Source organism: Corvus hawaiiensis, chromosome Z (assembly GCF_020740725.1).
Source record: "Corvus hawaiiensis isolate bCorHaw1 chromosome Z, bCorHaw1.pri.cur, whole genome shotgun sequence".
Taxonomy (NCBI): Eukaryota; Metazoa; Chordata; class Aves; order Passeriformes; family Corvidae; genus Corvus; species Corvus hawaiiensis.
The window spans coordinates 50,075,537-50,147,625 of record NC_063255.1 but is presented as its reverse complement, the minus strand read 5'-3'; the positions used below and the strand labels follow the sequence as shown (position 1 = coordinate 50,147,625).

At 38.0% G+C, this 72,089-nt stretch overlaps 1 protein-coding gene and 1 long non-coding RNA gene across 4 annotated transcripts; one reads left to right on the top strand and one right to left on the bottom strand.

The window, feature by feature from the left end:
- Positions 1 to 18,953: 18,953 nt before the first annotated feature.
- LOC125319766 lies at positions 18,954 to 35,849 on the bottom strand. Of its 2 annotated transcripts, none has more exons than XR_007200883.1 (3): positions 35,392 to 35,849; positions 20,292 to 20,382; positions 18,954 to 19,649 (listed from the first exon to the last, which is right to left on the bottom strand). It is a non-coding gene; the product is annotated as an uncharacterized LOC125319766 (long non-coding RNA). The 2 variants fall into 2 exon arrangements; XR_007200882.1 differs by having other exon boundaries at positions 18,954 to 19,618.
- On the top strand, positions 35,036 to 67,679 carry SNX2 (sorting nexin 2). 2 transcript variants are annotated; one of them, XM_048291311.1, is made up of 16 exons: positions 35,036 to 35,180; positions 43,314 to 43,431; positions 52,425 to 52,588; positions 53,733 to 53,799; positions 54,009 to 54,052; positions 54,141 to 54,282; positions 57,506 to 57,584; positions 58,779 to 58,854; positions 60,076 to 60,189; positions 60,417 to 60,510; positions 62,244 to 62,449; positions 63,469 to 63,612; positions 64,107 to 64,118; positions 66,159 to 66,239; positions 66,347 to 66,418; positions 67,191 to 67,679. In XM_048291311.1, exons 1-16 carry the CDS (start codon positions 35,073 to 35,075, stop codon positions 67,239 to 67,241), a joined length of 1,572 nt encoding a protein of 523 aa, XP_048147268.1. In that variant the 5' UTR covers positions 35,036 to 35,072; the 3' UTR covers positions 67,242 to 67,679. The 2 variants fall into 2 exon arrangements, with proteins under 2 accessions (XP_048147268.1, XP_048147269.1); XM_048291312.1 differs by lacking the exon at positions 64,107 to 64,118.
- Positions 67,680 to 72,089: the final 4,410 nt, after the last annotated feature.

The window sequence follows — 72,089 nt, the reverse complement described above, 5'->3', positions numbered from 1 at the left end:
TTTAAACAAGGACTTTAAAAAATTAACTGAGGGCTATTGGGAAAACATAGGGATTTTCAAAGTAGTTTTTTAATGGTGTGTCAGATACTTTTAACAATAATTGGACTCAATTAGATGGCAAGATAAATTATTATTATTTTACTCCTTTTAGTGTTCAACACGTAGACAATAGTTTACATCAGAGAATCTTTGCTTTACTCACAGCAGAGAGCTCATCATTCTGGATAAACATCCAATCCTTGTAAACAAGAAAATTCAGGCTTGGGACAGGGGCCCAAAATACCTTGCCTCTAGTCCCAGTATTGGCACTGGCCATTTTTCCACACACTCTCCAACATCAGAGGGGTGTGTAAGCCAGAGCACTTTGACACAGAAGTGACAGGCAGCTGGTATAGCCTGATGGGAAGATGGCACCACAATCCACACAGGAGACTAAGGAAGGTAGGAGTAAGCCTGTATGTCCTGTGAATGGCAAATAAACAGACTGGAGAGCAAGCCAGCAGCATCAAGTGCTACCAGTTTGTAAAATGCAGAAGATGTACTGTTCTTGCTCATGGAGTCGGGTACCTCTCAAATCCCCTCTTACTGCATTGGCATTTCCTAGTGAAGCAAACTGGTAACAAACATGATGAACTAGCACTGGAAAATACTAAATGAGTGAGATCCTTTGGTAAAATCTCATCACTGTGATTTAATTCCCTGGGTATGCCCAATGCTAGCATCATCTTTCGACCTAAAAAATGTTTTTTTCAGGACCTGCGTTCCAGGAAGCTCTGAGTGGTTTCAGTTTGCCTTACTGACGAAATCAGGAATCCCATAGGGGAGTCTATGAAAAGAATGAGCTTCTATACTGAAAATGAAATTCAATTATAAATTATTATATTATATTACATTATATTGTACAATTTAGCAGTCATGAAAAATTGTGTACACTCTTAAAGGCCTAATCCCTCATTGCTCTGTACATATTTCGCTTATGAAATTTCACCAGAACTCTCAAAACGTAAAATGCTACCTGACTTGTTTGCACTGTATTAAGGTAAAGACTGATCTCTTGGAAACCAAGTGATTTGTATGCCGTGTACACACATTTGAGATCTGACACTCAACTTCTTCCCTTGCAGTCATACCTGGCAGCTGAAATATCTTGCTGCCAGCCATGGGGAGTAAAAGCATTCCTTTTCCACTTTACACTGTTTTGTAATTACCCCTGACTTTTTTTTTGGCTGTCCTTCCTTTTCCGTTTTCCTTTCCTGGAAATCAAAAAGGTATTTAATTACCAAACCCTCTTCCTGCTTTCATGTAATCTAAGAGCTGCCCCTCTACGGATTTAAACCATACTTGTAGTTCCTGACTTAAGCAGACAGTAGCAGAGTTGAATCTGAAATCTGAAAAGCACAGTCCCTTCCCAGGTTTTTCTCCCTGTTTGAGTAATATCAAGAACTTTTCATTTTTTCTCTCTGTTGAGCGCTCTGAACGCCTGAAGAGCAAATTTCTCCATCCCCAGTGCTGAAGTGAAGCTCTTATAAAGAGATACTGTAATATCAGCCCATGAAGATGATGAGAAGGCTGGCATCCTCAGTGCTTTTAACATCCCTGCTCTGACACGAGGTGATGTACTAGCCTGCAAGCCTTTGGCTGCTGGGGGAAAATGTGCAGACATCCTGAGAGATAAGATATGCCCATCTGAGCTTCAAAGAAATGGAAACTAAATGTGATTGAAACATGTCAAAGTCCTCAGCTTCTGTCCCTTTTCAGGAGACCTTGTCCTATACATGTGCACTGACATTTCAGCCAGCTCAGGACACGAGGATGGGACCAGAGGGAGCAGCCCCCAGCGCTCCTTCCCCCGCTCTCCCACATGGCACTGCCAGCCTGGAGCCCTGGCAGCATCGGCATCAACAGGGGCACGAGGCAGTGCTGGGCCTACAGGGAGATAAGGGCTGATGGATGGTGTGGATGGCCTGGGGGACGAGATAACCCTGGGACCTACCCAGCAAGTATGCAGTGGGAGGAGACGTTCCCTGCTACTGCCACAGCCCTATCTCTTGCTGCTGTTTGGGAAGAGGTGAGGGCCTGACCCTGTGTTTCTTGGCTTTTTACAAGAACATTTCCACCCTCCTGAAGAGAAAAATCCTACCTGGGAAAAAGGTTGGAAAGTGAGTTCATACCTTCAAAGGCCTTCCTGGCCTTCCTGACCCACACCTGTACACCTTCATCACGCTTCTGATTCCTTTGGTTCCTGCTTCCTCGAGCATAAGGTCCCCAATAACCACGAGTGTTTGGTAGGTTCAGTGACACTTCTGACACAATTTTACTTTTACTTGGTAATATGAAAATCTTCCATCCCTGGTCTGCTGTTCTAACATCTTCAAGAGAAGACATAGGCTCTCAGTGTTTTATATCTAAGTCATTGCTGCAACTGGTAAAATTTAGTATAACCCAGCAGAAGAAGAGATGCTCTGTACTTCTTTTGGAAAAACAGTGCAAAATGAGATTTTCGAAGTTGTATTTTCACCCGTTTTCCTCACACAATCGTGTTATATTAATAAAACCCCAAACAAAAGTGGTGAGTAATCCTTTGGATCTTACTAGTATGGCATTGATAATGCTGCTGTCACAAAGATATCTGCAAAGATGGGTGTATTACTTTTTTTTTCAAATGAAGTCAAAAAAAAAGGCATTTTTAAAAATATGAGGGCATGGAATGTGGGAAATAAGAGTAGACCAAATTTATTGTCCTTTGAAGAGATTTTTAACATTATCAGCTAAAGACTGCTGATGATGTCTTTTCGGGAGTGAAGTCTCTTCAGCAAATGAGTGTTTAATAATCCTCATGCTCTCATTTTTGTAATAATTTCAGTCTGATATTAAATATGACTTGTTCAGATGTCTCTCTGATACAAGGTATGTGTGTCAGTGTTTGGACAGAGAAAAATTGGATTCATATCTCTGTTATGCTTCCAAATTGCTAGGTCAGATTTGGGTCTCTGGCTGTAAATTCTTCAATTCTATTCTAAGTCAAAGGAATGTGACAGATTTAATACCTAGAATAAGTTATTAACTGCAATGATGCATAAACCAGTGGCACTTTCCAAAAAAGTAGTCTTTACTGCTTCTGTTTTCTAAAGAAAAATTAAAATATAATCCTATTTCCTTGTTTCTTACAGTTCTTGCAAAAATTTTTCTTGATTAATTCATCAAGAACTTGAAACTGATGTGCCCATAAATACAATCTTCTGAGTTTTTTTATTGCAGTAATATTTCTGTCGGGATTAGTTACTCTTTCAAAATTTTAAAAGCGAGAGGAATTCATACATGCACAAAGCATTGAAGAATCACTAGCTATAAACAGAAAGTGCCTGTATCTACCACGAACTGTTTATAGAAGGCTAATATAGAATTATGGGCTGTGTGGAAAGAAATCAAGAAAGATTGGGCGGGTAGGGAACTTTGCCAGCCTGTGCATATGCTCAGCTGAAAAACAGATAGAGTGGCCTGTTGACTTTGTAAGACTGAAAACACTTGGATTTGCTTCTCCTACAGGCTAGTGAGTTATGGTGGGCTCCATGCTTTCCACATCAGCCTGGTTTACCCCTGCTGTTGTAGGGACCCTCGTATGGGTCGTCAAGGTGGAAGCTGCAGTTCCTACACACAGTTTTGCACTTGAGGGATATATTTTTCTAATTTTGCTAACTAACTACACTGTTCACAAGGAGAGGCTGTTACATTTCCCTCTTTAGGTATTGGATGATAATTTTTGGTGATTACCACGTGCTTGGAGAAGGCAACCTACTATGCTTGTCAAGAAATAAGTTTTGTTTCTAAGGTATTAGAGAACTTGTCCCTGAGCAGCAGTCTAAAGAATCACTGGACTACTGTGAATGTCTGTTCTTGGAGAAAGGTCTGTGGGAAAAAAATATTAATTTTTATTACAAAAGCTAAACCAATAAGGAAAAAACCAAACAAACAAGGTAGAAGTCCAGCACACAAACCATATTTGGGAATTTTGATACATGAAATGAAGCCATATCTCTCCACAGTTGGTGTTTGGTTAATGCAAGCTAAAAAATCCATAGCTCACATTTCACATCCTGATATCCTCAAAAATTGGCTAGAGCATTGCGCATATTATTATCGCCTGGTATGTTACTCTCTTCTCAGCTATTTGCATGACTAACTTCAGAAATGAGCACATTTTTAATTTTTTTAACAAATAATATGTTTTTTCAACCATTACATTACCTTCCTTTGTTGTTAAAAGGGTGGAACTGTGCTCCTAAGTTACTGAAACAGAAATCATGTAGCATGTGAATTTGAACTGAGGGCTCCTATGTCCCTGACGAGCAGCATAGTTTCAGAATTTTATCTCTCATTTTGACTCCAAAAATCATCCTAAATCTGAAAAAAAAAAAAAATCATGTTTTTGTAAAAAGGTTGCATCTCAGTATTTGCTTTCAGAAAAAACTTTGACAGAAATGTTGCCATTTAGCCCTAACTAGATACAGATTTTAGTACATAGCATTGAGCAATTCTACAAGAAATGAACTTTAATGAGTGTTATATCCTTCCTGCTACAACTGTGGTGTTTTGGGAAAACTACCTACTAGGCTAGAACCAAGAGAATTTAAAAAGTTGTCATGAAAGCCTGTAAGAATTAGCCTGGCTTGCCTCCAAAGGACAATTTTGCTTTTTAAGCAGAAGAATAATCACAGGATGGGGTTACAATGTATTATCCTCCTAGGAGTACTCTCATGATGGGCTTCACTGTGCCCATTCAGAAGCCATGTTTAACAAGTATTAAATATTTACCCTGAGGTAAATATTCAATACTTATTAAGTAAGATTAGTACTTTAAGATCTAGCAGGTCTTAGCTGCTACCCCACTAAGCAGTAGTGATGAAGGCAAATAATTGGAAGATGCTACTTTATATTTTTATGGTCATCTTAATATACTTATATAATTTTAAACTTGCTTTTCAGGTTTTTTTTCAATATTATGCGAAGTAATTTAATACATATATATGTGACTTCATCATGGCTAAGTGCTTGGGCCAAAGTGATAAATTGTAGGAAATCTTGAAGCTGAGACTGCTGTGCTACCTTTAATTCACCATGTTGTGTCTAGTTGAAGCTGGGATCCTGAATCAGTGGGGAATATTCTGTACCTATAAATCACTACCAGTCATGTGCACACTTATGTCCTCACTCTTATCTTGTTATGAGAATCACTTTCTGTTGTTTTAGGTACTCTTGGCATTTCTGATGGTTTATGAATAGTTACTCTTATACCAAATTACATGTTCTCTGTGACAGAGTGATTAGACACGTTTTGTCTTTCACACACAATGCCAGGTCGTTGCACAGGGCACCACTGGTGTCAATAGCACCCTACCTCCAGCAGCCAGGATGAAAGTACGAAATACACAGGGTGGTGGAAACAATTGCAAAGGTGTTTATTAGCGTTGCTTTAATGTTTTTCATAACCAGGAATTGTAGCTGCTGTAAGGAGGTAATAGGTGGACTGCAGTTGTAAGGTGTGATAGAGGTCTATCAGGGAGTTGACTTAGATGTAAAAGTCCACGAAATCCAAGAATGACAGTCACCATCTGTTGTAACCGCTAGACTCTGCCTAGCAGGCTGCAGCTCCCTGAGAGCACAGCGGGGGTTACCTAGGGCTGTGTGACTGGTCGCATCCCGGAGTCCATTTCGGACAGCCCCGCCATCTGGCTCCAGCAGCCAGCGGTGTTACAATGCAGTGGTGATGAAGGAGGCAGAGAAGGGTCTCCCATGATGGTGGTAAGATGGCTTTATTCACACCTTGTCCCAGCACTCTCCGAAGCAGAGAGAGAGACCTCCTGGTCTGGGTGTGGGGTGGTTTTGTCAGGGGCCCAGGGGCGGTCCCTGGGTGGGGTTGGGGTACAGGAGCCAATAGGGAGAGTCCGAGGGAGTGGCCAAGGCTAGGGCAGGGAACAGGGGGAGCATGGCATTGCGGAATCATCCTGCTCATGGCAGCAGGGTTGGAACTAAATGATCTTCCAGGTGCCTTCCATCCCAGGAAATTCTGTGATTCTGTGATATAAAAGGGAGTGCACAGTTCAGAAAATTGCTGCTAGGATCCTTCAACTGCTATTTCACACTGTGTACAAAGCTACTGGGATGAACTTGATCATTTGAAAGTTGTGGTTAGTTTTTTAAAGAGTAGGGGAAAATCCAATTATTCGTGAAGTAGGGCCAACTGGATTGAAATTAATTCTGTAAACACTGAGGTTCCAAATTCTGGTTTTTAGAGAAAATGTAGCATAACACAAGTAATATCTTTGAAAAAATGTTAAAATATGCTTTCATTTCTTACTTTTTTTGATGTATTGAAGGTAGTTTTCATTATGTCATCCAGATAGTTTAAATAAACAGTTTGCATATAAAGTTAACAAGCTGCAGTGGTAGCAGTGTCTGCGTGGGATTATATTAGAATTAATTTGATCAATTACTTTTAGTTCCAGAGGTCTCCAGATGAGCCAGAAGCCAGCATATGCTGTTTGGCAGATGAAGAATCAGTGCAGTCAACACATGCCGGGAAGGTAATGAACATTCTTTCAAACTTCATTTTTCATCCTGAGCAGAGAAGACAAGTAAGCCAAGACACTGCTGCTCAGAGCAGCCAAAATGGTAACCATAAATAATCATAATAGAAAGCCCATGGCTTAAATGAAATGGGGAAGGATAAAATAAGTATTTTGCCATTAAAATGATGGTTCTAAACCTACAATTTTCATTATGATTTGCCCTGGAGTACATGAAGTTTCTTCAACCTTGAGATGCAGCTTTTGAGTTAAAAGATTGCTGAGCATTTTGTTTTGATAAACTGCTCACAAGAAGAGGCTGGTATAAACAACATTTAGTCAAATCAGGGGAAATCTTTATAATAATGTATTTCATTTCCACTGCTAAACTGAAACCCAGGAGGATCGATTCTACTGGCCAGCTTTCATGGAAGAGAGTGGGAGGCACACCCGTGAAAGGGCTTAGTGCTGTCTGGAGCTCATACTCCTATCCACACAAAACTTCTGATGACTTATTAGACACTTTTAACCAGGCTCAATGTATAAAATAGGATCACAGATCTGAAGCGCTCAACAAGAGCAAGCTGCCGGCAGTCTATGTCCCTAATCTATTTCTTGCTGCTGAGAGAAATTTATTATTGGCTTGAAATTTATTAGTATCCACGCATAATTAAAATGACACCTTAGTGGAAATTGAAAAATTTGACAAGAAGTGCAAAAAAAGTAATCGTGTTGCATTATAAATATAGTCATGCGTTGCATTATACATGTACACTCTATTTTCTATCAGCTATATTTTCTTTCACTAATAAATTATCTGTATGAGCAAGCTTGATGTACTTAAAACAAATTATCCATAGGCCCATGTATACCAAACATTTTGATTTTTTATTAACAAATATAATAATGTTGCTCTTCTAAAAGAAGACTTTTGTCTATGTGTGGATTTAGAATGTTATGTTTTGTTAATACAGTAACCTGCTATAAATTTTCATTTAACTTTAGGTGCACAGTTTCATGTTAAGTTGAAATTGTCAGGTGGTTTGTATGTGTTAAAAATACAAAGGTTAGGATTTGTGTTTCATATTATGCAAGATTAAGACAGAAGCTAATATAGTTTAAAAAATCTCTCTTCATCTGATGCATCTGTTGGAAAGAAGTGTTTAGTTTGACTATTTCAATACAACTTTTTAAAATTACAACCATTAAAAGTAAGATGATGCCAAAATGAAGCAGATTAGCTCTGGTAAAAATATTTTAATTAGAATTGCCTATACTTTCAGCTTCTTCTTTCAAAAAATCTGTCACAGTAGTGTTTGCAACTCAGTAATTTTTCTTTAACAGTGTTTTGGTAACTTTTCCTCTTATTGAAATAGCAAAGATAGTTAAAGTCACTGCATGCCACCCTGTTTTAATTTTTAAATTTTAGATTCACAGTGTTACAGTATTTTCAATTTGCATGCATAAAAGCAGATTTCAACCAACCAAGCTCTGATGGCCAGACGTCTGGTTTCTCTCACTTCTCAGAACAGTCTGTTATCCATATGCAGTGACAGCCAAGTGATTTGCTTCATGTTCATACCTTGGCATTTCTCAGTCATGCAGCCATTGCATTTTGTTACCTCTGAACAGAGATTCTGGGCAGAAATCCTGTAGTTCACTTAGCACATGGATTACTGTCGTGTAAGTTTAATCTGCACTGTAAAAGTAAAGATGGGGCCTATTAGAGATTGTATTACTCCTGTCTTCTTCCTTCACATCTCCCACTGTTTTTTCAATAGCTCAAATAAATGCTCTTTCAGGCTTTTCCATTTGCAGCTCCTGAAACAAGCAAGCTGTACATAGTACAGACACAGCTGGCAGCGGGTGGCCATCAGGTTTACAGCAAACCAGGTCATTAAGACTTGCAGTTTACAGGGAAAGCAGGAAATTGGCATGTGCAATCACCACCCACGGTTCATTAAATGCCTCTCAGTTGTCAAAGGTGATGTTGCCTGACAAGGGGGAGCAACCCACTGCAGTCAATTTTGATAACACTATTTCCCTATCAAAAATTTGGCTATCACAACTATAATGAAATGTTGACAGTAGGCGATTTTAAATGTTTTCAGCATTCAGGTACCGGATCATACTGCTCAGAAGAGACAATTGCTTTCACCATGGCTTTTACTAGATAGGAAACTCTACCTTCACCCAGAGTCTGCAGCACTATTGGCTGTCAGGACATGTTCCTTTAGGCTATCTTGCTTGCTCTGTTTTATCTGGATACGTAACAATGAACATATGAAGAAATGTTTATTGACTTTAGTGAGATTTAGAGTTTATATGTCTGGGAACACTCAAGAAAACTAATACAAATCAACTAAAGGTGTGAATTTAAAGTTGTGATTACTTTAACTGCATTATGTGCACATTCTCATTCAAAATTAAAGTGGCCCTAATTCAATTTAACTACATTTACTTCCAAAGTAAATTAATACATTCTAAATGAGAGCTAGCTACACAGAAATTTAAAGTGGTTTAGCCAATCTATTTTAAAAGTTAATTCAGATTGATTTTTCTGCATGTTCTAGACAAAACCATCAGGTCTTAAATGGAATGTGAAATCCTATTTCATTTAGGTGTGTAGCCTAAAATGTTACTTGCTGGTTCCTCTAAGGATTGTTCTGCATGTCTGCAGCCTATACATTATACCTAGAGATATTTTTTAAGGATCAAAATACTAGTTTTGTCATGAGTTTCTACATTACTATTCCTTTGCAACAGAGGATTCCTACAGGTATGTCACTCAACCTCTCTGGACCTTAGATCAGCAGTATCTGTTTTTAAAATAAATGCTTTTATGTCAGGCTTTGAAAGCTGTTGCAAGTCTTCAGAAGGAACAGAAATTAACATATTATTATTATATCTTGAACCAGCACAAAACAGAACTCAGGGCCATAAAGAATATATAAGTAAAAGAAGGCATACAGGGCTGGCTTAGAGAAGTTACTGTGAACTTAATGCAGTATACATACATACATACAGATCCAAGCTCCCCACAGATTAAAATATAATGGCTATGGGCTATAATGTGTAACAGCAGAGATCCACGTTAACTGCTGGACTGCTGTTAATGTCACACACTTATTTACGGGCTCTTATAGCAGCAGAATAAAATGCAGCAAGGAAGATGATTGCAGAAGATTCTTGCTAACAACCACTCCTATCAATACAGAAGTAGTTGATGGTATTTTCTTAGAGCATGATATCATGTAGTATGTTTTGCCTACTTATCAAATTCAGAGCAAGAGAAGAACAATTATTTTTACAAAGCTGAAGCATGCTGTATTCTTTCAGAGAGAACCATTAGAATATCATTAGTTCACCATTAGCTCAAACAACCTCATTTGCTGATTGATTGATAGATGGACAGAAGAACAATATTTATGGTATGTATAAGCTGCAAAGATAAGTTAGAGGAAGACTTATGAAGTGCCTCAATGAGTTAGTATAACAAATTTTACTGGTGGTCAATAAAGATTTGTGTTCCTAACCTTCTTGGTGGTTTTGATGAGAAAGGAAAGATATGCCTGCCTATTAAAGTGCAGCTGTACCATTTCCTAGTACACTGCTTTTAATTTAACTAAGGGTCCCTGGAGAGCTTCTTTTCTGATAGCACACACTAAGACTGCCATGATGCAATGACTGTTATTGTTATCAGTGTCTGTTCTATAAGGTTGGTGTGGAAAAACTACCACGTATTACAGCCATACCTTCATTTGATTGTGTAGTTGTTCCTGAAGAGAATAGTGTCTTTGAAAAACAGATTACTATTTAAATTAGGTCAAAAAACATTTTGGGCTGTGAAAGTCAGGGGTAGGAAGAACTTTAGGATTTTCAAAATTTGAGTTGTGAAAGATTGGATAAGAATTATTGACTTAATGGGCAACTGGAATAATTTTAATGCCTAAGTTCAGTCTACATGCATTAATTTATTCATGCTTAATATGTCACAATTTTAACATCTGTCCTTGAAATCTTATCTTTTTCTTTTGGATCAGTTGCTATTTCAAAGAACTAAATGTGCTAAGTCTTTCAAAATCAAATACAGAATGCCCAGCAAAGTGCCACATGTTTAGATCTAAAGCAAACTAAATCTTATCTTTCAACACAAGCTTGTCTTGAGGCAGCACACAAATTTAAGCTCTCAGTGTATTCAAACTGCATTTTGAATCCAAAGCCAGTTCTTGTTGTTCAGAACTGCTTTTCATGCTTACTTGTGGCTATTTATGGATAGGATATTCAATATCTAAGGAACTTCCTACAACCCTTTTCAAAGTCTCATGAGAATGAGAAACTCTCTTTGGAAAAATGTAAAGATGACAAAGCTGTTTTTCACATTCACGTCATATTTTGTGTGCTACCCCAAAGCACTTCATGTTATATGTGCCTTCTCCAGAATTTGTTCTTATGTTGATAAGGTGAGGATAATTTGATACACAATAAAACACACTGAACAAATAAATAGCTTTAATCAACTATGGAGTGAATTGATTCAATTTTCTGTTTGGTAAAGTCTATATAACATTTCTACCTGAATGTAAAAAGATTGCTCTGGGACTGCTGAATTGAAATAGTAATAAGAGGGGCATATTCACTGTAAATTTTAAACAGCAGTACCAACTCCATGACATAGAAAGTTTATTTAAAGTAATGTTGGTTACTTGATCTGCTGAGGGTGCAGCTGGTCAGTGTGGTCTGGTATTGAACATACACTGTATGTGTGCAAGCTGTAGTTAAGCTGGAATAAAGCTGTCCAGAAGGGCTAAGATTAGAGCTGTTTGTTAAACGAGCCTACAGCTCTGACTGTGAGAGTGCAAACAGGTTGGGGCTGGCTAACCTCCAGCAGGCTGCAATCCCTTGCACAGGCACCTGGCAGTTCAGCAGTGGCAAAAAGGGCTCCCTGAGCTCTCCCTGAGCAGTGCCTTCCTATCTTAATATAAGGACCCTGCTACAGTGCAAGGGTCTTAGTTTAAACCGCTGCCACATACAGTGATTTATCAGATAAGCATACCTCATCGGACTGGGAATGAGCTTATTTTGCAGCTGCACAGCTAGTGTTGTCCCTGGGGGACAGGAATGAACCTCTACTGCAGTGTCGGCACAAAGTAATATTATCTGATGTCACGTGTGAAGTCCAGCTACAGAGCAAGTCATTAAAAACAGCTAAATTAAGAATGAAGAACTCATTCTGATTACGTGCAGGGAAAAAGCTGTAATGCTACTAAACTTTGAACATGTAGATTTTGCTGTTTGTCCTACTATAACAAAGGGAATGAAGTTATTTTAATTCCATCTATCTCTGTCATCCATAAATAAAATTTAGGCCTAATTGCTATTATTCTATGACAAGAATTAATCACTGACATAGAGATTCCTTACATCAGTAGTGTGAGAGGAATCACTTGCTCCATTTGTGGCATATTTAACACTGAATTTCCTGCTTGAGTGAGTTTTGTAATTTTTTAATCATAAATGGATTTACTGAGAACTCCTTGAAACAAGCAGTTCTTTTAATGTCACTTAGTCATCTGGGAGGCATGCATGTACATTGCACCACCAAGGAGTGTGTCCTTGTTTTGGCTTAGATTAAGTTAATTTTCTTCCTAGTAGCTGGTACAGTGCTGTGTTTTGGATTTAGCATGAGAATAGTGTTAATAATGTCATTGGTAAGTAGGGCTTACCCTAAATTAAGGACTTCTCAGTGTTCCCTGCTTTGGCACTGAGCTGGTGCATAAGAAGCTGCGAGAAAGCTTAACCAGGACAGCTGATCTGAACTGGCCAAAAGGATATTCCATACCACAGAATGTTATGTCCAGTATATAAACTGGGGAGAATTGGCCAGGAGCTGCTGTATTTAAGCTCAGCAGTCTTAAGCTCTACCAGGGGAAGTTTAGGCTAGACTTTGGAATAAAATTCTCTACATAAAGTATAGTTAAGCACTGTAATGGGCTGCCCAGGGAAGTGGTGGAGTCACTGTCCCTAGAGGTGTTTAAAAGAAGACTGGATGTGGCACTCAGTGCCATGGTTTTGTTGATAAGGGAGTGTTAGGTCATAGGTTGGACTTGATGATCTCCAAGGTCTTTTCCAACCTAGTTGATTCTGCAATTCTATGGCTCAGGGCCAGTCAGAAAGTGGTGAGCATTTTATTGTACATCACTTCTTTCTCTTGAGTTTTATTCCTCTTTCTCTTTCCTTTTCTTTCCTACTATTACTACTACTATCATTAATATTAGTATTATATAGTATTTTAGTTCAGTAAACTGTTTTTATCTTAACATGCAATCAAAGTGCAAGTATAGCATGGTACGTTCTTTTTCTCCAGTAGAAATCACAACACCTGTTCAAGTTTTCATGCAGGGTTTCAAGCTTTTCTTTAAAGTTGGTGGCAGATTAGTTTTGATTATCCTTTCAAGAATTTTCAGAATGGAATGAGTCATTCCCACAGTGTGGTACAGAAGTCCTTCTGATAGCAGCTTCTGTAACAACCAGGTCTATTCTCTATGGGTCACAGCAAATCTTCCATATAGGTACTTTTAGTACTTTGGGTGCCCAGTCATAAGTAACAACTCACGGCTCTTTTGGTCCTTGATGGGTACAGAACAGAGGGACATCCACTGCCTTAAGACATTTACAGTTCAGGACAGGAAACAATAGGCAATATAAACAAATGGAAGAGGCTGACAAAATAGTACAGTAGACCTCGTATACGTGAAACATTTAAACAGTAATAGAAACATTAAAAATCTGTATTTCTAAAGGACTTAGTGACTTCAAAAAAAACTCTGGATGGTGTCAAGGCCCCAGTGGTGCAGTATACAGAATTCCTGGCCAAAAAAAAGGGTAAAGGGTTAGCTCTGAGAAAGACCGGACTTCATTAAATCTGCTTCTTTGTTTGAGGTATTGTAGCACCACTCTCCATCTTCCATTCTGTTAAAAATCCTGAATTATTCTTTACCTCCCTTCAGTCATTCACACACAGACAAAAGTTCTTACACATTGAGAACCAAAACTTCCCTGTATTAATTTTTAATATGATTCAAAACTCATTCAATGTATCTATACAAACAAGCACCACTAGAAAAACAGAATTAAATAATAGTCCCTAGCAGCTGTGTTTCACATATACACAGAATTGTTCAATATGACAACCCTATTGATCAAAACAGAATCTTATCTGAGCATTGAAAGTGACTGCTGGAATTTCAAAGACATTCCTAATCCAGATGTACATTTTCTGACTTCTTAGGCTTCAGTATTAAAGATGGTAAGAAAGAACAATCCCCTGTTTTTTGTTTTTCTTTAGCAGCAGACATGAAATTTTATTTTATTCTTCTTAAAAAGCATGGTTTTGTTCAACTTTTAAAGAAAAATTGACTACTCCTAAGAAAACATATTCCAGCCTAAAAGGTAAGAATTTTATATTGTTACAGGTAAAAATACACCTCAAATTAAAGGCTGCTAAGTAATTCATTTGACCTAGAAGAATTCCCGCTTCAAGATGTTTGCAGGCAAGGGAATAGAAATTTGCATCTGTGTAGGTTGCGGGTGTGGGTTCGGCAATCACGGTGGGCGCCAGACTGTAGGTTACGGGGGTTCTGGGGTCCAGTCGGGACGGCCGGACGTAGACGGTGACGGATGGAGACGAGAGATCTCTATAGGCAGGTCTTGGGACACAGCCGGTTTATTGTAAAGGGCGTGGGTATTGGGGCACTGCTCAGAGCTGGTAGACTCAGCTCTGAGCAGGCCCAAGAGAGCAAGAGAGTGAACGGGTGAGAGAGAGAGAGAGAGAGAGTAGGAGCATGAGTGGAAGAGAGAGAGTGAGAATTGAGAATGAGAATGAGAATGTGAATGAATAGAAGAGAGAGAATGAGAATGTCTGAAGTCCTGGTTACAATACAATAAATCATCTTCTGCACTGAATATTCTAATTGTCACTAACCAATCTAATACAAGATACAAATCCTATAGCATTTACATACAGCCTATAAGAGTTCTTATATTACCATAGAGTGTTACATCTTAACTTCTAAAAACTACTCTTTGGACCCCTTCTGCTGAGCTAGTAGGGTCTGCTCTGACCCTTGGACCTGTTTGCAAGCAGAGGGTATTGTTCCATCAAGAGGGGATTACTTCAGTCGGCCATACCATTGTTTTCTAGTTGTTCAGTAACTAAGACCTGGTATTTCAAAAGTGGCTTTCATTTCGATGTTGCCTGTAGTTTTCATATTCCCAAAATCTTTTGTCAGGCAATCATATTTCCAAGGCTTTCCTGTTTCATCTTCCCCAACACATCTGCTAAATACAGAACAGGCTTGGAAGGTTACCCATGTTATTTCAAGGACTAGATAGTTCTAAATCCTTGACTATGTCTGAAGAACACCTTTGTGTTTCAAAGGAGCTGGTAGCCTCATTTTGGCATTTTGGATCAGGTATTTAACTGTCTTCTTTTCTGGTATTTTCTGAGGCTGACTTAGCTTTTAGCAGCTCTAAGGGATGAAGATGGTAGTCAAAGATTGTGGGCACTAACAATGGCCATCCTTGTGTACCATCAGCCAAACAGAGGCCAACACCAGGGTTACTCCACTGGCTCTCTGCTGCCAGATGCTGCTTATACTGAGGCACTCTGCCTGTGCCTTTAGGAAGCTGTCTGCGCTGGGCTGGAGCAATAAAGACATCTGCTGTAAAGGAGACATGTCTTCTCAGGCTTAGTCTTGCTCACTTGACTGTAAGACCTTTTAGATGGAGCCAAAACAAATGGTGTTTATATATGACCTAACGCAGTGGGCTCCCAGTGGATGACATGGGCTCATATTTGTTATTGTGTTATCAAATATCAAGAACCTATTGCGCTATGTCATTATTATTCAGTGCATGACAGAAAGTGCAAATGGTGTTTTTGAAAAGCCTCCAGAAAAAGTTAATCTAGGTCTGTAGTGTTGCAGTGTAATGAATAGTCACTTTCCAGCCAGTCAGAATTCTAATTACAGCTCACTGCAAAGAGACAAATGAATTTATCTGCAGTCTCAGTTTGCAGTGCAGGCACACACATGCACAATGAAGTGCATGATGAATGATGATAAATCCATGATCCTTCTATATTCCTTTCTCAAAGTCTGAGATTTGATATCTGTTCAAAGCACAAAAGAAAGGATAAACAATCATCAGTCATTTTTAACAAGAGAGGTTTAGTAAACGGAAGCAAACAAAATCTGTCTTCAGTTTACTCTACCCATAAAAGAAACAAATTTCAGTGTTGAGCTTTTGAGGGAAAGCAGTGAGAAAAAACAACCCTTAGGTACAAAAAACCCAAACCAAAACATAACAAAAAATCACCCCCCTATGAAAAAAACCCAAACTAAAACATAACCAAAAAGAAGAGAGCCAAAACAAATAAACAATGCCCTCCACACCTTGACTGAGTGATTTTGGAGAGGGAAAAATGGAAAAATAGGTAAAAGAGACAATCACTTTGCTGCATTCTCCATGAACGAGAGACCTGGACAAAATAACCTGTTAGTTCCTAAACCACCACTCCTAAAGATAGCAGAATGACCCCTGTGAGAATGGGTGGAGCGACCTCTCTGCCCAGCGACTTCACTTCACTGTGAGCATTCCTGCAGTGGCTGCCTTCCACCAGGGTTACTCCTCACTCGGTAGCAGTCAGTGCATTCAGACTGAAGTATTTTGACAGGTAGGAGGATACCATGGCACAAAGCCATAGTACCAGTGTTAAGGAGAGAGGGGAGAGGTTTTGCCAAAATATACTCCCTCAGAGGTAGCTGCTTGCTGTAATCACACATCATTTATTGAGCATGAAAGACAGTCTGATAAAGGCCGGGTGCAATGACCTTGCAATTCATTTCACTTTTCTTTGTCACAGACAAGACACAGCTGGGTCAGACTGAGGTTCTTACCCGCTATCTGACCAATATGTGCTTTTTCCCCCCCTCGCCTAGCATTAGTTTTCCTTATACAAACCAATTAGGAGAAATTCCTCTTCAGAAGTTAGCAGGTCAGACAGAGTGCAGGTGTTTACACTGACACAACTCAACTGCTCTCTGCTGAATCTGTCCAGAGCACTATCCAGCATGTCGGTGGTCTCCAGACACCATAGGCACCTTGCAGACCTTGCCTGTGTTTGCCCAGAGTGGAAGGGGAGACCACCAGGACTTCTCCCAGAGATGTTCCAAATACTGCTTGTCCTTGCATGATGCATCATGGCATTTATCAGCCTGGTCCAGCAGAAAAATAGTGTTGAGCGTTTTTTCGGATAGCATTTCGGGAACATTTTAGTGCACCAGCCTGAGTTTCTCATTACTGGAATGTACAGGCCTTACTAAATATGTCTGTGAAATTCCATGTACCAGACGGTTTTCCTGAGTTTTAACAAGTTCATTAGTTTTGTGACAAACAACATTACCACATATAAGATATTTATACAGAATAAGATGGAACACATATAAAAGTATTAACCTTATTAGGCAGCTCCATGTTTTAGATGCTGCCCAGTGACTGAGTTCTTCTCTTATCTGCAGGTCCTTTTGTTTAAGTAATTAGAGTATTTTGTTGACATTAAAAGGCTTGGAGGCTTGAATATCTTAAAAAGTTTTAAATTAAACATTCGCCTCCTTCCACTGCACCCAAATTCCCTTTCAGTCTTCTCATAGCATACAAACTGTGCCATACTCCCTGGAAACTTGACTGATTTCATTGAACTCTAGACAACCAGGATAAGTATATTGTTGACACATAAGCAGATAAGATGATGTGGGCAAATTTTGGCAGGTGACCATCTAGTGACATGACGAATGTGCTGCTTTCAAGCCATGTGCCATAAACCAGCATGAATGCACTGCCTTTTTTTTAATCCATAGCACACATGGGACTGTTAAGAGATCTATTCTTATAAAAAAATATGCTGTAGGTAGTAAGCATGGATTTCTTTTGTTAATGGGTTTACCTGCAGAAAGTCACTAAGTCTTAGTGCACATAGTTGCTGAGGACTGGAATGTATATTCGTTCAGTAGACTCTGAGTACTCCTGTGGCAAATATCCCTTTGTTCCAGCTATACTGTAATTTTTTATTTTTGCTTTATTTCTCCTAATTGATATTCAGACAGTGCTCACTGTTATTTTCACAGGAAAGCAATGCATTATTTCATTTTAGCTAATCAGATCTTCTCCATTTGTTACTCTTTTCTCTTTGTATTTTATAGAGCAACAATATGTTTTACATGTGCTTGCCTGACCTCTTGCTTTGAGATAAAAAAATTCATAGAGCAAAATGCAGACCAAGAATTTTTCCTCATAAATGAAATGAAAGCAAAATATTCACCGCTGTAGTACTTTTACAAATCAAAGGGTAGGAGAATGATTTAGGATTCTCTCTGATGAAAAAAAGAAAAAAAGACTATAGAGTACTAAGAGTCCTGGATACAGACACAGAAAGCAAAGGCAAACAAGGTAAGAAAAATGTTGCATATGCCCCCAGTCTTTGCAACATTTACTCCCAGGCACTTGGGATGCTGTTAAACAATAACACCTTTTAATGGGTTTACAAGAGCAAAAGGAGACAATCTTCAATACTAGTAGAGCCATCCAAGAACTTTTGAGTTCCCCACTGAGCTGGGATGCAGCCAGTTTAAGAAAGGGTTCCCACAGGCGTCACGTGGTGGATGTGGCAGAACTCAGTCTATAGGTTCCTACTGAGTCCCTTCTGTATTTCATAACACTTAAGGTCATGCAAAGAGATATCATGCTCAAGGAGCTGGGAAAACAAATTCAAATTGATATAATATGGCTCGGGAAAATCAGCTCATGAAACCCAAATCTGACATTAGTTTTTGGACTTCCCATTACTCTGGGAATTAGAATGTAACAGTTTTCTTCATAGCCTTTAGGCCATCAATTAAGGAAGTCTTTGAGATTTTTACTATTTGCACAACATAAAACATATAAAGTTTACCTTTTTTCCCATGGTGCCCAATGAGAAAATGATGGCACTGGTTTCCAAACTGAACTTTAATATCAACAAACTAAATACTGATTCACAGGCACTGCTGGTGTAAATGTCCTGAAGTTCAGTCCATGTCAACTCATAGTGCTTCTTAGAGAAAAACTCATTAAAAATTCTATTTCTAGCTGCTTTCTGGTGAGCAAGCTTATTAGTTTCATCAATGAAGCTTTAGACTCCAGTACTTCTCTTCATCTCTGTTTCAGCTCATACATCAATAGACCTTCTGGAATGTATGCTGTGAAGACATATAAGGCTGGTGAGAATCCTCTTCCAGCATCAAAGCTGGCTAACAGCTCTCAAACAAATGAGAGCCCCTGCACATAAATGGAATTCCTGTGAATTTTTTAAACATGGAAATACTTTTTTTTTTTTTGATTTGTCATCTTCAAGGAGCTATCTGCTTTCTTTCTCGTACTATTGGAGTTTCCTGTTGCTGCAGCTCACTTTTCTTGCCACAGAAGAGAAATGTACCTAGCATAACACCCAATATTTTGTGGGTATTTCCCAGATTCCACACTGAAATGGACAGTTGCCACCCAAACAATTGCTCAGTTAACAGCAAAAACTGCAAATCATCATAGTTCTTCCATTTATACAAACAAAAGTCACATTATAAGACACTGTACGTGCATTAAGCTCTCTCTTCTTACATATTTTCAGGGCAAAGGGGTCTTTGCTATCAGGCATTCAGAAATTCAACAGGTTCTTCAACTTTTTAATTCTTTTTGTTGCAAATACAGTATAAGATGGCACAAAAAGTTTCAAGCCTAATGAGTTACATTATTAAAAACCCAGTGCTTAACATTCCCTCTTTGTGCACAAACTTTTTTAGTTCTTTTTCATTTTAATCATGATTTATAAACTGGAGTTTCACAATCCAGCTGGTAGCATTTGGTATCCATTCCAGAGCAGTACTTGAATGGAGAGCAGCCCAGCTGTAGCAGAAGATGTTATTGTTTTTTCCAGCTGGTCCCAAACTTGACAATGGCACTGGCTGCAGAATAATGCAGATATAGTGACAGTTACTGAAAGATCAGAAGAAAGGAGGGAAAAAAGAATCACAAAGGAGGTTCAAAATTGATTGCACAAAACTCTGTAAAAATTTATATTCTTGAAATCCAAATTTAGCATAACGAAACAGTTTTGATAAATCATGGGTGGCCCGTATTGCATCATCATGGAGTGTAGAATGTTATGATTCTATTCTCCAGGTATTTTTCATTAATTTTACAAACTATTCTGTTTTGCAGAGTTATTTCCTGCCTTCAGGTTTACATTGCATATAAGAACCTTCTAAGAAACAGGCTGGATTTTTCCCTAGAATTTTCTAACCCATCAGATTCCCATAAGTAGATGGGTGGGAGGTCAGCCATCACTTTCGGCCCGGATTTCAGTCATGCTACTGGCATCAGATCCATCCTGAAAGAGTAGAGAAGGGAATCTGATGTCCAGAGGAAACCACAAGCATCTTCCAAAGAAGTGATGGAGGGAATGAGATGCTTGGATGTAACACTGGACACTCATTGTGTACTCACTGTAGTCACTGTACTCATTGTGATACACAGCATGTGCAGACCACAACATAAATTCAATCAGAGTAGAGAAAATTGGACTGGGAATGTATCGAGATGATTATCAACAATTACAAGCATAATTTCTGTGCTTACTGCATTTCCATTTTCTTCAGTGAAAAGATGCTCTACTTCTGATGGCTGTTCTATAGCAAGTCATTTCACTGAGTTCTCTTTGCACCATCATCTGTGAAGATAACAGAAAATAAGGGCAAAGGAAAGATGAAGCTAGAAAACAACAATTCTAGGAAAATAATCTGTAAAATAGTATAAAGAGTGAAAGGAAAACAAAATGCACATTTAACAGAGCAAAATGTTGGAAGGCAGGGGGGGAGGATCATCATATTGTCCCAGGTGCTGTTAAGGACTTTTCCCTCTGTCTTTAAATTTTCATATCAGTTTGCTTCAATAAATAGAATGAAAACCAAAAAATTTTAAGTTTTAAAAATTGACCTGTGCATATTGTCAGATAGGAGACAGATGAACATAAGGCAGTGCCATGAACCAGAAGTTTCTTGAGGTCCATTCCAACTCCATCTCCTACAATCCCATGATAAGGCAGAATGTTATCAGAGACAGATACCTAACTGACAAAACTAACTGATCATGTAGAACAAATGTGAGAGACAAAATCATTTTTTAAAGAATTCTTAAGAAAATACTGTACAGGATTTATATTGTGACAGAATGATCTAAGTGATTTTGGTTTACGTTTCAGGATTACTATTTGCTTCACGTGAACTGGAACACTTGTTTCTGTTGGATGCTTCCCTTTTAAAAAAATCCCCTGCAGCTTCTTTTTCAGATATAAATAAAACTGAAAAAATATGTGAAGTGTGGGTGAAGGAGGAAAAACAACAGATCCAGACTCCCTGGTACCATTCAGCGGCAGAAGATGCCAAACACAACAAGTAAGTTTTACAAGCATTACCAAATAGTCACCTTTCTCATGACAACTCTGAGGCAAGAAAAGATGACAGTTTAATTCTGTGTCTCTTGATAAGCACTTTTCAACAATCCATAAAATGTGGGTATCTCCAATGTAATGAGAGAAAATCAGTGCTTGCTCTTGCATTTATAGCTACAGTCTAAAACCGAGCATACCCAGCAGAAGTTAAGTAGGTCTAGTATTAAGAGATGGCACCTTGCCACCTAGAATGAAGGAAGTGACCCAATCTGTTCCCTATTCTAAGGCCACATATACAGAGACCACTCATGAAAAACATTGTTCAAAATACTGTGCAGTGTCTCTTGAAAGAGTTGGTTCATATATCATCAACACTGCACATATTAGAAAGTTTTCTTATTATCTGCCCAAAACTTTCCCATATGCAAATTAAACTTTACTTCTTGCCACATTATGAGGGAGATGCAAGATTGCTCACCACTGCTTTTCTTTACACCATTCTTTAAAACATCTCATATATTAGATTAATATCACATCCTTCATTTCTTTCTCAGATTTTCCTCAGAGATCATGTTATTTAATTTTTTATCCTTTTTGTTGCTGTTCCTTGAAGTACTTTAAGTTAGTCTACATCTTTCTTGCTATCCTCTGCAGACACACAAGATTCTTGGCCTGGGGCCTAAACATTAAGTAAAAAAAAATCTTTTTCTCATGCCTTATGAAAATGCTGCTGTTAATAACCCCATAATGAAAGTCACCTATTTTGCGGATGATGTTTTGTTTTCTTACTGGTTAGTTCTTGTTTTGCTCTGTGTATTTCATATTTGCTTCCTGATTGATACATTTTTTTAAATTCTGGCAAACAATTTTCAAGTTCTTTAATTTAAGAATTTAATCCTTTTTCATAAGTGCAAAGTTATTAAGCCCGAATCTGTTTCATCAACTAAATCACATTTGAAGGACTGACCAAGACCTGTGCTATCACCTTTATATCATCTTGGCATTTTGACTGTGAAGCATTGGCTATTCCTTTTTGATACAGCTTCTTGACTCCCTGTTGTGGTAGATGGATGAGACAACAACTTCCCACCAGTTTCAGATAGCTATTCTGGGAAGCAGATGTGTATTTGAAAATGCGTATTATGGTAATTTCACAAAGCTATAAAGGGAAATTATGTTTCTAAAGACAAAAACTACTTAGGGTTTTGGTTCAGTACAATGCAATGGCTTGATCCAGTAGATTTGTATTTCTCAATATTGCAAGTCATTTCTAACTCCTTTTTCCATTTGTATATTCCTCATCTTCTTGGATGGACAACGCGAGATGTATTTTTCACCGGTCTAAGAGGTGCACGGATTTTATTACATTTTTCTGTAGTGCATCTTTGTGACTTTTGTAACCCACTTTGTAAGAAGGCCAAAGACAGGCTCCAGTCACGTTACTTTCACAGTAAATTTTGATGCACATAGTTCTCTGCCAGTGTAGCTGTTTGATCAACACAGAGAAATGGTAATCCCTGTACAGTTGAGGTTGGAATTTACCACCAGAGGGAGTCTACCTAGCTCCACATGTAGAACAAAATACACTCTGATTTCACAACTTCAGGCCATAGATTTTACAAGAAAGTCTGAGAATACAAAATATAATAACATGAGTGGCAACCTTGAAGTATGTTCTGAATATAAACTGTTACCAAGTGTAGTTTAAACACCTGTGTTAGAAAAGGAAGTTGACGTATCTTAAATTACTGAACTAATGAAGTAACCTGCAGCTTTGACATAAATGTCTAATAAAAATGAAAGCCAACACATTGTTTTTCTTTGAGAAAGAATAATATAAGATCCTTTGACTGAGACCAATGAATTTTTCCAGAAGTAACATGCTCATCTAAAATAATAGGTTCCATGTCAACATACAGACTTAGCAAAAAGAAATATATTGTGGGAAATAGCTTAGAGGTATTATAAGAGAACAAAAAGGTCACTAGCACAAAATAGAATTTTCTTCCCTTTTTTGTACTCTGGTTAAAACATGGTATGGGAATTTCCTAATGCTGATGGTTTATGTTCAGGATCTCTTAAGAGAAGTGGCTTTGAAACAACATTTGCTCTCTAAACCAGAAAACTCGTAATTCTCATCATTCTGAAGACATAATTACAAATCCACTAATATTTTCCATTTGATTTTTTTTTAATATTCTAACACTTAGATCTAATAAGCAGCACAATGTCAGCATTTAAGTATTCTATCTATCAGAACATCAGAGATGACTATGATTTCCTGTTTAAAAGGCTGAAGTAAAAATATATAAGCCTCTAAAAAAATTGAATGGATTTATCCTATGTAACATCCAAAGAGGTTACATTGACAATGACCTTAGCTCTGCATATATAAGTTGTTCAGATCATATCAAAAGATGTGTTACATATTTTTTAATTCTACCCTGAATCCCACACTGTATATGCAAAAACTAAGTAAATAATCATATCTTTATATGCCTCCCTGTGTTCTCATTGGGACCTTTCAAGGCACCTCCTGAATGCTCCAGCTGTACCCTCAATATGCCATAAATACAGGTGTGAGAATTCATGGCACCTCAAGATACACCACTCCTCCTCAATTCCCATCCACTCATCTCTGCTGGAGGATCTTGGGTATGTGAAGCAAATTTTTAGATAACAAAACATGAAACCAGTGTCACTGCATGTGTATGCAAAACAGAGTTGTATGCACTGCCTTTCTAAGTATGCTGCTGACAAAACTTAGACAAATGTAGGACCAGAGCAACAGCCACAACAAACAAAATTATGGTCTTATCCCAACCACTAAAAACATTTTTCTCTGAAATGAATATAGGGTAAATCTTCCAAATTTCAACAACTGGCTCATTTATGTTTTAAAACTTGAAGACTAATTAACCTTACAATTATTTAAGTTGGTTTTGCTGAGGCCGAAACTACACCATATGAATGTCTAAGCTTTTCTGAAAGTTTCAACTACTATGCCTAGATCCCGATTTTAGTACTGAGCCAGATCTATTTAAGTTTTAGAGATCTAAAGGTACTGCAACTGAACAACAGTTCAATCATGAGGTATGACCTAATAAATACTCTCTAAACACAAATCTTGATCCTTAACAATTGTTCCAAGATCATGTTTTGTTCACCTCTACTCATGTGTGCTATTCATTACTTTTTTGCCATACAAGAACTATATAATACTCTTAGTCTTGTGTCTGTCACCACGTACAAGTGGGAGTTGTTTTCACCTGAGACAAAATCAGTCAGGCTTTTTGGACTGCAAACCCAGCTGGATCCTGCCTGGGCTGCCAAAATCACTTCTGACTGTGACTCTCAACTGTCTGGTTCAGCCAACAATAACCTCCCATAGGACAGGGCAACAAAAACCAGAGCACAAGTGCATCCTCTGCTAACACAGTAGAAACTGGGCTGAGCCAGGTGACACATTTGCCCAAAGTAGGTACTGCTTCCAGCCCATGCCTTGAACTGCTGGTTGCCACCATGAGATCCCCAGCACGTGGATCTTTTTTGTTTGACCATTCATGTGATGGCTTCCAACAGCGATCATGCCCACTGGCACAGCGGGCAGGTCCACTGAGACGAGTGGCCAGAGACAGCTCCCAGGCGAGCAGCTGGGGAAACAGCTTTGTAGCACCACAGATCTCAACACCTCTTGGAAAAAAAGGCTTCAAAACAGTACATATTTTGTAGTAACTCAGTTGGTCTATGAAGAGGAAGATGTATATGTTTCTTGGAAGAAGGTATTCAAAATACTTCAAGGATTTAAAATATATTAAAATAATTAATTTCATGGACTGGTTCTGTTTGCTGTTCTGGATAAATCTCCCTGTCAGCTGTTTCTGATCTATATTCCCAGAATCAGGCAGGAAGTGGGAGGCTGCTCTTCCTTCTTCCATTTTAATCTTAGAATGGCAAAAAAAGGAGGAACTGAGACATCAGTTCACTATCTTTATATTATTGTGCCAGTACACTAGCAACCACAGGAAGAGACCTTAGAGATCTCCTGGACAAACATTTTTTGTTTTAGCTAAATATTTTTATTTTTCTCAAATATTTACGTTTGTTTCTCTTTCGGCTTTGTATATATATATATATATATATATACACACATATATATCTATATAGTATACACACTGATAGAGATACATTGATAGACATATTTTGTATACCAAAAGTATATATAGATATTTAGAGACTGAATATACTTAGTGTGTGCATACATATATATATATATATATACACTAAAATGAGAATATATATTTTCTCTATACACTACAAATATAGACTATACACTATATGCAAGTACTTTGCTTGTATGCAGTGATATGTATTTACCTCCCCACCCTTTCGCACTCTATGTATTGGTTTATAGTGGCTTTTTCCATTTGGATATGCATATTTTGTAAAAGACTTAAGATCAAAGCTGCAAAAGGTAAAATGTAGCTTGTGTCAAAGCAGACATCTACCTCAGTTACCCAAGGAAAGGATCACAGGTACGGGAAGATTTTCTATAAATTTTCTGTATGGTCAATACAAAGAGGTACAAGAGACTGGGGGGGTGATCTAGAGTAAATTGGAATTTCTCTCTGAAGGTGTGTATCTCCTAACTAAATGGGAAACATTAAAATGAGGACGCTTAAATTACAGGAAATTCAGCAAAACCTCTTTACTATCTGTCTTTATCTGAAAGGGAAAATGTACCTAGGATAGAATGAGTTTCCTTATGGTGGTGTTGGGTTTTTTAAGGAGGACTGGTTAGTTGAAATTAAAACAATCCCACTATGTGCTACTCTGGAATACTCATGCTTAATTTTATTAGTATCACTTTCAGTTTACGCAAATATTATTCCTAAGCAGATGCAGAGATTTCATGAATTATCTTACTGGCGAATCATATTTGTAAACTCTGTTATTGAAATGAGATGGTTGACACCCTGTTTTTTGATATATGCAACACTGAATTAATCAATGGAAATAAAATACATTGTAGGATACAATGTAAAATAGATAAATAGATGATTAGAAAGGCACATGCACTTTTCTGTAGCTAAATTTGTAGGTTATGCAAGTCAAGCACTTTAAAAAGTCCCTTCTAAGATATCAATTTAATTTCAATGATCTGTTACGAAAGTTCCTGTCTCTTTATCAATGGATTTCTCCTATCTTATGACTGCATTCTCCCCTAAGGACTTCACTGAGCTCTTGAAGCTATTTTGTTATGAAGGAATTTGGAAATGTGTTTATTAACTTTAGGCACTATGTTTATTGCTTTCTCAACACTCTCGAGAGATTAATCTTTTGGGGTTTTTTTTACTCTCTCTTTAGCATCTGTTATCACTTGAAGTACGAGCTTGAAGGAAATAGATTTTTCAAAGCCCAAATTTACGCCTCCAGAGGATAAAATTAGCCAGAGCATAGTGAAATAAAATTCGTCAAAGGAGAGTTATGTTGCAAAGCCAGAGTTTTGCTTAACATGTCTGAAAATATCTTAAAGAAAAGTAAATATATGTATTAGATACTGTATCAGCTCTAGTGGCAACCCTGCCAGATTCTTCTGCGTTGCTGTTCACTGGATGTTTGCAAGCTTTCCTAATCCTCTTTGGGAAAGCCATAATCAACATTAAATTGATAAACTAATTGTTATAACAGCCAGCGACAGTGCTATTTGGTGGAAATCAATTATGTTAGAAGTTTTCCATTTTTCCTACTTATCTTTTCCCTGGTCTGGCTATAATGCAGACAGATGCCCCAAGTCAGTTTATGGCAAAATTGTAAATGATGCAAATTACAGCTGCATTTGGGCTGTGAAACTCTGAAATAAAGCAAATTCTGCTTCATGCATATCCACTGTGCAGTTTTCAATGAAAAATTGTTTTCACATGCCTTTATCTTATATGTCTACAAAGTGGAAATAAAGGTCTCTGTGGATTGGAGGCTATACTCTGAAAAAAATGACTGGAGATATTTGAAACAAATTTTTCTGGTGCCTAGCTCTCATAATCCATGCAAATGCAAACATTTTGAGAGATATTTGTAAGTTGGAGTGTGTTTTTTGTTTTCTTTCGTTTTAGGGCTCTGGTTCTTTTAAAGCAGCAGCAGACATGTACCAGTGTGTCTGCAGGGGAGCAAAGAAATTTTTTCTCAGGCTAATTTTGGACTGAGTATTATTAATAGTATTTTGTCTCAGTTTAATTCTACAGTCACTTTATAATTTTTATAATGATAAATACTATAATCAGCCAGAAAGCTACATTTAAGATTAAGGCTCATTAACTTAGAGAGTTTATAATTTAGGATATGTGAATATGTTTTGCAGAATGAGATTTTCTCACCTAATCACAGTTGTTCTCAAGTCAAGCCTCTACCTAAGTATAAGCATCCTCTCCTGACAATGGAAATAGGCACTCATCATTAAATCCCTCCTAATGTAAGAGTTAAAGATGGATAGGATGCCCGAGAAATCATCTATTTGTTTTTATTATCTCCTGCCACAGTCCAAACGAAACTGAATAGCTTTCATTAGATTGCTGCCTTTTAGCCAGCTGAAATTATGAGGTGTAAGCTGTATCCAAAGTGCATATGAAAAACCTAAGGGAGAACTGAAGTGCAGGATTTTGGAAGGAAGTGTTGGATATGCATGTTCTTAAAATTCCAACAGTGGTTTCAGAGAGCAGATTTCCATTCTCTTAATTTCTGCTTTAAAATCTAGGTGAATTATCTCAAATCAGCCGCACTCAGCAAGCTGAGAGGGACAAGCTATTTAAAAGCACTAAACACCTATATAAAACCAGATGCAACACCTCCCTCATTTTGTACATGGGTAATTTCAGCAAGAGAACAGATGAAAGCCAAAAAGCTGACCTTCCACAATCTCTTTGGAGACCCTCTTGGCAACTCACTAGCAATGACTTCAAAGTCATGAGAACATGTAAAACACATTGTGTCCAGTGTCTGGAATATAAATAACAAATACTGTTCCTTATCTGTCCCAAAGAACTAGTTACAATGTCACCCTTGCCTTCTATACACATTTTATAAATGAATGAATTAACCAGCACTATAATTTAATGTTTTGAGAATGCAGACCTTTTAGAAAAATACTGTCATCAGTAAAACTTGCATATGTTCCTATGGTAACAACTGAAAACTCTCAGTCACCTTGTGATAGATCAAGACCCCCATTACTGCGATCCCACACCACAGGAGTAGGCTGGTGTATATGATTATCACAGCCTCTGCTTTGTGTCAAGCAAGCAGGGAAATAAGCTTCCTTCTCACAGGCTGCCAACTTGATGGAACAATACAGTTCTCCCAAGGTTTATCATTATGAACTGGAGAGGTTATTACACTGGTTTTTTGCTGCATATTACTTTCATTTTCTTCCATGCTGCCACCTTCTTTACCCTTAGACTTCAGCCATGATTCTCCAATGAAGAAAAAATATACAAAAAGCTTCCACTTCATTTACATTCTTCCCTACTCCCTCCTCAAATCTTCTAAATTAAGATTAGCTTAGGAATTGTAACACTTTGAAAGAGAAAGACAATGTAGACTTTCTTCATCTACCAAGTGATAACACAAAATAATTTTGAACTCTCATCTTAGTAAGTCCTACACTAGATGGAGGTAGTACTGCTGGCTGATAGACATACAATGAGATGTAGATCTGGTTACAGGAATTTTTTTACAAAGTGCATGCTTTCAGCAGGTGATTTTTAAAAAATTCTTCTAGAAATGAACACTTGGAAATGAATTGTTGGTTTGTTTGTTCTTGTCGGTTTTGGTTTGATTTGGGGTTTTTTTCCCCCGGAAGTGTTATCATTATGGTTCTGACCTCAAAGTTCTCACTAGAGTAAATTTTCCTTGGAAAAATTAGATTAAATGGAATGGCAATGTTATATTCATCACTGAAGCAGTGATGGTAAGAGTTAGGAAGCATTGAGCATTTCCTAGTGTAGTACCGGAGACTAGCTGCAGAGAAAGAGGATTACCTCTAGCCCTGTCTCCCATCTGAGGAAAAGAAAATGATCCACAATTTAAGAAACGTGGAATCCATTAAAGAAAAATTCCAAAGATCAAGAAAAATTGCACAGATCAAGGCCTCTCTTAAATTAAAACTTTTCTTTAACGGGAGGAATTTTCCAGTGGTAACTTTTGATGCACCACACAAGGATAGCGCCAACTGACTTGTCTCTGACACTGTATGGAAGGTCCAGCCTCCTTTCCTCACTGTTCTCTTTTTCTTGTGTCATCCAGTTTTGGATGAAAGAATTAAGACAACTCACAACATTAATATAAAGTGGTAGCTCTAAAAAAAGGTGTCAAAGAATATCCACTGAAATTAATTGATACAAACATAATTTGAACAACAGCTAAGATTGCACAGGAATCTTTTAATAGATCAATAGCTTCTAATGTTCTTATCTCTATCTGAAAGTTCTAGCAAGTCAGAGAATAGCAAAAGATGTATGTTGACTTCAGTGATTTAACATAAAAAACCTTGTAACAATTCACCCTGGATAAAATGAGTTAAAGCTGATTAATAAAATGCTTCAAATGCCTTACATGGGACAAGCGACACACCTTACATGATTTTGTTATATTCTCTGGAAGCAGAAAAGTGGGTCAAGGCAGTTTATAGTTATAGAAGTGTATGAAATTGACTTAGTCATGGACCACAGGCTTGAAATTACATGATACAAAAATTTTACTGAGCTGTAACTGAACAAACGAAATTAGGTCAGGGAGATGAGATTAGCTCAGTTGGTCAGAGCATGGTGCTAATAACACCCAGGCTATGGGTTCAATACCCATACAGGCCGTTTACTTAGGAGTTGGACTTGATGATCCTTGTGGGCCTCTTCCAACTCAGAATATGTTGTGAATTTGCTGTGAAATAATTACTTGGCACTTAGGAACCCTTAGTTCCCTTTAATGAGATTAAGACTATGCTTCTCTCTGTGGACAAAAGCAGATGGTTGAAGAAGTGTTAGCTTCAGGCGAGTGCATATGATGCCTTTTCCAAGTATTGTCCCACCTTCGTCCATTCTGGGTCTCTTCTACTTTGGCAGGGGATGTCTCAGGTTTGCCACCTGCTAACAACATCCCGGTATTTGTTTCCAGCATGACTCCTGTATCAGAACACAACCAATGAGATTTGACAGACAGTTGTCAGGGAGCAAGTGTCTGAAGCCCAAATCAGGATCTCAGAGGCTACTGTGTCTTTTATCAAGCTGCAATGCCTGGATTATCTAATATCAGACGTGCAAAGTAAAACCAATGCTTTGCTGGAAGACATTCTCTCTCCTGTAAATCATAAACAGTGGAGGAAGCAGGTCAGTGTATATCACAGTAACCAAAGGTGCTTAGTTCTCACCTGCTGTTAGTGCTTATGAAGATGGAAAAAAGTACTTCAAATCATCTTACTGTTTTAGCAATGTAAACATACCCAGTTACTGCTAGTAGAGCTCTATATTTAGGTGTACAGGAATATTAGGTGAGCTAGGGAACAGAAATTCCTATTCTGATATTTGCTAGAGGACAAGACTTGCCACTACTCCAAAAGCAAACAAAATATCTAAGTGATAGAAGAACGGTTTCTTTCACACGTTAAAAATATTTTTCTGTAATAAATGAGAGCACTGACAACTCACCAGCAAACAAAGGCAACAGAAAAAAATTTTTTTTTAAGATGTGCAATTAAATACTCAGATGGAAAGACAGAACAAAAGAACAATCATCATGATCTGAAGTGTAAAGTTTATTTGTCTGAAAGGATGAGTGGGCACATGAATCAAATGCACAGATTCAGTAAATATTTGTGCTTTGTAATTTTTCTTAGGAAGGCGGACTCACTGAAAGTCCTTACTGATGTGAGTAAGTGCAGTCACCATAAAATAGCACTATATTCCTTTTTGAATATTTTATAAATTGGAAAAATAAAATCTCAAAAATGTGTTGCATCTAATTCTAAGCACTCTGATGGTTGTTGTTCCCCCCCTGTATTTAGCCATTTTCTTGCAATACCTCTTAGTGAGGAAATATTCCTTTGGTATTTCTTGAACATTTATCTTTTATGACTGTTTCATATAAAGCTAATGAAATATTGTATGTTAATCTATTATAGAGTAGGAACTGGTTAGAAAACACAGTCAAAAGCTATTTTTCAGTGATTACAATTTTTATGGAAGGATGAATTGAATCAAAGTTGAATGAAGTGATCTGCCATAGGTCTAATATGATTTAATACTCTCACCAGTAATAGAAAGGGGAGAATGCATACCATAAGTGGTACTGAACAACTGTAGCTTAGTAAAAGAATTCAAACTCATCAAAACAAACTGAAGTAAATGTTGGTAAAAAGAAAGACAAAATTCAATAGGCTGACTAAATCACTTCACAGATACAAAATGAGGCCAATATCTGTTCTGAATATGATCACAAGCTGAACAAGCCCAGTGTCATGCTGCTGCAAAATCATACTTCATATGAGAATGTTTGACTAGTAGGATAATGACGGAATTTCTTTTCTGATCCTAGAGAGCAAAGCATTAAAGCAGTTTGTCTGCAGAAGTTTTGGGGTCTTCATCATTGGAATTGTTGAAGAAAAGGTTTGACAAATATTTTCCAGCAAATGGACTAGATCATATCCTGTGGCTCCTTCCAGATCCAAACCACAGGGGCTGACCTTGAGCTTGTATAATTCACTAACACTCTCTCTTCCAAAACAGCTACTTCTAAGTCATGAGTCATGATTTTCTTTCAGTTTCATTGATATTTCAGTCACTAAAATAACATGGTATTACAGTGGCTATTGCACTAGTACAATCCTAAAATAGAGTCAGTGAAGTAAGACTCTCTGAAAATCTGACATATTTGACTGTAAACCTTGATTCACATTGCTTAGAGCATATCCACCTTTATTTTGCATCTAATTTAATAGTTTTTTGACAGAGGGGCAGAAGGTAGTAAACGGTACCTTGCCTAAACCCAGATAACTTCTTGTAAATATTTCAAGGCTTCAGCACCTCTGTGACCTGAACCAGGGAAATGAGCCCTAATACTGTTGTACTGTTCATTTTAAAAGCAATTTAAAATCAACAAGATTATACTCCTGAGTGAAACCTGATTCTGCATGAAAAAAAAGGAAGCTTTTTATTGTGTAAGTATTCCCAAGAGTGTTTACATAGAACACATTTTTGATTTCCATCTCTCCTCTTAAGTGCTGGACTAGGAAAGCTTGCAGAGCCCACAGATGCTGGGGGCAGAAGCAGGAGTGATACAGTGACAGTGTCATGCAGCAGATATATTGACTTGGAGAAACCACCTGCTGGTAGGCCAAAACCAGAAATTACCATTTTTGAAGGGTTCTCAATGGCTCCAAGGCTAATCAAGAAAGTGTGGGACCTGACAAGGGTTGATAAAGGGAAAGCAAGTGACACAACAGAGAGGGAAAGAAGTAAAAGCCTACTCCAAAAAAAGGGTGAGGGTAAGGCTAGTACTGTGATATTGGGGCTTCCTGCCTAGGTGACAAAACTGTTGAAATGTTAGGTATTCTAGAAAAAAACCCCAAATCCTAGTGATCTCAGTTAGGGCATTCAAATCAATAAGCACCTTAGGTTTAAATTTTTCCATCTCTGCTCAGTTCCTGTGTAATGGACATCACACCCTGAAGATAAAGTTCATCAGTGCTTGTGAAACACTTCAATCTGGCAGTGACAAACCTCAGAGAAATGCATGTGAGAAGACAAATCCTTTTGTCTTCATGTGGGAACCCAGAGTGCAGAGGATATTTCTCTGCCTGTTTTGAGGGGTTTCACCCCCCCACAGCTTTTGACCTCTGTCCGTGGAAAAAACTGCCTACTATTGGAAAAGAACTAGAAACTAAACTGGTGTGAATTAGGTGATAGACTACTATGTAAGATTGTCACAGGGTGAAAAATTTGGAGGTTTTGGGTTTGTTAATGTAGTAAATAGATAAAAGCAAAAAACATCAAAGTGGAGGATTGTTGTTCTCCAAACCTTCTTCTTCTACTACTCCATATTCTGCAATAAAAGTAGTTTGGGATGATTGGACAAAGAATTCTGCAGTTCCTGGCTGTTATTCTACCAATTATTCCTGAATAATTGGTAGAAAAGTAAAAATAATGTATGTTTTTAGTAACCATTGGTTGATTTACCTTTAAAAAGGCTGTTTAATCTTGATAATTTGGCTTTCTCCTGCATTCCTTGTTTTGTGCTATGTCTGGATCACGCTAGTGACTCTGATAAGACTTAATAAACAACTATCAAGAAGCAGTGAAGGCTGAGAGTCCCGTTTGTCTCTAGAACTCCTAGCAAGGACTTTAAAAACTCTATCCCATCAGGAGAGATTTGATTATGGCACAATCAGTGTCATCTTCAGAGTAGACTTGAATATAATAAACAAAGTACAGAGCTGTTGGGAAACAAGGAAAAACCACAACTGTGTAGTAAATGCTCCTTGGGAAGAGGGCTCCCGTAGAATGTTATCATGTAACCAGGTAATTAAAGCAGATACATGGCATATACACAAGGTCCACGTGTAAACCTAGCTTTGGTATTTTGACTTCTACTGTTCAGGTTCTTGACTTTGCAGCTTAATTCATATTCATCTCACACAGCATTACACAGGTGGATTTATTGGCTGCAAAGGAAGGGATGGGTGCAGTTTCCTTTAGGACACATGGATAGCTTTCTCTTCCCATAGATTTTGACTTAGTAGCATGAGGTAGAGTTGACAGCTCCTATGTGTTTGTCGAATGACATACATGTTAATACACACACTGACAGGGACAAGGCTTGGCTTTAAATTGGGGTTTTGCTTTTTTCAGTAACACATCACAAACTCATATGTGATTGGCTTTTTGCAGTCACTCTAAATTTTCCTGCAGCATTAATTGTTTTCCAGTTTATTTCCTTGATTGCTTTTCTCTAATGTGAGTTATTTTTCCACATAGATTTACTAAACCAGTTTTTCGACCTTGAATCTAAATTAGTCAAAAATCCAGGACCTAGAGTTATCTTTGGGTTATTCCTCGACCTCTCTGATACATACACAAAAAAATACCTATAACAGATTTCTGTGGCCACAGATCTATTTAGACTCACTATAATTACAATATTACTTTGAATCAAAGAAGGTAAACTTCTCACATACGTTTCTTAACGAGCGACAAAAAGCAACCAAGCTAACTTAAGAGAGGGAATTGTGCGCATTTACTAGGGAAAGGGAAGGGGTTGAGGATGGGGATGGGGGACAGGACTGGGGAAGGGGTTTCTGAAGAGGCTGTGGAAGGGGCTGGGGATGTGGCAGGGGAAAGGCAGGAAGGGGTATGAGAAAGGGCTGAGGATGTGGCAGGGGAAAGGCAGGAAGGGGTTTGAGAAGGGGCTGAGAATGTGGCAGGGGCTGGGAAGGGGCTGCGGCAGGGGCTGTGGATGTGGCGGGGGAAGGGCGGGAAGGGGTTTGGGAAGGGGTTTGTGGCAGGGGCTGTGGATGTGGCGGGGGAAGGGCGGGAAGGGGTTTGGGAAGGGGTTTGTGGCAGGGGCTGTGGATGTGGCGGGGGAAGGGCGGGAAGGGGTTTGGGAAGGGGTTTGTGGCAGGGGCTGTGGATGTGGCGGGGGAAGGGCGGGAAGGGGTTTGGGAAGGGGTTTGTGGCAGGGGCTGTGGATGTGGCGGGGGAAGGGCGGGAAGGGGTTTGGGAAGGAGTTTGTGGCAGGGGCTGTGGATGTGGCGGGGGAAGGGCGGGAAGGGGTTTGGGAAGGGGTTTGTGGCAGGGGCTGTGGATGTGGCGGGGGAAGGGCGGGAAGGGGACGCTGCCCCCGCCCCCGGCCCGGCCCGGCCGCCGCGGTCACGTGCAGGCGGGGCGGCGGAGCGGTCACGTGAGCGCGGGGCCGGGGCGGAGGGGAAGATGGCGGCGGAGCGGGAGCCGCCGCCGCTGGGGGAGACGCGGCCCGCCGACCTCGAGGAGCTGGAGGACGGCGAGGACCTCTTCACCAGTACCGTGTCCACCCTGGAGGTGAGGGTAGTCCGCCCTCCGCAGTAGGCTCCGCTCCCCGTGGTCGGCCTGCCGCCCGCCGGGCCCTTCCCTCCCCTACCGTCCTCCCCCTCCCCTCTCCCCGTCAGGCCGCCGGTTCTTCGCTCCTGCCCGGCCCCCGAACTGCTGCCCGGGCCTCCGCCCCGCCGCAGCCTCTGCCGGCCCGGCCTTCGGCCGCGGCCCCACCGCCCACCTCTGCTTCGGCTCCTCGGTGCTTCCCCTCACGGTGGGCAGGGGGCTTCTGCTGCCAAGAGAAACTCAAAACTCTTTTCTCCAAGTACCGCCGTTATCCCTTCTCGTACCCTCTTCTTGTGCTGCCGGGGAAATATTCCCACCTTTCCTCTTTCCAGTTTCTCTGAGGGGGTGTGTGTGTGTGTCCGTCTTAGGCTTTGAGTGGGTTAATAACGACCCATTTTCTTTGTTTGGCCTCTTTCCGAAGCTTCACCCCATTCCGGTTTGCAAATCTAGCAGAAACTTACTTCTCTCTGAGGTTTCTTCCAAGGGAGCCGACGCAGTGCTGGGCTGCGGCGGCTGCTGGGACCTGCTGGGAAAGAAGCCCGAAGCGACATGAGAAATGCTCATGTGTTCATTCTTTATAGTGGGAGCCTTTTTGTCAAGTTGTTGTGGTCACGTTCCACCTATGTGTTTTGCCAGTATTTTTTGGAAGAACTTTATTCTTCCTGTACGCAGATGCCCATTTAAAAAGAAAATTGTTCTGTTCCTCTTTTCCTGAAGAGTCTTCTGTCCCTGACCTTTACAGAAATAAGATTGGTGCATGCTTCTTTGGTTTTGCTCTGGCGGTTGCCTGTCCTTAACAAAAAGCCCTGCAGTATACAAAGAGGCTTTTAAATGTATTTTAAAGTCACTTGCCTTTTCTCAAGCTACTTTCTTTTTTTCTTTCTTTTTATAGATGCATAATCTGTGCATTGGTAGAAAAAGATCAGTGGAAAAAATGCACTGAAGGAATAAGAAATGATGTGAACCTGCAGTTGACAAGAATTGCATGAGTAGACTTCTGTGCATCTCTGTGTGACACAGTGTGTATTACTGGAGTCTTGTTCAGTGCACTGAGAAAGACTGCAGTGTAACATAAACAATGTTTTTATTGATGTGGTCTAGAACTAAAACTGCAGGAGATAAGATAGATTTAGTGTCCAAATCACAGTTACCATGAGATAAAAAAGTTACTGAAACTCCTCTAACTGCAAACATTGGCAAAGAAATAGGCTTTGTATCAGTTGTTTTGGCTGACAATTCCACTTTGCTGCTTTGTTTATGTACACAGTCTGTTTGGAATGGAGTCTCTAAGTAGAAAGGGGAAGCCTCTTTGCTTAAAGAGAAGCTTTTAAAAGCTGTGTCAGTAAGCTTTTTTGACATTAGCATTTAGGGCAGTGCCTTAATCTTGTGATTTTCCTGCAAGCGTGGAAGGAAGAGGTCATGAAAGTTGACTTTGGACTTCTTACTAGCTTGAGCAAAGACTGATGGATTCAGTGTATAGGGTACCGTAGTCCAGAGAAGAATGATTATCTCATGATGTGGGCCTAGTTAAACTTTTGTCTTGAGTGTTAGTTTAATCTGTAAATGTTCATGGAGGAACTGATTATAAATGGTAGTGGGAGTTGTATAGTAACAACAGAATGGTGTCATGCTTTTTGTAGTTAAAAAAGTAGGTGAGAGTGTGGCAAAAGACACTGTGGTCCAAAGCCAACTTACATGAAGGCTTTGGTACTTTGAAAGGATTCCCAACTGGTTTATCTTGGAGCTGTCCATTTGTGTTTAGCATGATTAATTTCAGTCCCTTCCTATTTTATCTTGCTTTCTCTTTGCAGTTCACAAAATGTGTGCTGAGCCTTTCCTGCCTATAATTTGATTGTGCAGTGGAAAATCTGTATGGTTTGTAATAGGTCTTTCAAATAGCTTCCATATTAACAAAGTCTCCATTTAGAAAACACACGCTAAGTTTCTTTTGGCAAAATATGCATTCAGTGTACGTTATAAATGGGAAGCATGTAGTGCTTAAATACGGAAAGGCTTAGTTACTTCAGTGGCTTCAAATGGAGAACATTTTTTATTTCAAGTTGAATTCTCTGATGTGAAGAAAAGATAAGATGGAGTTTTAACTTTCTTTGTGCATGTTGTAAAAAAGTTAATGTCTTGAACTGAGCTCTCTTAATTGTAGAAAATAAAACATTAGAAAGAGCTCACTGAGCTGTAACACCTGGGATTTCTGGGGTACAGTGGAAACACATTTTAGGACTTGAAAATTTGCTGTGTGGCAGAGAATGAGAACTCTTCCTTTCTGTCATCTTAGAACACCTATGAACTGGGAATCAGGTTGGGCAGCAACTTGCCTCAGCTGATGGGATGCTCATTTCCTTGTCAGATATCCACAGTGCCTATGAGTAGTAGAATGAGAATGATTATTTTGTTTTCATTGTGCCAACTGTATTGTGAGTCTGGACAACTGCTTTTTAAATTCATGGTTGCTCAAGAGGTTTCTCTTTAGCTGCCAGAGTAGCTTTCATTAGTGAGAACAGCCAGGATGAATCATGTAGATAGTTTAAGCCAAAATTGCATTTACAGTGATATTCAGTGGTGAATTCCATGTGAATAATATTGCTGGTTGTTATGTATATCTGCTGATTGGCATATACAATGCTCTCCTAGGTATCAGGTTTTTGTAGCTCAAGGCCTTCCTGAGGCCTAGGTAGACTTATCTACTTGCTAAAATTTCAAGTGCATGGATATTAACAGGGTTTTGGTCGGTTGTTTTTTTTGTTGTTGTTGTTGGGTTGTTTTTTTAAAGAGTGTGCATGGTTTGCACAGCAAGAAGTTCTGGAAGTTAGCTGTGCATTATGAGAAGAATCACTCCCTGTTAAAAGTTTAATCAACAAACTGCTAATTTGCTCTCTGTGTCCTCTGCTCCCTTTAGAAGGGACCCCAAACAACTGTATGAAAGTCAAATTTGATGACATGTATGATAAGATATATGTTAGATTTTCTGAAAAAATGGCATTTTCACTGTTACTCTCTTTTCACTGTTTCTGCCTTCTTCCTCCTTCATGCACCAGTCTGGGTCTCTGTCACCTTCCTCATTTATGTTGTACCATTTCTAATTTCATTTTCCCTAAACTTCTCCCTTATTTCTATATTGCCAGTCTGTCTTTCGTGAAGCAGGTGCCATGTGACCACAGGAACCAAGGATGCCACCTACTCCTTCACACAGTATTTGTATTCCCTTACTCCTGTTTGTTGGCGTTTTGGTTTTGTTTTTTTTTTTTTAATGGAAAAATACGTGGAGGAACTTGAAAACAATCAGTGAGCAGTAGATGTGGTAATTTATCAAGGACTCTATTTATTTATAATTTATTTAGGGCAGGGTGTGTAATAATTTCATTGCCAGTTGATCAGTTTATGTCAAAGATCTGCAATATGCATTTGGTTTTTGCACATAAGGCAAAACACTAGATAGCTACAGAAGTCCAGATGGCTTTAATGGTATCCATTCAGTTGAACAGTGGCCATTACAGAGAAAGCACTAAAGATCCCACTGGAATATCTGAGAGGAAAACACTAAGTCCTTCACTACTGTACTATACCTTTGCAGAAAGCTAAGTCTGTATCCAAGATTAGTTGATGTAATTCTACGGAAAATGTGCTTGATGTTAAATCCAGGCTGTAATGGAAGTATGTGGAAGTTCATTCCAGTGTGGCTGCTTGTGTCATCTTTCTTTCTGCTGCAAATGATACTGTCCTACCATTGAGTCTATTCTCTCTGCCCACGCTGTGATCTATGAGCTCCTGTAACCCCATTTCAGACAATGAGCTGGGTTAACCTGAACAACTAGAATATTATGATGGCCACCTTTGGTCAGCCCACTGTGTTTTGACTGAGGGAAGCTAGGAGGGGTTCATGCAAGCAGAACTAGTTTGGGGGGTACCCTACTATTAAGAGAAGGGAGGATGTCCAAATATCTGGAGCTATAATTTCAGCCAGCAGAAAGTGCAAGATCTTTTCCTTGTTTCTTCATCAGTCAGAGCTGTAAAATACTTGGTTATTTCCTTCAAATTTAATGAACAATAAAAGAACAGAAAATTGAGCTTGTTATTGACATTGTAAGTTGGAATGGGCCCATGGGCGTCTTACCAGAAACTTGTTTTCAAGGAAGACGAGGCAGGATCCTGACTATCCTACATATCTGGATGTCCTGGCCCTTGACTATCTTGGTTATTGGAGGCTGCACCAAACTTTCAGCTCAGGACTTGTTCAGAAATTTCACAGCTGTGTACATTTCGGGAAATTGATGTGTTTGTGACATTTTGTGAATCCTTGACATCAAGTAAGTTTAAAGTTTCTGAACAGCTATGCTGTCTGTCTCTGTCTAGGCCATGAGGTTTTTGTTAGTTTCATCTCCATTTCTTGTCTGATACAGAGATTTTCACTGCACTAGCTACTACCTCCTTTGACAGCCACTTTCACTGGCCATTTTAGCTGTACTTTGTAGAGATAAAACACAAAGTTGAGGTCCTGTCAGATCCATAGAAGACTGTAACTGAAATAGCTTAATATGTTGTATTCATGCATGGGTGCTTTTTTGGTTTTTGAGAGGCTGAATAGCACTTTATGACCCACTGGCTGTGCAAAATAATCAGATTGTTAGAAATTATTGACTCTAGTTTTTGATACATCAGGGCTGTGCCTTGCTGGGTTTTCATAGTTCCCTTAGGACTATGTCCATTTCAAAGAGAAGAAACTATACTTCATTGCAAAACTCTTAAGCTGATGCAGTATTCAGACCGTGAACAGTTTTTAAGAAGCTTCTACACACTGTTCTTTTCTTATAAAGTCACAACCATTTGTGAATATATTTAACCCCATTCTTAATTTATCTTGTCTGAGAACACAGGTGTTTAACAGGACCAAAGAGCCACAGAGAGATTAATAGACCAGTAGATACCTTATTCACCTGTCAGCTTGTTGAAGTTTATTTCCATCTGGCATTCATGGCTCACCTTGGCATGGTAAAGAACTGGAAGGGTAAAAATTAGAGGACCAGTGGACAGAGATGAAGAGAATTTAATGGGTATAGTAAAAGTTGCATATGCAAGCAATATAATGAATTTATTCACCCCTTCTGTGGGCAGGCCCATGCTTAGCCATCTTCAGGAAGACAGGAGTGTAATGGTGACTTAGACAAATGCTGTAACTCCAAACATCCTCTCTGTCCTTCTTCTTCCCCATAGCTTTGCTGAGCACATTTTTACAAGGTATGGGATATCCCTCTGGTCAGCTTTGCTTTTCAGATTTCTGAGGTGCCCATAAGGTCTGAGTCCTTGCATTTTGCTTGTATTCTCATACGGAATTTGGAGAACACTGCTGGTAACTGCTCTGCTAACTACAGCTGTGAAGCCTGGTATCTAGTGCAGAAATACTGGCTTTCTTTAACAGTGCGATTGGACAGGATCTTTCCCAGCTCAGTAACAGAGACTTGGTGGCATGTATTTATAGCCAGTCCTAGAGGAATCTGTTTCTTTCTTCAAAGTGGATATAACTCTGTATTGACCTTTGGTTAACTTGTAACTTTAGGCATGCAGCTGTTTGCCATGGGTTGATCAGGTTTAAGTGTTTAAAGTGAATATTGTGTCTGATAGAATTTAATGTTGTGATTGGAAGCCAGGTACCACCAAAAATAACCATTAGTAACCAAAATAACTACCTCTGATAAAACTGAGAAGATAGACTGAAGGAATAGTTTGGAGGTGTGAGCATTCTCCAAGGGCTCTTTTCCACCATTCATTAATCAAGAGCATAATTAAGTGGTAAAGCAGAAAGCTCTCTGCTGATGTGCTACAAGGGTTCAGGAAGGCTTTTGTTCCCTGTTACTGGCTGTATTAGGGCTCTTTTTCATGGCAGTGACTTGACAAACACAAACCTATGTGTGCATTCTGCATCTGTGGCAGCATGGGACTCCCACTGTGTCATGAACCTCCAGGCTGTCAAAATGTAAGTCGATTGCTGTTCAAAGCTGAATAGCAGCAAAACTGGTTTGGAATGAGTACCTATGATGTTTCAGTGAAGAACTACTTCTGCTGATAAAACTTTAAACTTCTTGAACCTCAAGCATTTGGAAATCAAGCATTTCCATGCTCTTCTGTTCTAGTTGGAGTACAAGGTCTTGAACTTGCATCTCTACACAGCATTGGCGGGAGAAACAGACCATTTCTTCTGAAATATGCTACTTCTGAATTCTGAAATGGCTTAAAACCTTTGGCTATTATGTGTAACACATATATACTGTCAGTTGTAAAATATTGAAGCATATCAGGTGCTGTGATTTTCTTGCATCTCCTAGCTCATTTAATGTAAATTATTGCAAGTCTTGTAATACAACTGAAAGGAGTGTTATCTCCTTATGATACTTCCCAGGGTCTTCACAGAGTGGACATACATACCTTTATTAGTCCAGAGCACTCTGTTTCCTGTGGGGTCATTTTGGCATTTGTTTAATAGAAGATAAGAAGAGTTCATGTGACTAGTGAATTTGTTCCTTGCAAGGTTAGAAACTACTTCCTATGTACAGTTTCTAAGCATTTCTTCTTTGATGTTCTTTGCAGGCTCTAGGGCAATATCCAACCAAGAGTTTCAGAGACTGCTCCTTTTGTTATTCATTGCTTTGTTTTATTTCTGGTTTCCCCATGTTGTATGTGGGCTTTTCAGAGAGTGGCAGCTTTTGGCAAAAGGAAGGAGATACGATCTCTTCTGTCATTTGAATGGATCAGTTCCTTGTTGCAACCAAAGTCTGGTTCTGCTGATTTTGGCTGGGGTAGAGTTAATTTTCTTCACAGTTGTTAGCACGAGACTCTGTTTTGGATTTGTGCTGAACACAGGGTTGATAACACAGAGATGTTTTTGTTTTGCTGAGCAGGGCTTACCAAGGCCTTTTGTGCTTTTTGTGCTGCCACACTGGTGAGGGAATTGAGGATGCATGGGAGGTTGGGAGGAGACGCAGCTGGGACAGGTGACCTGAGCTGACCAAAGGTATATTCCAGACCATCTGAATCATGCTCAGTACATAAAGTGAGGGGAAGAAGGCAAGAAAGCCAGTTATAAGGAAGGCCTCTCTGTTAGGACTCTTGCCTCTGCTACATTTATGAATGTGAAAATACAATCTGGACAGACTTTTTCAGTGACTTTCCAGTAATTTTCAGTCTTTTTTAAAAATCTTTTCTAGCCTGCTGGTTTCTTTGAAGTATAGCCTTAAATATCTAGTATCTTTTTAATACATGCCTGCATCCATGAGTAAATATGCTGTTGTTGAAAACTCCTTAGCTAGCTATCCTGGATGTAGTTGCAAGAAGTGAGTTTTGCAAATACTCTAGTACTACAGCAGTAAACAGAGTTGATACTTACTCAAGAAAGATTTTTTTAACTGAAGCACTGATCTTCAATTATGTGTGTATTTATTTTGTAAGCAAGCTATTCATTTGGTGGTCCAGCTTCAATATTGCTTTAGTTTTCCTGAGTGTCTTCAACAGGGCAAGTTCAGTCTTCAGTGAATTAAAAAATTGTATCTGTGGCAAGCCTAGCTTCCATACAGTACAGTCTGATCCTCTGTGGCAGTAATCCTGTTGCAAAGCTATCAAAATTTCTTACAGCTTCAAGCAGCCTTGAATTATTTGGATGGCATTAATGCATTCTTTTCAGTCATAGAGCACTTGGAGATTTCTTTATTGATTTTTGGCTATGTACAAATCCAGATTTAAATCCAAGCCCTTCCAGGAGGAACTTCCTAATCAAATTACATTTGGCATTACTAATAAACTTATTCTAGATAATTCTATAGCAGCTTTTGTTTCATATTAATTAAACCTGAAGAAACTGTTGACTGTTTTTTCTCTTAAACAAAGAAATTAAAAGAGCTGTTGACTAGGTCGTATCTTTTATTCATTGTTGCTGTGCTAGGAGTGGGAGATGGAAATAGCTGACAAGTTTCCTTTCTGTCCATGTTTTTTTGCTTCTTTGCAATGAAAGAATGTTGCAATAATTCTTATATACTGACACATGGTAACTGGTTCTCTTCCAATTATTTCACTTTTTCTTTTTTTTTTAAACAGTCAAGTCCTTCATCTCCAGAGCCAGCAAGTCTTCCAGCAGAAGACCTCAGCACAAACTCCAATGGTCCAAAGCCAGCAGAAATTATGCTGGATGGTGACAGAGAAGACCTCTTTGCTGGTAATGGCCATTTTCTTCTAGCATGCCTGCACAAACCCTTTTGCCCTTGGACTGAAAGAAATGTGCTTTTCTGAGAGGGAGGGTTGAAACCTTATAAGTAGTTTGATAGTGTTGTACAGGTTTTTTTCTTGTGAAAAATGTTGTTAGTTAAGTTTGTTTATAAGTTTTTCAGTGGTGTGTACTGTCAGTGTATAATGTGGGAGTGTTTAGCTGGTCACTAACATGTTTTGCTGATAGTAATAGTCTTTACCATTTTGTGACTCAAAATGTTCATATCTGTTTGTGTGGAAATGCATGACTTAAGTTACTTTCTTGTTTTCTACTTAGTAATCATGCATAAGCTGTCCCAGTCTTTTTTTCTGTTATAAAGAGATAATTCAGATTATATTGCAAATATTTTCTTCTTCATACTTTTGTTTTAATGAAAAAGTAATAAACTGGCACATGGGACCAGTCCTATGATTTCACTGGTGCATGGTTGTATCTCTGATGGTATTGCATGCTTTAGAAAAAGATATGTGAAAGTTTTGATAAGTAATCTGTTAGTAGACAGAAGGTTTCTAAAGCTTCATAAATCAGTGGCTACTTTGGTGTTGGTTTTCAACTATCCTAACATGGGTTATTGTAGCTGTCAATTACAGGTGTAGGAACATTAACTATTCAGGAAAGGAGGTGTAATATTTGGAATATATTATGTGTATAAGATGGTTCTGAATGTTACATCTCAATTCTAGCATTTTCCCTATTACTACATGTTGAGTGAGTCAGCTGACAGTCTGCTTTGAATACAGTCGTCTCCTCTTCATTGATTACCTGATGTAATCATTCCAACAGAAGCTTTATAGCCTTTAGTTCTGGGTTATTTTGTATAAATACATATATACACATGCCCATTACATTTGTTTTTAACCTTCTTAATTTGTATTTCCATATTTTTGAACTTGTTCAAGACACTGTTGGAATGTATTGGCTAGTTTAGTACCTCTCTGAAAGTGTTTTAAGGGAAAAAAGGAATAAAGAATAGAGGGCTAATTGTACTTTCTTCTGCATTTGTTTTGCCTTATAACTTACAAAGACCATCAGTGCTTTAGCCATGAAGCTTTCCAGTACTAGTCAGTAATTTGGTTATTTAGCTTCAGTATATAATGCCAGCTTTTTATAAACATAGAGCCATCTGGAGTGGATATTTTAGGAAAGCCAATTCTCCTTTGAATAATATTAAGGAAAAAAAAAAAAAAAAGGCTGGAGTAAATATTGAGGAGAGTCAGACAGAAGGAACAAATGTTTGCAGCCAGATTGTTTTAACTGAAATGAATGCTGTGAGAATAACACACAGAACTGATTTAATGAGTTTGGGTTTTGCCATGTAGGACATTCTCCTAAATGCTTGCAGCATTGAACTGAAGGCATCTAACACTGCATGTCTACGTCAGCTGAGACTGGTCTTTGAAAGTTCAATTTACAATACAGAATGAGTCTAATACTCTCAAATAGAGGAAAAAACAAATGTGATTTATCGAGCATGAGATAAAATATGACATTGTTCACAGTTTCCTGTTCTAAGCAGGAAGTCTGTATAATGCAGTTGGACCCAAGTCTTGAACTTCTGTCTTTGTATCACTGTTGTTCTGAAATGACATTCTGAAAAACTGTGTTGAATTTGTGTTCCAGTGCTATGCTCTCACAAGTATAACTGTTTTTTTCTTTCTTAGGACTGTTTTGCTAGGCAATATAGAAACAGTGTGAGAAAGGCAAGATGAGATACCTATTTTCTTGCTTCCAGCATGATTGCATAAGTCTGGCTTTCTAGGAAAGCAGAACTGAATTTAAAAGTGAGTGTGACAGGGGTTTTCTTTGATGTGTTGAAATTCCAAAGAATCTTAACTTGGCACAGCTTATAGGAACACTTAAATGAAGAGGAAAAAAAATGAAGCTCTGTCAGCGATTGAATCTCAGACCCAGACCGGCAGGGAATCTGAATTGTTTATTCAAAGGAGTGAGTTGGTTTTATACACTTTTCTTTCCTTATGTGGCATGACTTATCCCGTGTTGCCACATCAGCAGCACACTTCCTTTGATGGGAAGATCACTCGCCATTCACTCGTCCTTCAGCTCAGCTCTCGGCAGGCTCCTCTCCGTAGGGCTCTGCCGTGTGACACTTTCTCCCCCCAGGGTCCGGTGGAGACAAGCCTCTTTGTGCTGCCATGTGCCTCTGCAGGCAGGTTTTACAGCTCACAACCTAATTCTCTCTTATAATTCCCCATAAAACTCCACAGCTTTGTAACTTCTGTTGTTCCTTCATATTGAATTACTAGACACTTTAAAATCCAGGTAAAGGAAATCCTGTGTGTGGCTCCTGAAAGGAGAGATTGCCATTCTTCAGGGTCAGAAATAATTCTTGTTTTTCAGACTTGCAAAAAATGTGATGGTATGCTTCTCTAGCTATTGTAGACTTGTAAGTCTTTTCCATTATTCTACCCAATATTGCAACCTAATGGAAAAGGAGGTGAAGCAGTACAAATTTTCTCTGCTGCTTTAATGCAGGACAGAACCTGGGAAATTTTTTAGGCTTTTTTGTTTATGCTTAAAACCTCTTTGCTATTATGTTTCTGTGGCAGCTACAGGATAATAAGTGCAGTATAGATACTCATAATCTTGTCTCTGGCAACGGAGCTATTAAAACTGGGTTTCAAAAAATGGAAGAAATTAGTTTTCCTGCTGTCATTGGAGACCAGTAAATTTTGCTGCTTCATTGTGGTTCTTGGTTCTGTAAAAGCAAACTGTCTGACTAAACCCACTAAAGAACTTTCACCCTTAGAATAAAAGTCACTATATTGATTATTTGGCCAGAAGAACTACTTTATCTTAGTTTGTAGAGCTCTTACGTGCAGAGACCATAATGGTCAGTGCTCCAAATGAGGCAGTATTAGGTGTGTCTTGAGGAATTTGGAGATATATCTTAAAGCTTTGTTGTCAGTAGCCTGCTATTGTACAGTGAAGAGCTAGGTATTGAAATGGTCTTCCAAAATGTTGACCCAAAGTTCAGTGTATAACTGCACAAATACGCCATGGATTGCCCGTGAAGGGCATAGCTGTCTGTACCTTCTGCCTCTAGTGCTCACAGATGAGCATTAGATGGTGAACTGATCTGTGAAGTTTTATCAGTGTTCTGTCACCTTCTTCAGAAAAGTGGAAAACTAGAATTTTTCCTCTCCTCTGTCTGGTAAAAGATTACTATTATTTTGCTTTTTCAGCTCTGAAATGTGTTTGGGAATGGATCATGTTGTGGAAGTGTCTAGCTATGTGTCCTGGGGAAAAGTCAGTGTGTTGGAGGCTGGGGTGATGTTTGTTTTCATTGGGTTTTTTTGTTTGTTTATTTGGTGGGGTTTTGTGTTGTTTGATTTTGTGGGGTTTTTTTCCCTTTAGGCTTTTTTCTTGGTATTTGAGACAGAAAAGGAGATGATAATTCTCTGACCCAGACAAGATGTTTAGGCCCATCTGAACAGAAAAGCTTCTAGCTGATGGTGTCTGTCAGGCTGTTGTGTAATGTGTCTGATATGAAGAGTTTGTGCAAATACCTTGCTGCTTTTTAGAAGCTGGTTGTTCAGTTCTAGCTTTATTTTGCGAGAAATAAATGCACAAAGGCATGTGAACCTACAGTTTTGAAGTCAGAAGTGGTCAGAAGGTGACTGTTGTGTTAAAACCATTTGTGTTCTCATTAAGGTTGTCCTTAGTATTTCTGATATAACGATAAGGAGCATGGGCCGTGACTCAGGTGTAGCAGTTCTTACAGTGAATTCAGTTCAGTTTAATCTCTGAAATAATTGCTATGCCTAGAGAAGTCTTTTTAAATAGCTTGTCCTCTGTTCTGCATAACAGCTGCTGCTTAAGTTTACTTCCAAATTTTTATGTTCTCATGGGCAAATTTTCAAAGATAATAAGCCAATTTAATCATTCAAGCTATGTCAGAATGCTAGAGGTCTGACATTTAGAAGTGTGACTAGTAAAAATAACTTGTGGCTGAAGTGAGCTGCTAGTGAGGAATTGCAAACTTGCATTTTCTAAGATGATATTTGACAAAAAGTGCTGGTGAAAAATAAACAAACTCTGTCTAATGCTGAGATTAAGCCCCAGGCTTGAGTGTTGATAGGAACTTAGTGTGGTTGGCTATAGAATGTTAATTAAGCATATGTAGTTGTCTCCTACAGCAGAATGACATGTCTTCATGTTCTTTTGGAGCTAAGCAACTTGACAGTGATCCCTAACAAAGACTGTTAATGAATTGTAAAGTATGTATTTATGTGTAGCAGTCTAAAGCACTAGATTGTTGGGAGTTCTTAATATGTTTTGGTAACTCCCATAGCTGATGTAAGTGTTGGATCTCAGTGTTTTCCTCCCAAAAGTTGGACAGAGCAGTTGCTTGCCTCTTTAAGCAAGAACTTAAGCTCTTGGGAACTACCCTGGAAAACAAGACATCTAGATTTCACTTTTCATGCTAACAATGATACTGAATATTTTAAAAACCAAACAAAACCCACACAAGCACACAAAACACCTCAAACCCAAAACCAACAAAAAACCACACCACAAAACCACAACTTCATGCGAAGTTTTCAGGTGAAGATCTAAAATGAATAGATCAAGCAAATGTTTCGGAAGTGCCATAGTTTCTACTCTGAAACCTACCAGATTAATGTTTCCATGGGGAAAGAAACACACCTGCAACACAAGCAGAAAAATTATCAATAAAGCTTTTTAATCCAGACCATGTCATCTGAGTACTCAAAGTAAAGGGGTGTATGTAAGAAGCATAAATGCCAGAGTTCATTAGAAGAAACCTATTTTGTGAGAAATAGATCTTCAGCTCATGTACTACTTGAAGACTGCTTTTCTGAGGGGGAAAAAAATAGCTAGAAGTAAGAGTTTGCTGTTTTATATACAGCTAATGCTTCTTTTTCCTTTCAGGATCCTTGCATATTTTTGTTTTTAAAAAAAAAGTGCAATAACCTCCTCCCTGTCCAGCTCAGTCCCATCATCCCCTTTCGCATCTTTTCCATTTCATGCTTCTAGATTTGCATAATGCCTGGATGAATGCAAACCTGGGGTGAGAGGTAACAAGAGGGAGGATGGCATAAATTCTCATTTCTTCCTAAAATAACTGACTTACTGCTATCAAACAAACAGATACTATTTTCTCTGGGTAAGTTCCTTCAGGGAAATAAAAAAGAAAGACCAGTAGGCAGCAGCTTTAAAAATTTGCTAATCCTTCTTGGAGTTCATTTGATGCACAACCTAGATCACCTTATGATACTAATGGGTATGTGAATACAAGTCTGAAAAAGAGGAGTCCTTGAGAAGATGAGTGCTTCTGTTTCATCTGATGGCTGTGCTGCTTTGTTACATTAAATTCACATTTTTTTCATGAAGTTATACTTTACAATAAGAGGATTGTGTTCTCAGTTAATGAAAGTAGAGAAAACTATGTGCTTTGAATTGTTTAATGACTTGTTTTATAAACCTGTCTAAAATTTGAAGATAAAGAGAGAGAAGTATATAGTGGTGGTTAATAATTTGTTTCCTGAATGTGCTGGAATATAGCTAGTGATAGAAAAAAGGAAGAACTGAAGTGCAATTGCTTTATTTCATAAATATTTTATATTTTATGTTTTATCATGTATATAGTACTGTGTTACATATGTATATGCATATTTTTCTGCGAAATGTTTCTGTGAAATATTCATTTGTATAGCGTATATGTTGAATGCTGTTAGCCACCAAAGGAGAGAACTGCTGCTTCTTGTTGAAATGTTGCTGTTCTGCCAATCTAAAAGCTCTTTTGCAACTGCCTCAGCAGTTGCCCCACCTAATCTTAGGTTTTGAATTAAAATTCTGTATTGATATAAGACACAGTGTCCTTCCTGTCACATTTGAGGAAAGGAAGCATGAGCAGATGCTTATGTTCTGTAAGATTTAGCAGTAAGAATAAAGCAGTGCTACGACAATAAATATTTTCAAAGAAAGGCTATAGATTCTCAGTTCATATTAAAAACGGAGAATATAAAGAGGTGGTTGCTTTTAACTTTAGTTTGAAAGTACTATGAAAATCTGTAATTTGAAATTAGGAAAAGCAATGCCAGCAGGTTGAGGGAATTGATATTTCCCTTGGCTCAGCCCTGCGGAAGCCACACCTCGTGTGCCGAGTCCAGGTCTGAGCTATCCAACACAAGGGAGACATGGACAGATGGGAGTGACTTGAGTGCAGGGCCGTGAAGATGATTGAGGCCATAACGTGTATGGCTTAAGAGCTGAGACTGAGAAAGCTAGTGCTGGATTCATTCTTTACTGGGACTTGGGGTGGAGGGGATCCTATAGTGTATATATGGTAGGGATATGGTAGTGTTTATTATGGTAGGGAATGGGGAAAAGGGAGCCTGACTTCTCAGTAGTGCCCACTGACAGAACAGGAGGCAATGGCTGCACACTGAAAACCAGATAATACGCAAGAAAAATCTTACCTTTTTGTTTGTCTTCGGTGGGGGTGAGGGGGTGGTATTGGGTTTTGGTTCTTTTTTCTTGTTGGTGAGGGTGGTCAAGCACTGGCACAGGTTATCCAAGGAGGAGGTGGATTCTCCTCCTTGGAGATGCTCAAAATTCATCTGGATGTGGTCCAGTTTAGCCTGCTCTAGCTAGGGCTCTACTTGAGCAGAGAGATTAGATTAGATGATTTCAGAAGTCCTTTCCAAATTCAGCAGTTCTGTGACATACTCCAGAATAAAATGATGGCAGTAAACTTTTGTCACCCTCAAGCCAGAATGAGTGTCTGCTTTGGTTTAGTGCCTTTTTACCTGCTTGGTAAGTACTTCCCACAGAAGTCTAGTTTGTGAAACGATTTGAGGTCTATTGGGAAGTCAATTTTGGTATCAGATGACTGTTCTCTAGTCCATATTATCTTTTAAGAAACTGGAATTCTTGAAAATTCAGGTTGAGTGAGAACCACTGCATTGTTCACTTATTTGGACTAGAGCAGAAACTTCTGTATACCCAGGAAATTTTTGCCAGTGGTCAAAACCAGTTAGTGAGATTTGTAGAGCAGGGGTTTGCATTGTCTTTAAACGTAGGGGGACTGTCCATAGTCTGAAGGAAGTAGTCAGTTTCTAGTGAGCTGTTTTAAGCCCCAAAGAGAAGGGAAATAGAGACTAAAGATAATCTTAATGTCTCGCATGCTAATATTGCTACTTTACAGTTTGTGGGGTTTTTGGCTGGGGGGGGGTGTTGTATTAAAGGTTGTGTAACTTCATTTGATAGATGGCTTGGTCTGCTTAGTTACCAGCCTATATGGCTAAATCAGCTGTTGTTCAGAGTGTGAAACAGGTGATGAAGAAGAGCTGCTTCTGTGGTAAAAAAAATTAATTAGTGTTCACAATATGTCATTGTAGTGGTTTGGTCCAAAATACTCATTACTGTTTATCTTCTGTAAGATAAGAATTAGAAGAAACGCAAAGCAGGCACCAAACTTGAAAGAAATATAAAGAAGTTTATTAACAGACCTAAAAGAGGGGAAAAAAATTATACCATACCTTCAGAACTCTCCTCCTCCCCCCACCTTCCTCCCTTCTCCCACTGACAATGTAAAAAGACAACCCTTGAGATGTTCAGTCTGTTTACCACTTCCATAATAACCTTGTTCAGTCCATTTAGAAAGAGAAGTCTCTTCTTGCTCATGCTATGAAAACATTATCACAACGAGACAGCCGCCCACTTCCAAATATTGTTCAGTCCATTTAGGAAGAGGAGTCTCTCTGCCTGCGTGTGAGTCCCTTCCCCCGACTTGCAGCTTTTCCCACAACTGCTTTCGAGGGTCCACTCTTGAAGTTTTTTGGGGTACAATTTTAAGGTTGAGCCATTCAGAAACAAAAACAGAGGCCCTTCTCCTTCCCTGGGAGCAAAGGGTCTTCCTCATCTTCATCTTTAGGACTATCTCTGGGAGCATCTCTAGGAACTGAGGTTTCTCCTTTCCCGTTTGGAGCAAAAGTCCTCATCTGGTTCATCTCTCCCTGTCCAAACTTCTCATGAAATTACAGCTGCATCAGCATCTGCCTATCTCAGCGCAGGTGCTTTTGCTTACGAGTTGAACACTCCACCCCCCATATCTTCATGAAATTACAACAGGATACTCTGATATATCATAGCTTCACAACAGAATTTCAGCTTTAAGCATCTCCTCTCTCTCTTCCCTAGGGTTTTCAGCTCTTCACAGCAATAAAAGGGTTAATCTCACCTCGGCCTTGCAGCTTTGCAGCTGGAATGTTGAATTTTTCTTATCGAAGTGGAGAGGGGGGAGAGCCGAGCCGCTCCGGCTGCCCACAGCAAGGCAGTGGGGGGGGTTCCACGGCTGGAACAGGTCCATCGACCCAGGATGGCCGTGGCCCGGCCCGGCCTGGCCCAAGCAGGGCCTGGCTGGGCCCGCTGGCCCCCACTCGGGGCCTGCAGCCACCTGTGCCAGCGCCGGAAACGAGAGAGAGAGCTTGGGGGTGTTTGCGTATTCTTAAGTGTGGATCACAGAGGTGGTCACAACTTTAAGTGGCTTAAAGAATTGTCCATATTCAAACTGGCCAGCTGATAGGTTCTATCAGTTCCCAGAGGAAGCTGTCAGCACCCCTTAGCAAGGACATCCCTTCCGGGACTATGCTTGCTAACCTATGACAGTCATATAGAAGTAAATTAATTGTGGCTTGTGACTACTTTAAAAGACTCTTTACTGAACAGTATACCAAAAAAAAAAAAAAGGCAATATTGATCTTAATTTAACTCATTCTGCGCTACAAGCCCAAAAGTCATATATGGTTTTAGCTATATGTTGAAAAAATTTTCCTGCACAAATGGGTGCTATTTATTTTATCGTTACTGTTTATCGTGCGTGTTTGTTATCTTTGTGATGCATATCCATCCGTGTTGCACAGGAAATTTATTGCTAACTCAAAATGTTTATCTAGAAGCAACAGAAGAAGTTTCGTTGGACAGTCCGGAGAGAGATCCCATACTTTCACCAGAACCTACTCCTGCAATCACTCCTGTAACACCTACTACATTAGTAGCTCCCAGAATGGAATCGAAAAGCATAACAGCCCCCGTGATTTTTGATAGATCCAGAGAAGAGGTATGCTGTAAACTTCTAAACTATGGAAATGTCTTATTTGGATTTTTAAGTTTTATTTTATTTTAAAATGCCAATTCCTAAATGTTGTTGCATGGCATCATTCCTTGATGTTTATTTTGCAAAAGAAGTTTAGTGTGAATTTGACTCATGAAAATACTGTAAGAATTCACTACTGAGGTGATTATATTAGAGATATGTAGTGTGGGGATTCTATTCTTTCAGAATAGATACTTTAAAAGTGTATGTAGGAGTAAGCTGTGAGCTTGATACATGAGAAATGTTATTAATGTAAAATCACTCTTACTAAAGCCTGTTACAATTTCAACTTGTATTTCTGAAGCTGTTCCAGTTTTTAGCATTATCTTGCATGCTAACAAACAGTTAAGGGTAATCGTAGAGTTAACATTGCTATTTACATTTGATGTTCCAGTCAAAGCGTGGACATTACTGAATGCCATTCATTCTGGAGAGTTCTCTTACTAGACAGTGACTTTACAAACAAGATCTACCTGTGACTCGATACCTGCCACGTGATGGCATTCGATTCTGATTTTGCCCCCTTCAGCCCTGGTACTGTCCCTTTTGCCATGGCGTTTCTTAAGATCTCTCTTTCTATCAAAGTTACGTATAGTACGTGAAAGATTATGAAATTCTGGAAGAATAGAACTCAGACAAGTATCAGAAAATTTTTGATCTGTTGCTTTTCCCTTCCCAAGCTCTTCTGCTACAGATACCGTTAACGAAAAGGAATGTCTGTCCTCTGATTAGAGACACATAGAAACATTGCAAATGAGAGTGGTTGTGAACCACTGTGTCTGCTGGTATTGTAGGTGAACAATGAACAGACTCCTAAATCTTCTATACTAAAAGCTTTTGCAGTAGGGCTTAAAACTGAGCTCACAGGACCATTTAGTTTGGAAAATTAGTTAGGATCATTGAGGCCAACTGTAACTTAGCACTATCAAGTTTACCACATGAACTTTACTGCAGTCACAGTCAGTGTTAGAAAGTATATTGACATTGGAGACTGGAAATGTTTCATAATTAGACAAGCATACTGACTTTTTCTCCTCCTTCCTCTATATCCTTATCCTATAATGTGGATGTCTGTTACCTTGTTAAATATGGTGTATCTTTGTCCTAGATTGAAGAGGAAGCAAATGGAGATTTGTTTGATATAGAAATCAATGTATCAGACCCCGAGAAAGTTGGTAAGTTCCTTGAGCCTAGAAATTCAGACGGTAGACTGTCTTATTCCTTGATGACTATTCTAAGATTTTAGCATGATTTCCTCTTCAGTTTTCCTTTGGCAATTTTTACTATATAAATGGAAATCTATTGAATGTATATTTTGGACTAAAAAGTGTATGACAGGATTACAGTACCTTGTCCTGGGATAAGTATTTTTATTTTCTTACAGGAGATGGCATGAATGCTTATATGGCATACAGAGTAACAACAAAGGTAAGTAGTGCAACAAAAATTTGTGAATACTTTGTATCATAACTGAGATGGATCAGTAATTCACAACAATTTTGGATTTTTTTTAAAGACATCACTTTCAATATTCCACAAAAATGAATTCTCTGTTAAAAGAAGATTCAGTGATTTTCTTGGCCTGCACAGCAAATTAGCAACAAAATACATGCATATTGGTTATATTGTGCCTCCAGCTCCAGAAAAAAGTATTGTAGGTAAGTGCAGTTCCGGTAAGGTGACTTTTAATTACTGTAATACAAATTACTTTTCTGCATAAGTACTGCTTGCTTCTTCTCAGGTGGTCCAAATATTCTTCATGTCCTGTATTTTCAAAAAGTTCAGGAAAGATACATAATGGCCTCTTCCTAGCTCAGACTAGTGTTAATAATGAGAAGGATGTCTCTAGTGCATGGCCTTGTGTTTCTTATCTATGATTCTTTCTTTGCTGTTGCCCTTCAAGAGCTGATTAGTCTACCAAAGCAAGGATATTAAAAGAAAGTTTATTTTTAAATTGAGCTGTTATCAATTGCCTGCAATATATAGAGCTTCATACATACTCCACATCTCTAATACTTTTGTTTGTTTCTTTTGATCATGGTGAATGCAAAACCTCTCACAAATTTTGCGAAGTTTTAATGCAAAAAATGACTTTTCAATAATGCTAGTCTTCATGAATGCCTTAAAGGATCAGACCCTTTCTCTGTGAGCTAAGAAGCATGCCTGATGCATTAAAACAACTTCAGTTTTGTGATCTCTAAGTAGTAGAAGTTCCTTCAAAATAGCTAAACATTTAAAACAGTAAAGCTTGTTGAAGACTTTTGTGTTACTCTTATAAATACGTGATTTGAATCTAGACTGTTGTTTGATATGTAAGCAGTGGCGGGACTTCCTTTTCAGTAGTTTAGTCTGTAAAGATAATCAGAGCAGCAGCTTTTCATGTAAGTAGGAGTAGGTAGACTTGAGTAGATGTAAGCAGCAGAAGGCTTGGAAAATTCATGATTTTGCTTCTGTGGAAAAGCACTGTGTTTTTAAGCCTGTGAGACTGAAAATTTGACCTGAATTTTTGGTAGTTCTTGAAAGTAGTTCTGTAATTCTTTAATAATCAGTTTTTTGTGTAACAAAAATAAGTTTAATTCCAAATGCTCACAGCATTTATAGAAATGGAATGAGGCTTCTGATCATGTCCTTTGGATGATACAACATTTAAGGCTTTTATGACAGTGTGCATTTACATGAAAATGTAGTGCTTGCATCACAGTCAAAATCAGCTTAGAATAGATTTCAGCTACCACTTGACCAAAACCAGCATAAACATTGATACACGGTAAAACGGTGGGACTTACTGCAGTGCGAGCAAGCACTGGCTGTCGCTTCAAAGCCCTGTATAGAGATTTTAAGCTACAGGTAGGTTGGGAAAACTCAGACTCTGTAGAACATTTTCAAAAGAGCATTAAACTCCCTCTTTAAAGTTGAAGTTCACAGGTCTTACTTACATTCAAGAGCATGTAGTCAGTACATTTCTAATTCTGGAGAAAAGAAGGAATTGATTCTAGGCTGTTTTAAAATAATGCATCCTAAAGCAGAGAGCTGACACAACAGCAAAAAGTAAGATGACATAGTCTTTACATTATGCATTTATATGTTTAAAGTATTAACACATGATGTCATACATTCAGTGTTATGCAGTGTGTGTTGTAAAAAAGTCTCTGGTCTGTTCATTCTGTTACACTGTTGGTAACACCTGGAGTTTTAAGCTCCAGTTTTATTGTGGTGATGAGTGGTAGGGGCTGGAATTTTAGATCTTAGCTACAAATTCAAGTCATCAGTTACTGACTGTAGAACGAAAGGATAAAAATGAATCAGTGGTGAACTAGAATTGGACATTCATCCAAAGTACCTCACTACTTACATAAGCATGTATGAAAATCATGTTTTTATTTTTGAAGAAAAGAATTTGTTATTTCATGGATCTTTTCCTGTGAAGGGTTAGAAGAGTGCTTGGTCTACAGAAACAGTCTTTAGACTTACATTTGAGTAGGCTTATATTAGCAGAGAAAGAAATCTGGCAAGATACTCAGAAATAACTGTCATTATCACAGGTTAGGAAGTCCTCACATGGGTTTTTTGATTGTGAATTCAGTTTTTGCCTATGAACTTTTGTTCAAATTTCAAATACAAAGGCTCTTTTTTATTAAACTACAGGATTTCCTGCTTCCTGCAGTGAAATATTGATGTATAGTAATACTGTAATGTAAAAAGATGAGGCGTGTGAATTACCTCAACTTTCCTTGAATACTTGAATCCTTGTATTTGAAGAAATACTCAGTTTTATAGACAAATTTATGGATTTAGTTACATTATGCTGTGTAGAATACTTTTGAAAAAAATGTTTATCGGATTTATTTTCATCATGTTGCAGAGAAGGGAAAAACTAAGGCTTCACTGAGAGATTAAGGGTTCCTTCTTGTTCTTCTAAGGCTTTGCTGCTTGTTTCCTCCAGGAGTTACTGTGTGAAACTTCTAAGGCCAAAAGGGAGATTGGGTGAGGAACTTGGGGAACTGTTGACCTGACAGATCAGTGGTACATAGTCAGAAACTCAGAACTTTTAGCTGAAGAAACACACAAGTAACAGAAAAGAAATCAGCTAGAAATCAGATGTCTGGACTGTATAATAAAATATGTTTCCTGTTTTCTAGGAAATAAGAATAGTTATTAATGTTCAGTGTTTCATGGTGTTTTTGATGGGACTCAGGTTGCTAAACTCCCTGGATTTAGGTCTTTAGCATGAAAAATAGTGACTTCAGTCTTGACTATTTTGGAGTTCTGCTGTTGCTGAGGTTGAATGTATTTCCCAAGCCACAACACATCAATAACTGGGTGCCACTCTTGTCGTGGTCAGAGGAAGCACTGTAAGGCTGCATACATTTTATTCTGCTGATTTTGTTCTCCATTCGTTCCATTCAGAATTTTCAGAACTTGCTGGTTTACCTTAGTTAATTAAAAAACTATTAGTTTTAGAACTTAAAAGAAAAAATAGTAGAATGGAAATAATGCTATTAAGCTTACCAATGAATAGGATTATAACCTGAGGACATGTTTCTATTCGGCTTTATATGGCTAACTGTTTTCTTTTCCTGAACATGAGTTGCCAGTAGGTCGCTGATTGTCATTTAGACAGTTTTCATAAATGCAAATTAACCTACTTTTACTTAACTGTTAGTCACAAATAATATGTTACAGGAAATTGAGTATTTCACAGAGTTGCTTCCACAAAACCATGCAGCATGTAGTGTTGATATTTTTTTATGTTCCTATGTTGTGTTTTTTATTGTAATTTGATTTGAATATGTAAACTTAGGTGAGCCTTATATTCTAATCACATCAGTTATGTTAATGATTTATCTGTGATAAAATCAATATGATGCCATTTCCTTCAAGGCATGACCAAGGTTAAAGTAGGCAAAGAAGATTCTTCATCCACTGAATTTGTAGAGAAAAGAAGAGCAGCTCTAGAAAGGTAATGTGTGTATCTAACTAAAATTTATTTAGGCTCAGAATTACTTGTAATATACTGTATGGGTTCTGCAATTGGAACACTGGTGATCTGTACTTAAATGAATTCTGGAAACTGTATACAGCTGTCAAATTTTTGTGTAGAAATTGAATAATTCCCATTAATAACAGGAAGTGTAGCCATATTCATGACAGTTACTATAGCTAACTTGTTTCAGACTTAAAATGAAGATTGCAGAGATTCAGTAAGTAAAACTACCGTTTTCAGCTTGTGTAGACATTTTGGGTTAAAGGAATTAAGGCACTTACAGCAATATATTTGTTCCATAGCAAATCAACTGTTGGGCAGGAAGCGGGGTGAAGAGACCTTCAGCCACTTGAAAGTAAAATGGGCTTCTGATGGTGTGCATTGATGACATTGATGTGACTTACTGAATTTTGGCATAAGAAATATTGGATCTCTGTCACCCAGTGCTGATACACAGCTGATACTGTTCAAGTATCTTTGTTAGGAAAGGGTCCTATCCCTGGTATACTGGCACGTTAACCTTAACTTGTACTTCATATGGAGTATGGGACAAGGAAAAAAGTTGAGCAATCTAATGTGTAAAATAGTTTTACTGCAATCCTTACCTTCTTTAGGAAAAAAAGTATGGATCTGGTGGTCATACCTAGTGGAGATGGATAAAAATTACGCTTGAGAATGAAGCAGAAGTGAGGAAAAAGAAAGGGAAGGAGTTGCTTTGAATTTTACTTGTGGGTTTATGAATCTTTTAGAACTAAATGGGTTGAGGACTGTAGTCTATCCAGCATATAAATAGTTTATACCTAGATCATGATCAACTCACTTCTCCAAGATTTCGTATAATTCTAAAATAAATCAGCCAGAATTACCTGTAACAAAAAGCCTGTCCACTGCGCTGTACAAAAATGTTTTAACAAGCTCATTTTTTTTTTTCTGGCATAAACTGGCTATTAAAGGAGTAGGTCTTCACTCAGCTGTTGAAAATAAGAAGTATATTATTTTACCACTGTGCAACATACAGTTGCAGGCCCCACCTTAAGGACTTTCTGGTGTAAAGACCGTCCAGTGTTTAGTATGTTACGTTGTGGTATGGAGTGCATGGCCCTGTGTTATGTTCAGTCAGGCACATTAAATCTGTTCTGTTACCTGATATTTTAATTTTTAAAATCATAGGTATCTACAACGAACAGTAAAGCACCCAACCTTGCTACAGGATCCAGATTTGAGACAATTCTTGGAAAGTTCTGAGGTATTTACGTTCTTTTAACTTCTCTTACTTGTTTCTAGATATAGTAACCTACCAAGAAATATATTCACTTTGTTTTGAGATCTAATCCCCTAAATAAATATGAAATCCAATTGGACTGTACCCTTCACGGGACAGAAAGGCAGAGGCTACTTAGGTAATGGTGTGCAACTGGTACAACTTAGAATGGTAGTGACAAAAAGCTATTTGCTGTATAGTGACTTCTCAAGTGAGTTGGTCTTTTCAGTTCTGATGTTACTGATTGTTAAGTAAGATGTAAAATCAAACTGGCTTGGAAGTGTCTTTCTTGCCTCCAGGAGTTCAGCTTGAGGTGTATTGGTAGGAGAATGTGAAGATGGTGGCTGTACTGCTGGCCACGCTAGGTATTTTGTGAATAAGGACTTCAGTCACCTGTACCTTTCACAATAGTAAATATATTGTTAAAGATACATAATATCTCTTCATAAATGTGTGTAGTGGTTTCACTCTAATACTGAACTGTGTTTTGGCAATGTCAGTATCTTAGTTATACTAATAAGTCACAGAGGCCTCCCTACTGACAAAAGCATCAATAGATAACTTACAGTGGGTTTGTCAATGCTGCTGACAGACAAAACATCACATGAAGGGTAAATGGTCTGACACAGGGGCCACCTTGTATAGCATATTCAATCTAGCCCGAATACTAATATCAATTAAATTTAAAGTTTGTTAACTTAACTCTGAGGATTTCTCAGTACCTAAACAGATAACATGTTCTCTTAATACTTGAGGTATGTTCATGGCCTTATGTTGCAAAGCAAAAAGTCATCAACCTTTTATTATCAACATGCAGTGCATGTTTTGCATTACAAGTAAACGTGTCACAGAATTTCCTTTGTCTAATTTGTTGTAAATCTATGCTTTTCTGTTCCTGTAGTGGCAGTTTGTTCATTGTAGCATATAGGTGGCCATTTAGGACATTTGGCTAGTTCATAACAGCTTTGGACAAGTGGTTTGTTTGTTCCATTTAAATGTAAAGATGTAGAAGAAAAGTAAATAGTCTATATTTTTAAGTTTTCCTCTTGAGAATGTAAAAGTAGTAAATTTGAGAAATTAGATTCCACTGTACTGAAACACATAGGAGTAAAGAAAACACTATATCCTTTTCTTTCCCCCTTGTGCCCAGTTAAACCTCCATCCTTTTAACCAGTCTCTTTGCCCTTATTTGTCATTCAATTCCAGCTGCCGAGAGCGGTTAACACCCAGGCTCTGAGTGGAGCAGGAATATTGAGGATGGTGAACAAGGCTGCCGACGCTGTCAACAAAATGACAATCAAGATGAATGAATCGGATGCAGTAAGAGCTGATTTTTCGGCTTGAATAATGAGATGAATTAATGAGCCTCAACAATTGCATTTTAAAGCTGTAGAAGTAGAAAATGGGTTATTAATTTGCTTATTGGCTGGAATTCTTAGCTGTATCAGTTGACCACCCTGGCAGTACCTGGATAATTTGCTTCTTTAGAACCAGAAATGTTCTTGGTAATCTAATTTGTAATGCTTGACTCTTTCATCTTTTGTCAGTGGTTTGAAGAAAAACAGCAACAATTCGAGAATCTGGATCAGCAACTTAGGAAGCTTCATGCCAGCGTTGAAGCATTAGTCTGCCACAGAAAAGGTAACTTTACTTTTATGTAACTGCATGAACCTTAGGAAATGGTGATGAGAAACAAGAGCTCAGCATGTCAGAACTCTTAACTAAAGTAGTTGCACAACATATTTTAGTGCAAAAATCTTCTAATTGTATCTTTTATTTTAAACCACTCTAGTATTTTTGTATACCTGTCTTTAATTTTAAATTTAACCGGAGTATCTGTCATTCCTAGAGTCACTGTAATGATTTAGAATTTTTTTTTCCCTTGCACAGTTTCATTACCACACCTAGCAAGTGATTCTACTACAGTAGACATCCATAAATTTATCTTCAGGTCTCATGGCAAGAGTAATTTCTTTCCGAACAAAAAGTGGCTGCATAAATCCATTTAAACATCTTTTGGTTCAGTATTGCTCTGTTAACCGAGTTTAAGTGCTTACACAGGAATTTGTTATTCCTTATTTAGTCTGCATAATGGTATACCCTCAAACTACTGTTAAGGTAAACTGTTCTGGGAAGATAAGTATTCACAGAATATCAGCTTTTTGTTTGCTTATTTTAGATACAAGCAAAGCCTGCAAGTTTATATTGTAATAACCTGTGCTGCTTTTTGTCAAAGATGGATTTCCATCAGATTATTAAAAAAACCAACAAAACAAAATAGAAACCAAATCTAACAAAATCCCAAACAAACCACAATTTTGAATTTCTAGCTCGAGGAAGACCATAAGTGTGCTTTCTGACAATATTGTATTATATAATGTGGTGTCGCCTTCGACCTCCTCCAAAAGCACTTGAAAATGTCGTGAGCTACTTTCTCATAATTCTAATCAAGAATTATTCTCTGTAGTAAAAATATCTTTAGCCACCTATCCTCGAAGTAATGGAAAATGAAAATCCTTATTTACAGTTGATTTCACACCTTACAGATTTGAAGAAGTGTTGGTTTGTTGTTTTTTTTTTAAGAGTTGCGTTTAAATTGTAAATGTTTTAAATATCTGAAGACAGTTTTCTTCTGCAATCACTTCTGGTATTCTGATGGTTCTGCAGGAGTAGCAGAGTTACAAACTAGCCTGTAGTAGTTTGGACTAAACGTTTGTTCAAAGGTACATGGGATTTGGGACAATTGCACCAGTATTTTTTAAGAAATAAGCTCAAAAATTCACTTTCACAGGTGCCGATATGTGAGGTTTTCTTTTTTTCTTTTTTTTTTTAATTTTAAGGCATATCAGAATGTGACAATACACTACAGTATGCACACATATAAGTTACTTAAAGTCCATAAAACAGTCCAACAGAAATAAATTCCACTCATGGGAGTGGTGGTTTTGTGAAAGGGTTGGGGTTTTTTTCCACTCTGAACTAAATGGAAAAACTGTGCTGTAAACCTGTTAAAATTGTTCTGAATTTGCTCTGTAGATGACTTTGCTTTTGTTTTGTGGGTTTGCAGTTTCTTTGAAGTAGGCGATTGGGTAATACTGAAGTGACTTTTTTTTCATGTCTTTTGCTAGACAAAATAAGCATGACATTAATAGGCTTGGCAAAGCATTTACTGATCGAGAGTTTTTCGTGCAGGAGTCCTCCTCCTAAATGTGGTTTCATTGTGATGTCCTTGTGTATCTCATCGTGATCTTTAGCTTCTTTTTTCAGTTGGTGAGGTTAAACCTCTGCTCAATTTCAAACCTCTGCTCCACTGATTTATGCTGCAGAGTAATATAACAAATTAAATCGTGCTGAACATTACTCCTGTGTTTCAGAGCTTTCAGCCAACACCGCTGCCTTTGCTAAAAGTGCTGCCATGTTAGGTAACTCTGAGGACCATACTGCTCTATCTAGAGCTTTGTCTCAGCTTGCAGAGGTTGAGGAGAAGATAGATCAATTGCATCAAGAACAAGCTTTTGCTGATTTCTATGTGTTCTCAGAACTTCTTGGTGATTACATTCGTCTGATTGCTGCAGTAAAAGTGAGTACTAGGAGGAAAAATACCGATTTCGTGTTTAAAATTGCATTCCTCAGCTTACAGATTTAGGGTAAATGAATGTGTGTATTTGCTCATGTAACACAATTAAGTTTCTGCCTCATGTTCTAGCTGAATAAAGTGAAAGTGTTCATGAATTATTCCAATGATAAAAATGTGATCAAAGAATAAAAGTGATCAAAAATGTGAACGGAGTGGTAAGATCTAGAGAAAATGCAAATCTACTTTGAGCAGTACTGATTGTGTACAGTACTTGGGGATACTGTACTGTGTCTAAGCATACTGTACATGTTTATTTCAGATTACTTACTGTTACAGTAAGCATACATAAATGTTGAAGAACATAATTTGGTATTCTATATTTGGTAGATAGCCAGTAATGTCTTTAAATAAGAAAAAAATGCAATTTGTGGATCTACATCTCATTAAAGAAAATATTCAATTTAGGTGTAAGCTATGCTATACAGCATGATTAGGTTTAGACATGAGAACAGGTATCTGTGAATTATGTCCAGAAATACCTTTGAACTTGCCAGGTTGTTGGAAGTATTTTTTTTTTTTTTACTTTGTTTCTCTTTTTTCTAGTTTTTTTTAATGTGTACTTTACTTCTATTGCCTTAGTACATTGCTAACAAAAACGTCTTGCTGAAAATGCATGTAATCCATATGCATGAACAGTTTGCTAGCATCTGCATTTAGAGAATTGTCTGCACAATAGAGCACTACATAGTGGTTGTTTAGGTTGTGTTTTGATAGAATGAGGGGCATAAAATGATTTGGAGCACTGAAGTGTCTGCTCTGAAAAGGGTTCTTGAATAGCCTTTATTTGTGGAAGGTTTTGAGCTGTGCAAGCATGATGTCAAGTGGATACAATACATGGTAGACACACTAAGGTTTCTTGGAGTATACTACTCTTTCCACCTTTATGCTGGAATTATTTTTTCCTACTGGGAATTAAGATAGCTCTAGCACTTCCAGTTTAATAAATTTGTCTGTTCTCGCAGGGTGTGTTTGACCATCGAATGAAATGCTGGCAGAAGTGGCAAGATGCTCAGGTCACTTTACAAAAAAAACGTGAAGCTGAAGCAAAGCTCCAACTTGCCAACAAACCTGATAAATTACAGCAAGCTAAAGATGAGATAAAAGAGGTAATGTTATCAAACATTATTTTGGAGGTCAGACTTTGTGCGTTGGCTCATTCATTCTGCATTAATGCTGCTTTATACCATTTTTACAAATCATTTACTTGCTGTTTCCTGTATTTACTGAAATTGTTAAAAGAAATTTACTTAAAACACTGAATATGTGCAATTTTTACTTACTGTAAGATCTGTAAGACAGTTAATACTGTCTCTACAGAGTGTGGGAGATAGGAGGGTGGGAACATGGACACATTAATGCTTTTAACTGTTAACAGCTCACTTGAGTAGGCAGAGGAACATTTCTTGGTCTCTAAAGCTAAGATGACTTGGGTAAATCCAGAAAAGACAACTAATAGACAACTATTCCCATGTTTTGCTTAAATATGCAGCTTTTCTACCCATATATATGTGCATGTATATATGGTGTAATTTCAGTAAAAATAAATCTAACATGTTGAAGTGTCATAATTTATACACTTTTTCTATCATGCTTCACTAAGGAAATTGAAGAGGTAGGACAACTTAATTATTTAATGCTTATGCATTCTAAGTATGCTCTAGTACTCTCCCATTAAATAATGGAAGAACATTTATTGCAAATTTCAAGCTCTTTTACACAGTTGCTTTGTTTGGCTTCCTCATTGGTCACTAACCACATGCTCCTTTGTTCTTTTTGCCCCTTGGTATATTTCACATACAGTATTGAAATTACTCATTAACTTGATTTTCTTTTCCTTAAAAAAGTCTATTGTTTACTGAGAAATCCTAATGTTACTCTTGTGTGGCCACATTCTTATTGATTGCCTCTCCTGATGTCACCCATCCATTAACAATAAATTTCCTGATTACTGGTAGTAGTGGGAAATAGAGATGCTTTCCCAGTCCCAATATTAAATAACTGGGTTTTTTGGGAAGGTATTACTTTTCCTGCTTTATTAGAGAAGGCTTTTAGTAAACCCACAGTTTAAATGTGCCAGTTGAAAGTTCTTACTGCCACTGAAATGTGTTCAGAGTTGTTGAATTCTGTAATAGTGGACCCTCTGGCAGAGGAATTGCGAAGTGAAAGCCTGAGCAGCTCGAGCATCATGCATGACTCGGTTGTTTTTTGTGCATAAAGGGACAAAGGACACTCCTATAAATACCTTCTTGAATGATGAACTTCTCCTTGTCAGACACTATAAAATGGCAAACTATTATCCAGTGGTAATTCACATAGGACCTGGGATTTGGGCATGATGAAACTGAAATGCTGAATACATTAGGCCTGTATAAGCTTTCACAGAAATCTCAGGCACCTCTGTTTGATGGGCGGTAGGAAAGCATGGGCAATCTTAATCTACTTTTCTTTACCTGTGTTTTATACTATTTCAGTTATGTGATAACTCTTCAGGCTGATCTTCCATGAAGGAGATGCTATTATGACTTACTAAATAGCTTCATAATGTATATCTAAAAGGTCAGTCAGGGGACTGTGAATAAATATAAACTAAAAATATAAATATGGAGATGTTTATTGGAACACAGATGATGTTTATCTCATATCACAGTAGAAACTTAATGCCAGATCACAAAATGTTTTTGTGAATAAGTAGCACCACTGGATTGGTAACAGGAAGATGCTGCATTGAAGCCTGTTGCTGCCGTGGTGCCTTTTTCTGAGGAAGATAAATGTTACTGAATGTATTTGTTCTCTTGCCTCAGTTAATATGTTGAGATGAACAGATACAGTTGCTAAGTATTTTCAAAGCACTGCTAGCCTCTCTGTGAGGCTCGCCCTTTATCTACACAACTATCTTAAATTTAACAATGTAATAGGTATGTAAAAGCAGTTACAGGGCAATGTGAATGCTGAGGATCCCTTCTTGTCTAGCTGGATGTCTTTTTACAGAAACTAAGGAGAAATAACCTAGTGTCATATATTGTTACATGAATGCCATGCTCCCAATATGGCAAAACCCCATAAGAAACATCTCTTCCTCTGAATTTTCCTCTAATGATCTTCTTACCTGCAGTAACTTTTCTACTCCTGCTTTCTATGAAAACAGATAAACACATCCTCAGTAGTTCATTTGCAACAGAAATACGGTAGAGATAATCATATACTTGACAAGAGGCAGAGATGAAGATTTACTCATCTCTTCTGGAATTAGAAAAATACAGAGAACTAACTTGAGACTCTTCCAAGCTTGATTGGACAGGTTTAGGTTCCTTTGTATGACGTGTGTAAAGGGAATAGCAGATAAAGCCTTAGAGATGCATTTTATTTTCTAAAGAACATTTTTTAAATGTTATCAAGTGTTTGTAACAGCAGTACTAAGCTATATTTACATTTTGTCTACAGATAGCATTACCTTAAAGATACCTTTGTTGTAACTGATCTGATGGCATCCTGTAACACGAATTTGAAATTGTTATTGTAAGATTTTCTTTTAAATAGGCCAAAAAAATCAAATAGGTCCTTAAGTGACTATCAATATGCTAAAAAAATTCAGATACTGGTAGACTGAATGGACAACACAAAATCTTACCTCTGTATGTCTTTCCTTTGCCAGTGGGAGACAAAAGTTCAGCAAGGGGAAAAAGATTTTGAACAGATCTCCAAAACCATTCGCAAGGAAGTTGGAAGATTTGAGGCATGTATAATTTTGTCCAAGTAAATAACAGTTCTACTGTAGACAATACTGACATTTTAAGTAAAATTTATAAAGAGGTTAATATGCCATAATTTATTTATTAACAGAAGGAACGAGTGAAAGACTTTAAAACTGTTATTATCGAGTACTTAGAGTCGTTAGTGCAAACACAACAGCAGGTAAGATAAATTTTAAGTTTTGTACAAGTTAATATTTAATACATTCCATATTAGGTTAGTTAGAAAAATATGGGATTTAAGCACAGCAGTTCCTAAAACATTAAGAGCTACTGGTCTGTACTGTGTTGGTGAATGATTGCAGTTTCCCAGCCCTTGCACAGCTGTAATTCAGGGAAGTAAGGGAGAAGCTCTCCTATGGATATGGGCAAGCAGAGGGTCTTGTCATCTTCTCAAACTGAATTAGTACTTTCACTTAGAGATTGGAGTAAATTGTAATCAGTATGTACTTACACTTACTGAAGAGACTTGGATTCTTAAATGTTTATTGCTCTTTTTTAAAAGTACAAAATATTATTGAATATTGGAAAGCATTAAAACAGTTTCCAGTGTCTGAGAAGTAGGCCTTGTTATCAGAAAAAGTCTGGACTCTTTCTTCTGTTCATTGCAGGAATATAACCCTTCAGCTTTGTTTAATTAAAAAAACCCAAAAAACAGTATCCTTAGAGATAAGAATAAGTGACTGATCTTTAATAAAAATCTGTATGATTGTATTCTGTAGCATTGTGTTTAACATGTGGCAACATATCTACAGCTATGAGCAGATTTGTGTATTTATTACTTGGTTTTTTTGCACTATGTAAATACATGAATGAATAAGTACCTATGTTCTTACTTTATCTCACAGAGGCAAGTTTACTGCCAGAGGAGGTAGGTATGTGTTGTATTTTCCAATATTTAGTACTTAATGAGTGATTTTTCCCTTGTCTTCAAGCTAATAAAATACTGGGAGGCATTCCTACCTGAAGCCAAAGCCATTGCCTAAAAGAAGAATATTCCAAGTGACAAGATACTCGGGATGTTTGTCCTGGATAAAACTAAATTCCACAGTGAAATCACTTTAAATCATCTAAATAAACCACTATATATTTTATGAATTAACATGTGGCTTTTTTTATATACCACAGCATTTTATTAACAAGCTGCACGTCCTGACCCTCTTTGAAGTGGACTGTGGCATGATGTTCTGCAATACATTGCTGAATTGAACACTATTGTGTCTTAATACTTGCACTAAAATGTGCACTGCAAGGCCAGAAAGCTGATATTTTTGTTCTTTACAACACAATGTTCTGTAGTATGTTTACCTGATCTTTATGAAACAAATTTAATTGCATTGATTAATGTTCACTTAAACATTCCTGTACAAAATCATGTTTTTGTGATTACAATAATAAAGGGATGTACCTTGTGAAACATTAAACGCTCTGGGTTTGTATCTATAGATACTTACTGGTGTTCTTGAGAGTACGGTTTGGAACAAATTGAGATGTATCCAGGGCAAACCCAACATTTAGTAAAGAGTGGTGGAGAAGGTATTAAAGATTCACAAACAATTATCTGTGCTAAACTGTTCTGTGTTTTAATTCTGAATCTCTTCAGTGTGGGTGTTCTTTTCACTTGAAGTTACCACTGCCTTGGCAAAGTCTACTGTGTTAGTACTCATAGGGTCAAAAGACTGATGCTTGGGCAACAGACAGATGTAAACTGAAATCTCTTTCAAGTGTTTACAGAGCTTCTGCAGAGTTAAAATCACCTGCATGGTCAAATACTGATGTCCTATGGGACTGGTACATTGCGTCAATTGTATTCAGTGGTCTTAGGATACAAAAATATAAAAAAGTCTTGCAGTAATTCTGGTAATAGGTGAGGAAGAAAAGTGGGTAATTCAGCTGAGTGCCTGTTAGTTGTAAGAGCTAGCATTCTGTTTGTATTTTCTGGAATAGAAAATGCATTTGAAGGGACTGGTTATATATACCTTTTGCAAGAAATCAGAGCAGATTTTTCTGAAATACACAATATTAACATAGGATGTGCTGTCCTGTCATTTTAATGACATAATGAGCTTGTTGATGTATTAGTATTAATGGAAGGTATTAATGTTAACAAATTTTAGGCAAATATTAATTGTAGAAAACAAGAGAAGCTGTTGATTACAGCTAATCGTAAGACTGCAGGATAAACCTATGAATTTGTATTGTTTGGAATCAAATGTAAAGAAGCACATAATACCATTTCTGAACAGAATGAAGACCTCAATTCAACTGGAAGGTCTATTTCTACAACAAAGTTAGTGTAATCTTTACAGATTAGTTTTTGCTATAGCTTCTCTGCGTACCTCTCTTCAGTATTTTTAGAAGTTTTGAAGGAAACTAGGACAGAAAAATCCCACCAAAATTTATCAAGCCTAAATCAAGTGTCTTTTTAAATGGTTAAATGCTAAAGCCTTAAGCTTGTAATACCTTATGCCACCAGTGTTTGTTCAGTCATTTATCTTAAAACTGCCTTTTGAAAAGCTCAGATATGCTGGAGGCTTATGATGGAGAAACTGATCTAGGTGTAACACTCTCTTAAGTGTTACAATGCGCTTAACATTGGCTTGCATGCTGCTAATGAAACTTGACCAGCAGCTCAGTATTAAACTTCACGTATATATCACTCTGACTGAAAGTGGTATTTCCAGAACTAAAAGACTCAGTTTGGACATGCAGGGCTCAAAATGGGTAAACATATCCTTTCATGATCATTTTTGTGTAAATTCTTTGTCCAGCTTTCTTAGCTCTTGATCTCTTTTTCCTTCTATCAGGGTTAGAAATCATTTGAATGATGGATCAGATTTCTTCTCTTTGTGACAGGAGAATGAGAGAGAGCTTTCACCTTAGTCTTCTAGCAAGGATTAGACAACTGAAAACAAGAATGAGTTGTGCAAGTTTTTTCTTAAAACCAGGAGCCTTTTGGGGAACAAAAGGATAATGGCATTTCTGGAGTTCACTGTCATACAGGGTTGGCTGCTAATATAAAAAATTTTAGGGGTTTTTTGCATCACAAGGTTAGCTTGAACAGAAGATCCAAATCAGCTGTGACATTTGGCTAGCATAAAACTCTTGTTTCAAGAAGCTGTTAATGTCCCTGAGATTGGCTCACTTGGCTAATAGTGTCAAGGTTGTGGGTTCAATCCCCAGATGGGCAATTCATTTAAGAGTTGGACTTAAAAGATCTTTGTGGGTCCCTTTCAGCTCGGAATATCCTGTGATCTGGAAATTTATTTTGCTTATATTCGCCTGCATTATGGAGATTGGAGGTTCGGTTACTGTCTTTCTTAGTGCAGTTAACATCCATATTAGCAGATGTTTCTCAGCCCAAGTGAATGGAGGTATTACTGAACTCTTTCATCTGTGGAGCTGACTACTAGATATCATACTAAATTTAAGTGGTGTTTTTCATTAAAACAGCAAGCCGATGTGCCACTGAAGAATCACTTGCATGAACAAAAAGTGAATGTTTGCAAAATGATGAACTGCATTTGGAATACTGTATGAAAGACAAGGTGCTACTGAATTTTAGTTTACCTTTTAGGTTAAAATAGAATGCAGATGTTTGCAACAAATTCTACTGTTCATCATGTCTATTGTGCTTTTTAAATTAAGTATATATATATGACATGAAGTGGCTCAAATTGAAGACATTGTTACTTCTTTCTTAAACTGATGTTCAGTGTACAGTAAGTCTAATTATTTTGCCACTGTCCCTTTTAAAAGAGAATATTCTGCTTCCTTATAAATAATTCCTTCTTCTACCTCTCCTAAGTTATTCCCCTCTGAAATCCTCATATGGGAGGTTGTTTCAGCATCCGTGGAGTGCATGCCCCAAATATGTCAGTTTCTTTCAAATTGTGGAGACGAGCTGCTAGCTGGTAGATCCTGTGCATTAAAGTGAACAGCCAACATCCACTAAAATTATGTGTACAGTGAAATGATTGTCTTAAGGAAAGCAAATAGGAAAACCCCTTTGGAGTTGTATTTTTTTCTCTCTTTTCAGTTTAGAGTAGAACAGGCTGTGTAATAATTTTAATTTGTGGCAAAATATGAGTCCATTACAAGCATGAGGAAAAAAAGGGCAATATTTTAACAAGTGAGAAGCTGAATTTTCAGGTTGTTCAGAATGTTCCTTGTTACCTGCTAAGACGATTCTTCCTGTTTTATAAATTCTTGTGTTCCATAGTTGAATCAATGGTGAACTTGCTAGTAATCTTTGGACTTTACTGGTGAAGCCATTCCTTTCCTCTCCCCTCCTCCCACCCCAGATCAACGAGGAAATAATTGACAAAGGGAAGTGGTATAAAATAATCCAAATCTTTTTTCTGTTGTTAAGAAAGCAGCTTAGGCAGAACTATCCTAGCAGGATATTGATATAAAGTAAAAGAAATATGCAAAAAAAATACATATTTTTTCATTTTTTAAAGTAACAGAAAATGGGAAGGCGGGAAAAGACTAGAGATAAACCATGTATCTGTGGTTGGATTTTGCGAGTTGACTTAAAACCAGTTTTGTAGCAATTGAAAAATTGACAAACTTATGTTATGTTATGATCTAATGTCTTTTTTTGATCTGGCCTCTTGTTTTGATGTATATTTTACTTACCACTTAGATTAGAATTTTTATATGGGTTTCTTTGCCTATTTCTATTCTGGAAACTAGCCATTCAGAAAGTCCTTGAATCCTGAGAATTAGTGGAAAGTGATCTTTTAGATTTGCCTGTAATTATTCCTTTTTCTCTCCTGTGAATTATGCTAACATGATGAATGCTAAATTCTCCCTCCCTGTATGAGGAATTACAGAATGACCATTTCGGAAAAAAAGAAACATAGAAGTGGCCAGCAGAGGGGCAGATTGATGATTCCTAGTTTCTGTAATCATGGAAGGTTAGGTAGAATCTGGTGACAGGTAACAGCTACAGCTGGAAGGAGTGTATTATTAATTTATTTCACATTCTGGATCAAGGTAATTTAAGAATATAACTCAAGATACTGATACTTGCAACAACACCCAGCACTGAAGAGCAACACTGACATTTCCTAGTGTACTTTTGAGAGCCTGCTCAGCAGATCAATTTGAAGATAGTCTGTGTGTTACCAGTAGAGTTCAACCATTTTACAGTTTTGCTTTTAAGATTACTAACATGATTTTAATACGTTATGCCAGTTCAAGTCAGCTATATCTGAAATATATTCTCCTTGCTTTGTTGTTTGTGGGAAGCATTGTAATATCTGTGCACTTAGCTTTCAAAGACCAGAATCCTAGATAGTTTTGAGCACACTTTGATAGTATTCTATGAACTAATGTTTCTTAAATTTTTGATCTTCAGTGTATCAGACAGAAAGACAATCCTTGGCCAGCCAGCCATGGGGAGAAATCCTTTTTTTTTCTTCAGATGTAACTTTAAAGATTAGCCAACTAATGATGATATATTGTGTAAATTAAGTATTTAACATTCTAAAACATATTGACGTATTTGAATTCAGCTCACCATGTAATCTTCCTTGTTCCTCTTGGCTGATGCACAGTCAAAAGTTCCATTATATTCTATTGAATTTGAAACCAGATTAATGTCCAAAACTTTTCTTTCTTAATAAGTTACATGTTATTAAGGAAAAAAGTAACTTTTTGAAATTATTGCTTATTAGGTTGCAAACAGCCACAAACACTGCTCCTATGAAATTCTTCTACTGACTTCTCAGCATAAATGCTTTATGGCACAAGTGGTATCCTAAGAGTTATCCCTCTGTTTTGTATTGGAGGAAGAACTACACCTAAAGACTGGATTCTTAACAAAA

Coding starts and splice junctions, on each gene's coding strand:
- SNX2 (XM_048291311.1), top strand. CDS start 35,073: ATGGCGGCGGAGCGGGAGCCGCCGCCGCTGGGGGAGACGCGGCCCGCC. Junction 43,432..52,424: donor CAGAGAAGACCTCTTTGCTG/GTAATGGCCATT, acceptor ATGTTTATCTAG/AAGCAACAGAAGAAGTTTCG. Junction 54,283..57,505: donor TCCAGAAAAAAGTATTGTAG/GTAAGTGCAGTT, acceptor ATTTCCTTCAAG/GCATGACCAAGGTTAAAGTA.